The 72089-nt window shown below is 36.2% G+C and overlaps 2 protein-coding genes and 1 pseudogene across 6 annotated transcripts in view; all 3 read left to right on the top strand.

Annotated features, from left to right (window-relative positions):
- The first annotated feature begins 23814 nt into the window (after positions 1–23814).
- QQT2 (P-loop containing nucleoside triphosphate hydrolases superfamily protein) lies at positions 23815–31131 on the top strand. Its single transcript, XM_028259379.2, has 7 exons — positions 23815–23992; positions 26497–26611; positions 26742–26865; positions 26964–27190; positions 27643–27933; positions 30340–30545; positions 30661–31131. The coding sequence occupies exons 2-7, from the start codon at positions 26540–26542 to the stop codon at positions 30941–30943; spliced, it is 1203 nt and encodes a 400-aa protein (XP_028115180.1). The 5' UTR covers positions 23815–23992; positions 26497–26539; the 3' UTR covers positions 30944–31131.
- Positions 31132–36823: 5692 nt separating this feature from the next.
- LOC114313049 (galactokinase) lies at positions 36824–47000 on the top strand. Of its 4 annotated transcripts, none has more exons than XR_014331595.1 (13): positions 36824–37257; positions 37332–37507; positions 38832–38878; positions 39863–39957; positions 40071–40153; positions 40774–40842; positions 42008–42238; positions 42861–42995; positions 43216–43350; positions 44031–44101; positions 44483–44560; positions 45392–46452; positions 46547–46818. XR_014331595.1 is itself a non-coding variant. In XM_028259376.2 (13 exons), exons 1-13 carry the CDS (start codon positions 37095–37097, stop codon positions 46658–46660), a joined length of 1539 nt encoding a protein of 512 aa, XP_028115177.2. In that variant the 5' UTR covers positions 36824–37094; the 3' UTR covers positions 46661–47000. The 4 variants fall into 4 exon arrangements, 2 of the variants coding, with proteins under 2 accessions (XP_028115177.2, XP_028115178.2); XR_014331596.1 differs by having other exon boundaries at positions 42053–42238; XM_028259376.2 differs by having other exon boundaries at positions 46311–46452; positions 46547–47000.
- A 17883-nt stretch (positions 47001–64883) lies between these two features.
- Positions 64884–72089, top strand: part of LOC114313048 (hydroxymethylglutaryl-CoA lyase, mitochondrial-like) — a 10676-nt pseudogene continuing 3470 nt past the window's right edge. Inside the window, exons 1-5 of the transcript XR_014331597.1 lie at positions 64884–66206; positions 66931–67004; positions 67097–67257; positions 69753–69755; positions 71486–71622. The product of XR_014331597.1 is annotated as a hydroxymethylglutaryl-CoA lyase, mitochondrial-like (transcript). The remainder of the gene's footprint in view (positions 66207–66930; positions 67005–67096; positions 67258–69752; positions 69756–71485; positions 71623–72089) is intronic.

Genomic DNA, 72089 nt, shown 5'->3' on the forward strand with positions numbered 1-72089 from the left:
TTTGTCCGCCAGAGGGAATAGAGTACCCAGCTGCATTCCCAGTCTGAGGTGCGCAGCTTGCTCGGTACGCCACAGCGTGGAGGACTAGTGAACTCCTGGCCCCCGCTCCCACTTTCAGTTGCACTTTGTCTGATGAGTGCATAGATTGGCTCAACGAAGAGGCACAGATTGGGCCTAGCTTGGCATCAGAGGCTTCGACCAGCTCTGGAAGGGGACGCAGGAACACCTGACTTATCTATGCCCTGGATTTATTACTTTATTAGTACTTTCAAGTTTTCTTTATAAATGTAATGAAAAGCAACTTCAATTTGTATGCAAGAGCAGGAGAACTCTGTATTGAAATTAATAAAATTGAAGGTTGTGGGTATTGAAAATTTTCCGCTTTGGTCCAAAAATGGTCTAAGTTGTAAAAAGATTAATTTTGAACAAAGTCAACTTTTATTAAAACTTTTCAAGACCATTTTCGAAATGGATCAGAACTGGACACGCCTGAGATCTGTCACTGAGATGCACAACCTCGGATCCCAGTAACTAGAAAGTTACCCCTAGTTTGAATAGTACCGCAGCGGTGCACGGCAACGAAAAGTTGCCCTTAGTCTGAATAGCACCGCACCGGAGATCTCAACCGAAGCTCTTGAATGCTGAATAGACAAAGATGACCGAGATGATCAAATGGACAAAGTTGATCAGGGAAGTATTTATGGCTGAACTTCTGGATGAAGTTGCCTACGTATCCCAAAGATGGTAATCAAACCTTACGTAGTTCAGGCTTGGGTTCACTCAAGTATTTTCACTCTCCTTTTACGCTTTAACTTTTGCCAAGGTCGCCCTTTGCGGGTTTTCAACCTTGCGAGCTTAGTTTTTGTAATTTCAAATTTTTCTATGCTCTAACTTTTGCCTAGGTCGCCCTTTCGGGTTTTCGGCCTAGCAAGCCTCTCAGGGGTAATATTTCTTCAACTTGTCCATGTTGATCGGTTGTGAGAACTCTAGGCCATCTAGGTCCATCAGAACGACAGCTCCATCTGACCATATAGATTTGATGATGTAGGGACTAGTCCAATTGGGTCTGAACTTGCCCCTTGGGTCATGGATGGGAGCTCGGTTGTCCTTGAGCACCAAATCTCCTTCTTTTAGATTCCTGGACTTAATTTTCTTGTTAAAAGCCCGGGCAATTCTGCCCTGATAACCTTGAACATGGTACAGTGCTTTCAGTCTTTTTTCATCAAAGAGCATAAGTTCCTCAAATCTGCTCTGTTGCCAATCTGCTTCGGCTATCTGACACTCAGCCAGTACTCGCAAAGACAGAACCTCCATTTCAATAGGTAGAACGGCCTCCATCCCATAAACTAATGAATATGGGGTCGCCCCAGTAGAAGTTCTAATCGAAGTCCGGTAGCCCCATAGAGCAAACGGCAGCTTATCTTGCCAATCCCGGTAGGTTTCCACCATCTTCTGTAAAATGCGTTTGACATTCTTATTGGCAGCCTCAACCGCTCCATTGGTCTGAGGTCGGTATGTGGATGACTTGTGAAAAGCCACATTGTATTTCTCCAACAAATCAATCACTTCCTTTTTGAAGTGAGAACCATTATCTGAGATAATCTCGTTCGGGACTCCATAGTGACAAATGATGTTGTTCCTGATATACTTTGCAACGTGCGACGCTTTCAACACAACATAAGATTGGGCCTCAACCCACTTTGTGAAATAATCTATCGCGACCAGAATGAACTCATGCCCATTCGACCCCTTCGGAGTGACAGCCCCGATTACATCGATTCCCCAAACTGAAAATGGCCACGGCGAAGTCATATTGTACAGCTTCGATGGCGGGATATTCATGCGATTTGCATGGATCTGACACTTGTGGCATCGCCGAACAAAACCGATGCAATCCTCCTCCATGATAGACCAGTAGTAACCTTGTCTGAGGATCTTCCGCGCTAGCATTACCCCGTTCATATGTGCACCACATTCCCCTCCATGGATGGCCTCCATTAGACGTTTTGATTCTTTAACTTCAACGCACAACTTATGCATTCCCAGATGACCTCTCTTATACAATTTACCTCCGCAGATGATAAACTGAACAACCATTCTTCTGATTGCCCTTTTATCCTTGGCATTTACCCCTGGTGGATATGCTTCATTCTCCAAGAAATTCCAAATATCGTAATACCAGGGGTTCTTATCTTGAACCTCATCTATAGCAGCAATTGACTCGTAAGCCGACACAAATTTCTGGTCGATAATGACTGGACGCATTCGGACTCCAAACGGGATGTTTATCATGGAAGATAGAGTTGCTAGTGAATCTGCGAACCTGTTGTTCTCTCTTAACAGATGAGCAAAATTTAGCTTCTCAAACCGAGAAATTAACAAGTCCAAGGTCTGGTGATACATTATCATATTTTCTTCTTTGACTTTCCAGTTTCCTTTTACTTGAGACACAACAAGGTTCGAGTCCCCGATGACGTCCAACCGTTTTGCCCCTAGTTCCAGGGCTGCTTCTAGACTGGCAATTCACGACTCATATTCTACTTCGTTGTTTGAGACTTTGAATCGGAGTTTGAATACTAGAGGGATACGGGAATTGTCGGGTGCTATCAGCAACACTCCTATCCCATACCCGTACCGGTTTGACTCTCCGTCAAAGTACATCATCCAAGTTTCATCGTCGATATGCAAAATGGCCTCATCTGGAAATAAGTACTCAACTGCTTCACCTCCTTCTACTGGATGATCGGCTAAGAACTCCGCTACTGCTCTTCTCTTGACTGACTTGCACGTCACATATTTCAGATCGAATTCAGAAAGCAACAGCAACCAACGAGCTAGCCTACCCGTAAGTGCCGGTTTCTCAAAGAGATATTTGATGGGATCTAGCCTTGAAACCAGCATTACTGAGTGAGCTAACAGGTAGTGCCGCAGCTTCCTGGTAGTCCATACCAAGGCTAAACAAGCCTTTTCCAATAGTGTGTAGCGGGTCTCATACTCTAGCATCTTCTTGCTTAGATAGTAGATGGCTCTCTCCACCTTGTCCTCTGATTCTTGCGCTAGCATACAGTCCATTGTAGTCCCAGTTACTGAAAGATACAAAATCAACGGCCTCCCCGGCTCTGGTGGTGACAACACGGGTGGGTTCTGTAAGTATTCCTTAATCTGTTCAAAAGCACCTTGGCATCGGCCGTCCCATTGGAACTTCTTTCCTTTCTTCAAGAGACCAAAAAGTGGTTCACAAGTCAAGGTTAATTTTGAGATAAACCGTCTTATGAATTGCACTTTACTCAGATAGCCTCGAATCTCCTTTTCAGTCCTTGGTGGTGGCATTTCTAAGATGGCCTTGATTTTGGAAGGGTCGACTTCGATACCTCTCTATGTAATTAGAAGCCCCAGCATTTTTCCTACTGTAACACCAAACGTACACTTCTGAGGATTCAGCCACAACCGAAATTCTCTGATCCTTTGGAAGAACTTTCGCAAGGCGGTGTAGTGGCCCTCTCTTTCTTTGGACTTGACAATCATGTCATCCACGTACACCTCAACCTCTTTGTGGATCATGTCATGTAATATTGTGGTCGCGGCCCGTTGATATGTAGCTCCAGCATTCTTCAACCCAAACGGCATAACTCTGTAGCAGTAGGTCCCCCACAGGGTGGTGAAAGCAGTCTTCTCTCGATTTTCAGGTGCCATCACTATCTGATTGTAGCCTGAGAAGCTATCCATGAACGAAAGCAAAGCATGCTCCGCTGTGAAGTCCACCAACTCATCGATATGCGGTAAGGGAAAGTCGTCCTTCGGATTAGCTTTGTTCAAATCCCTGAAATCCACGCACACCCGGATCCTTCCATCCTTCTTCGGCACTGGAACTATGTTGGCCAACCAAGTCGGGTATTCGGATACCAGCAGGAACCCTGCGTCGATTTGTTTGGTGAGCTTTTCTTTAATCTTGAGGGCCCAGTCCGGGCGGATTCTTCTGAGTTTTTGCTTGATGGGTCGGGCCTCGGGGTCAAAAGGGATCCGGTGCTGTATAATCTCAGGATCGATTCCAGGCATATCTTCGTAGGACCACGCGAAAACATCTTTGAAATCTTTTAATAAAGCGACTAAGCGCTCGCGTTCCTCCGAAGACAACGTGGACCCGATCTGGATCGGCCGCGGGTCCTCCTCAGTACCAATATTCACAGTAGTGATTTCATCCATTAAGGGCTTGACAAATCTTTCCTACTCTTGATCAATTAAACGTTGTAAAATCGGAGGAATTTCTTCCTCATCGTTTTCATCAAAATTTTGAAAGTCTAAGTTAATGCAATAAATCAATGGCATAGAAAAGTACTCAGAAACCACAGCCACATCATTCTCATTAAGCACATCCAAATCGTCCGATTCTTCAGTTACAACAGACTCGAAAGAGAAAGAAAAAGACGACCTGGACAGGACTGTGGCATCCGGGTTGTCACCCCCAGGAATACCGGACTCAGACTCAGTCGAGCTGGAACCTAATTCCGACTCACAAGACTCGGTGGAATCAGATTCCGGCTCACTACCTGACCCGGTGTTGCTTGACAAAAATCCCTCCTCGTACTGCCAAATGAGAGAGGGTGCGATGGATGCATCCAAAATGTTTGCTGGTAGGCCCACAACCGTTTCATTCCTGATCATGGATACCGAGAAGTTATCTCCCAAGCACTTCTGTTCGATCGGAGGATCTGAAAGTAGACATGCCAGCGCTACCCCCATTTCACTTTCGGCGTCCTCAAACTCTACTTTCTTGCTCTGCTCAGCCTCAGCTAATGAGTCCGTCTGCTCTTTGGCAACGTCATCCCCGGATAACTGCAAGTCGAAGAAAATCTCAAATCCCGGCACGTGCTTCCTCTCCGCATTCAACCACGGCTCTTGAAAGCCACAAAATGGAAAGTCCTTCCCTCCCCCGGACGAAGCGTCCGTTTAGGGTACCCTGGATGGGTCGGTGCATTAACTCAAAATGCTTCCCTGCCCTCTTTGCTTTGGCTCTCCCAGCCATCTCCTTACCCTTCCTTATCCAATCCTCTTTGGTGGGCAGATAACCCAAATCAAAAATATGTGGGTTGTGTGGCACTTCGGCCAACGCTGCAACTCCTTTCCGGCCACTCTTTCCCAATCCCATCCCGAGGATGTGTTGAAGCTTGTTTATGAGGTATACTGATTGAGCACTGACATACACCCCCTCATTAACAGCCAAAATGTTCTGCACGACCTAGGCCTCAGCCAGAGTGAAACCGAATAAGAATACATCCTCCATACCGTGCTCGATTTCTAGGACTGGTGTAGACACCTCCGGCAGTAGATGGATCGATGAGTTCCCAAAAACAATGGCTACTCCCTTCCCGTGAGGGTATTTCACCATCTGATACAAAGTGGACGAAACTGCATTTACTTGGTGTAACCACGGCCGCCCCAAAAGTAGATTGAAGGTCGCAGGAACTTCTAAGACGTGAAAGTCTACCTCATGCTGTCCCGGCCCAACCTTGGTCTGAATTTGTACGGTCCCCTTCACCTCTCTACTTGTATTATCATACGCCCTTATCACTTGGGTGGTTGGCGCAAAGTCTGCGGGTTTCAACCCGATTGCATAGGCGGTCCTTGCCAGGCACACATTGATGGCGGATCCGGTATCAATAAGAACCACTGGTATCCATTTGTTCTTACACTCCACAGAGATGTAGAGTGGCTTGTTGTGATTCGCACCTTCAGGTGGCAATTCTTTGTCAGAGAAGGTCAGCATCGGGGAAGCTCCTCCCGGAAAGACCAGTCCCACCAATTGTTCCGGCGTGGTTTCTATTGAGAGCTTAGCCTTATCCATTGCCGATAGGACGACTTATCGATGAACACATGATGCCATAAGCAGTTCCCATATAGAGATGTCTGCTTGTACCTTTTTCAGCTGCTTCAGTACAGCCTCTTCTTCGAGTTGTTTCTCTTTCTATTTCTCTGTCTCCTTATCTTTCCCAGACGCCTCTAGCTGATCTAGATGTGGGGGCTTAAAATACCGCCCGCTTCTAGTCATATGATTGACTTTGCCGATGTACCAGGTATCGTCTGGTTAATTGCTTCCCCAATCCTCATCCGTGTGGGCAAGACATAAATCATCGTCCTCCCACCACATTCCGTCAGCAGCCGACAGACACCTGTCCGGCTCCAATATAACTGTTCTTGTACTCGCAGTTCCTTCTGTCCACATGCTCACAACACTCTCTGTCCTTGTGCACACAGTACTTTCAGTCCCCACGGGGGCCTTGGCTTTTCTGATTCTCTCAAACTCCTCGATCCCTTTTTGTTCCAACTGCATCAGTACAACTGGTTGCTATATAATTCCTGTAATCAAAATGCCCAGATCCTGAGCGAAATTCTTAGCGTCGGCGCTCTCCGGCGATGCGTTCTAATCTCTGGCCCTTCCGGCCACAACTGATATCCTTGCCCCTGCTGGGCCCTGTTCAAACTGAGATTCTTCAACAACGTTTGGTAGGTCATCAAGCCACTCGGTAACCTCTGCTGACTCTTCAAAGTCAGACCAGTTGACCGCCACGCCGTCTGGGTCTTGTTCATTGAAAAACTGGAGGTTAGCAAAGTCCCTTTCCACAGTCGCTAAGTCCTCTAATCTCTGATCAAATCTATCCCCTTGTATCATACAAAGCTCTACCCCTGCTGGCAATTCCACACTTGGTCCAACCTGGCCTACTAACAGAATGTAGTCGCTCGGACTGTATACCTTCTCAGCAAAATTCCCAGATTCCTCAGATTCCTCAGATTCTGACTCAGCAATACCATTCTCCACTGAAGTCTCGACAGTCACCACCGTTGGCTCGGGTTGGGTTCTGGAGATGTCTAATATGCATAAGTCGGTGCAGTCAGGAAGGAGCACCTCCGGCTTAGGTAGGTGGGACGGGGTGATATAGATGCTGGGGTCGTATGACGTGACCTCAGTTTGGATAAAGTTGATTCTTTTGGAAGGTGGAGCTTGGTTGTGTGGTGGGAGAGGATTGGTTGTGACGTTGGGCTTTTCTGGAGACACAATCACCTCATTATCAATGAGATCTTGAATCTCATGACGTAATCGGAAGCATTGGTCGGTGTCATGACCGTGTTGCTGATGAAATGCGCAATACTTGGTTGGGTTGTGGATATGGGGAAGTTTTCCCGGTAATGGCCGCGGCTCTAGGGGCTTCAAGTGCCCTTTTTTGATTAAAACCCCCAGAGCTTTGGACAGGGGCATATATAGTGGGGCGAAGGTTTTTTGGTTTTTGAGTTGGTATTTGGCTGTTTGTGTATTGCTTTCGGACGCATCGGAGAATGGCGTAGCTGCCATGGTTCTTGGAGGGGTATTGGTGGTGACCATGCTCACTTCTGATGCTCTTGTGGTCACAGCGCCACTCGGGCCTGCATTGGTATTACAGTTGCAAGTTCTCCTGGGTTGCTCTTTATCATTGTCAATCAAGCCCTGCTTCAAGGCATCCTCAATCTGTACTCCCATCTCATGCAGATCCGAAAAGGTAGGGAAAGGGAGCACGATCATTTTCTGCATCAGCTTAGGCTGGAGATTGCGTGCAATCATCCGAATTTGATCTTTATCGGTGGGCCTTAGGGTCATCATTGAGGCCTTGGCCCTCCATCTAGTTACGAACCCCGAAAAGCTCTCCTTAGGCTCCTGCTTTGTCGTCTCGAGATCACGGGTCGTAATCTCGATTTGCATGTTATAAGAGTATTGTGTAATGAATGCCTCGGCCATCTCATCCCAGTTCCTCTTAACATCATCTTCTAATTTGGTGTACCAGATGGCCGCCACACTTGACAGGGTCCGGTCGAACAAAGATAGCTTCTGTAGTCTGGTGAGGCCCATCGGCCTTAAGATATCTGAAAACAACTGTAGATGTACCATGGGATCCCTGGATCCATCAAAACGGTCAATGTATGGCATCTTGAATCAATCTAGCAGCGTCACAGCCACGTCGGTATACCCGTCCTCGATATCTGGGATGGACTTTACCCCTTGGGACTTCTTGAACAACTTCTCAAGCTTGCTCAACTTTAATGCTGTAGAGTCTACCTCGAACTCGAAGGGGGAGTCCGGTTGATTGATAGGCGTGGGTGCCTTGGATAGTTGCGGTAAAATCGGAGGCGGAGCCGGCCCCGTTGGGATGTCCTTATCTTCTTGGGCATTCTGGACGTTTGCCGTCTCCTCAGGTATCGGGACTCTTGTTAGGGGAGGAACCTGGTGTGAAGCGGATGCTCCGGTTTGCTGCTGTAACCGGGTAATTAGCTCCGCCTATTGGGCCATAACAACGGCTTGCTGTTTGGCAAATTTTGCTTGACGAACAGCGTCCTCTTGCATGGCTTTCATGCTTTCCTGGAGCTGGCACACCATGTCTTCCATCCCTGACATACTACCCTGATTTATCTGAATTGTCGGTGTATCTGCCTCTGTAGTAGGTTCAAAAATCTCAACTCGACTGTTCAAAGACCACTGATCTGGCAATCTCGGTACCGATACACTGCGTCTTCTCGACATCCGTCTGATAACCGGGGGTAAGGAATAAAACACTGGTTATCCGTCGACCAGATCCTCGGATCGATGGAGTCGGCGACCTCTAGTCCAGAGTGTTTGAGGAATATCTACTGGGTCAGAAGCAATCGTGCTAAACTACCCTAGCAAAAAGATAAATAAAGCAATAATAAAGAAATAAATAACCAGACAAACGAACAACATAACAGCGTAAAATAAACACACAACACACAGTTGGGCATTATAGCACACAGTTGATAAGTTGAATACACTGTTCCTCAATACTGATTATTGTCCCCGAATCACTATTCCCGAAAACTGAATCTGATACCCGCAGATAACTGATTCCCAAAATACTGATACTGATGCCCTCAGGCCTGGTACTAAACTTACAAACTGACATGTGCGTTCTTGTAAAGATACACTCCAAAAGCACATAGCAAGTAAATGAGAACGAAAACACCCCTATGTTGGGGTAGGGTTTCCCTGTCCTATTTTGTCAGGAGCTAGGGTTTCACTACGTACGCAGCGGTTTCAAACAACCTATCGGGTAAGCAACCTATCCTAGCTTGGAATGGTCACTACAGATTCCGAATATGCGCTAGGTCGAATGGTCGAAAATGGTGCCCCGATGAAAATCAGGGTTTGTGTTCCCATACTAGCAGAGCCCGTAACCGGTCAACCTTATGGCACGCAGCCTCAGGCTAACCGCTCAGGAATAGCAGACGGCAAACACGGTGTCCTAGGCGCACCAATGCACATGCAATGCAAAGAAACACATAAGTGTAGTCAAAACAAGATATCATGAGTTCGAGTCAAGTTCTCCAAACTCCCCAGCGGAGTCGCCAGAAACTGTAGATGTCCCTGAACGCCCCGGGAGGATGAGTCCCATTCTGTTCATTTGGGCTCACTACAGTTCGGACTCTCAAATTGTTACGGTTCTAAATCTGAACCAAAGAGTCCAAATCCGGCAAATCGTTTTGAGAAAACAGATTTTTGGAAAGAAGTGCCAAACATGGACTGCTTTGCCAGATACAGAGTCGCTACCTAAATATTTTTTATGGGGGAATTTAGGAAACCCTAACTCGTTGCCTAAGGCCACGTGTCTGTCATCACCAAAGTTGTCTCGGCTCGGGAACTTGGGTACGATTGGGGAAGGTCAGCTATGAGCACCCCCGCTCGCCCGATCAAAGATCGACCTCTACTAACCATGATATCTTTTTTTGAAAATATTACGTGTTCTTAAGCCGGTTATTAGCCTAGAATTACTATGTGATGTGCGCAGCAAAACAAGTATAGACTGGGTCGCTTGGATTGGAACAAAACATTTCATATTTGTTTTGAAAACTGTTTGCTACCCGTAAGTAGGCTTAAAATACAGATTTTGCCACCTTCAGGTGGGCTTAGAAAACATGATTTTGCTACTGTCTAGTGGGCTTAAAACTCGCATCCAATGCATTGTCCCAATTCAAATAACCCAACCTTCACCCACAGGCATTCAGGCAGTTGTATCACATAAGCATATAGCCTCATGGTAAGCATGCTAATATGGCAACATTCACATGCATGCAAGATGCTAAAGCATAAGAGCTTACCTAGTACTCCAAGTCAAAACAGAAACTAGTTAGTAACCAAATGCATGATCCTAGTTCATGTTAATATGGCTAATGCAACACATACAGAATGCAACTAGAATAGGCTCGGCTAATCTAAGAATGGCATATGATGATGCCACAGCTAACACGAATTCAACTTGAAATTGAAATATAATGCAGTTAGTATGATGCGCCGAGCCCGGTGCATGCAATACAGATGGATGGATGCACGCATGCAAAGCATAAGGTATGCTAATTTAAATATGCCCTAATACGAACCATTGAAAGCTAGTAAATAAAAAGGGAAGAAATACGTGGGGTTGGAAGACATGCACAGACTCACGCACACTTATTACACAATTGCCCTCACTCGGAGGGTCCGAATAAATATTACACAACCAAATGAATACTACTAAATTAAATATTACAGAACTTCTAATTAATTAACGAATTAAATGCAGAAAGAAGGTGGCCGCAGCCCTGCCTCGGAATGCGTGGATGATGCATGCTTGACTTGCCTTGCTTGGAAACCCGTACCATGCCACTATTGCCTCTGTTTACACTGTCTTGCTACTCTGAAAATTGTGAAAGTTTCCAGAACTGCTTTGAGCTTCCTTCTGAGTGTTGTGGAGTGCCACCGGCCAGAACAAAAGGCCACCGGCCATGGGAATGGGATTATCGGCCAAATCTTGTGTCATCGACTGGACACTGATGGCTGGTCGGCACTAGAGATGGCCAGTCAGCCATTTATTCCTGCAGAATCCTGCAGTTGACAGTAGCAGAGGGCAAGTAGTGTATGGCATGAAATTTTCAAACAAATGTGTGCATGGCCACTCTCCCAATCATGTTATGGACTCAAGGAGGTGTGGCCCTCGACCCTTGGGCCATCAATTGCGCATTTCGATGCATGATGGCCTAAGATGCCAAGTTTTCCATTCGATGTAAATGCATGCAACAAAACACGTGAATGCCAACAACCTATCATGTTGAGATCAAGGGTACGGCAACCGAGGAGTGAGGCGCGTTACATCACTTCAAGTACGAACGCATCCCATTCCTCAGATTTGGTTTGACACCCCAAACCAAACCTAATGCAATGCATGTATGTCATATATAATGCAAAATGATGCAACTTAATGTAATGCAATATGAGCATGCTAGCCTAATACAATGCAATACTACCAAGACATGCAAGCTAATTTGATGTCACATTAGTATGCCAAGTATGCAACAAGGGCATGTGATGCCATTAGCTAAGCAATATGCAAAAATGCAAACAAGATATAATGCAAGCATGCAACTAATGTAATGCAATATACATCATGCCAAATATGTAATTATGTACAAGGGTGGTCTTAAACTGAAATGGGAGGCCTCAGCCATGCCCCAAAACAGTGGCCAAAGATGGTGCAAAAGAGCACCAATTATGCATGCAAACATGCACACAACAAGGTTCATCATCTAAGCATGGAAGGGGACAACTCTAGGCATACTTGAAGGCGATATACATGGACGTTAAACACTCATGTTAAACTCTGAAAAGCATGCGAAGAATGATGCCAAAACATGCAAGGGAATGGGTTCGAAATAGAAGACATTCAAGGCCATAAAAGAGAGCATTGCCCAACACCTATCCCAAGCAAACATGGTATGGACTATGCAACCAAAAGTAGAGTTACAATGCACCAAAATAAGTCCCAAAACCCACTGTTATGGCAGCTCGAATGACTCAAACACATAGGCATGCACAAAAGCCTAAACATGGAGCATGAGACCACACCTCTTCAATGAATTGAAAGGAGAACAAATGTAAGCATGTAAGAACAAAACATAGACTGAAATGACATAATAAGTGATTCCAAATCACTGAAATAGCCAAGGTAATGCATGCTAATGACTCACACACCCGATGCCAACATGCTAGAATGCAAAGGGACTATACAAAGCATGAAAGGTATGACCAAATCAATGCCTAACAGACCTCAAGCATGATGAAACATGACCAAAAGCTTCACAAAGCTAGGCAAAAACATGAGAGCATGGTAGGCTAAATGCATGATGCACTTCTAGGAAAAATAAGGGAATACAAAGCAAGTATATTAAGTATGCAAGGGGCCATTAATCCGACCAAAAACAGAGATATAATATCACCAAATAACACCCAAAAACCTCTGAAATGAAGCTAAAAGCAATTAAGCATACATGCTACTCTTATGAGCCAAAAATGCAAACAAAAAGATAGATAAAGAAAGAGGGGTGTCCCTCCCCTATGCAAGACTTCAAGACCCCTTCTTCACCAATGAAAATCCTTTGGATTTCAGTGGTGGGAAGGCCAATACGCAAAAGGATTCAAAGCTCAACAAAGAAGGTACAAAAGGGCCAAACAAGGCCTAAGAGGGGGAGGTCGACCTCCAACACCAAAGTGACCTTAATGAAGTATCTTAAGCATGCAAATACTAGACTTTTTTCAGTTATACACAAAGCTTAAATCAGTATGCAAGATAGGTTAAAGACCAGTGCAAGATTGGGGAAAATAAAGCAAAAGTGTTACCCTTGAAGAACACTTCAAGAACAGCAAGTGCAGCCACCTTCTTCTGATCAAAACCAGCTCAAAACTTGAAGAACAAACCCTCAACATGTCCAAAGTCGAAGTATGGTGTTATACTATGTGTTCTAGTGCAAAACTAAGAACAAACTACACTTTAGGCCCTCAAACACGCACAAATCAAGAGAGAGAGGGAGATATAAAGAGAGAGTATATGTAATTAGGTTTGGTTTTGCTGAACCCCTTCAAAGGAGGAGGAAGGTCTCCTTAAATAGACAAGGCAAAGTGTCAAGCTTCCAAGAGAAACTAATAAAAGGGGTCAAGGCTTCCTAAAGGAGCTAAGGAAAAAGGGCCAAGGCTTCCTTAGAAAGCTGATACAGGTGTCCAAGCTTCTTGAGGAAGCTAAGACAAAGGTCCAAGCTTCCCCAAGAAGCTAGACCAAAAGGGTGCAAAGGGTGCAATTCCTCCATACACGTGTATGGAGGACAGGCCTGTGCACTCCAGCTGGCACAGCTGCCATGCAAAATGCCTGAAAAAGGCAAAAAGGTGGTACCCGCTAGAAAAGGAGTCCATCGGCCAAATACATGGTCGGCCGACCACACAAAATGTCGATACACCTGAGATAAGTGCCGATCGACCAAACATTTGGTCGGTAGGAAAAATGAATGGCCGGTGGCTTCATGCCACGGCCAGTGGGTTTCAGGGATGGCTAACAAGCCTCTTCCCACCCTCAGAAGCACAAAACACAAGTCCCTGGTGCAAAACCAACCACAGAACAGGCAAGTTAAGAGATCCTGAGGCAAGGTGCGCGACCGAGGCCTCCGGGAACTCAAAACGAACACGAACATGAATGATCACCGAGTGTTCAAACGGTGACATCTAAGTCTTGAGAACGGTCAAAAATGGGGTGTCTACAGGTACCTAGTCCAAGTTCTCCAGGCGCTAACTAGAAGGCACTGGTACCCCTCATTCTAAGCGCGGTATATAACACCAACCATCACAATATAACAAAGCACAACCAATAAGTGTAATACGTACACATAAATTATTCAAAATACATGAGCAATGTGTTAAGGTATATGAACACATAGGTGTGTGGAGTACATCCCCTATCTCCTTCCACACACTGGAGTACATCACCTATCTCCTCCCTAACTATTATACATATATAATGCATCTTAACACTTCATTACATATAATGTTCAATTGACACAGACGTAATGTATATACAACAATTCAATACAACAATATCATCCTCCACCGATGACCAAGGACAAAACCTCTAGATGAATGTATTCAATACACCTATTAGAAGACTCGTCTATCATGAGATCATAAACCCAACAACAACGCTATTACGATAGGTAAAGGTAAAATCCCAAATGTGGGTATTCAACACTCAAGACATAATAGTTCAATTTCCATATTCAGTTTTCATATTCAAAGTCGACTTGTTCCACCACTTATTCCAAAAACACTTTTCCCATTTCACAAAACCAATTCCATTCTTTTTATTTTACAAAATCAATTCCATGGATAATAAAAGTCATAATCCAATTCGATGCAATACATTCATTTCAAAACAACCCCAAAGCCACAGTTAATCCCTTAACCATTAACACCCTTTACACAATTCATATCAACAATAGAAATTTACCAACATTGTTCAACCATACCCTCTTTTATTTATCAATCCAAAATATAAATTAGGGCTTTCTCTTCTTTTAACAATAACATGCTAGATTTACTCTCCAATTAGCTCAAACAACAATCAATGATAACAAATTCATTCTCAAACAACCAACCCTAGGTTCCCATTCTTGATTTTTAAACAAATCCAACATGGATATGATTTTCATGCAATACAAAACTACCACATGTCTTTCTATAGACGAAGCATTGTAAAAGAAGAAGGAAATTCCTACCTCAAATTCGGAGCTCAAAAGGAGAAGATGATGAAAACTCGAAGTGCTCCAAATCCCAAGATTTTCGGATAGAAATGTAGCCCAAGCCAAGCTCTACTATTTTTACAAAGACACCAAGGTAGGAGATGACTCAAACTGGATCAAACCCTAGTGAGAAGTTGCGTTTTAGAGAGAGAGGCTCTCTAATGGAGGTTTTGAAAAAGTAGGAGAGAGAAAGAAAATCAAAAAGTGATCCAAAATGTCACTTTTGGAACTAATATACAAGTCGCCCCGCTCGAGCATGGAACTCTCCGCTTGAGTGTCAGACACAGACTCACGCTCGAGCGTCAAAAGCGCCGCTGGAGCGCCGGATGCACACTTCCAGAAGTTTTGCAGACCAGGTCCCCACTCGAGCGGAGGAACAAAAACGAAAGGTCCCGCTTGAGCGTCAAAACTCCCACTCGAGCGTCAAAACTCCTGCTCGAGCGTACAACGACCTGCAGAGACAAAATACTGGGAGATGAATATTCACGCTCGAGCGTCAAAACGCCCGCTCGAGCGGAGAAGCAACAACAAAGGGTCCGCTCGAGCGTCAAAGTCCCCGCTTGAGCGTGAAGGCCAAAATCTGGGCATCAACTTTTGATTTCTAACACAACCAACCTGTTCGAAACCTGCCCAATACAACCCAAGACTCAAATACAAAGAGTAAATGATGGAAATGAAAATAAGACAACAACATAACTACGGAACCAAGTCCGGAATGCAACAATCAAAGGAAAGGAAGACTGGGATCGCTATATAAATAGACATATATTTACTCTATTTAATTTCAGTTTTTAGAATTCACTTTTCATAAAATTTTACTTTTTCATTTCTCGTATTTTTTTATTTTTACTATTTTTTTTCATTTTTAGACACACTTAACATAAATACACTTAAAAAGTATAATATTTGTGAATTTTTTTTAGAAAATTCACTAAATACTCAAAAATACAATATATATATATATATATATAGAAATTTAGTACATTTTTCATTTTTTTGTGTATTTATTAATTTTTTAAAATATTTTTTCACAAATATTTACTATTTAGATACATCTAAGTAAGGTGCATCTAAAAAAGTGAAAAATAAAAAACTCAATTTTTAAAAAACTAAATCTAAAAAACTACTAAACACACTGATTATTATTATTTATAAGTTGGCTTCGTGTAGCATAAGTTATTTTAGCTAAATTAGTCAATAAATATAAAACAGATTAATTTTACTAATAAGACTAAATTTTACATTCAAATCATAATTATTTTATTTTTTATCTCACAACCGTTAAATCAACTAGAAAAAAAGAAAGAAAAAGAAATCAAAATTTATTTGAAACATAACTTTTTCAAGTTAATTTAATTAATTCCAAACAATGGTTGAATTTTGCTTATATCAGTTGTTGTCGTTGTTTTTTTTTTGGGGGGGGGGGAGGGGGGTATTTAGATGTAGTAAGAAGTATCAATAAAATTATCGAACAATAATATGAATAATGCTATATAAATAATAAAAATTGATACATAATAATGTGATTTATTATAAATTTTTCATTTTAAAACAAAACACTATTAAAAATGACTTTGTTTATAATAATGGTATCTCCGCATTGTAGAATTTTTTATAAGAAATTTATGTACTCATGTGGCATAATGGTTTGGGATTAAAATAATCATTAAAAAAAAGGGTTATAAAGTCAATAAGATAAAATATCAAATTCAAACAATAATCATTTTAATTTTTCTTTTACAAAAGTCAAAAAAATAAAAAAAACTCATCCCAAACGATCAAACTAAAAAAAATTAAAAAATCAACCCATATCCCAAACGAATCCTAAGAATGAAATTTTCCTATATCAATTTATCATTAAAAAAAAAGGGATGAAAAAAAGGTTTGCAAATGATGTCATTTGATGAGGCAATATTTGGACATGGTTTAGGATGCAACTCGGGCGGGTTCAGTCGGATTGGGAGGTTGTCAAAGCCTAACTCAAGTTGTACTGAGGCTTGTCCAAGCTCGAATTATAACACGATGTTACCTGCCCAAACCCGACTTGAGTTAAATCCGAATTGGCCGAATTGTAAATGAATTTCATTTTTTTTTCAGCTACATTATTAAATTATTAAAATTTGACTATATTTGCATTTTTTTAATGGAAAATCATTAATACTATCAAAATAAATAATTTATATAATGTAAGAGATATGTCGCTATAATAATCTTTATAACTTATGAGTGAAAATAAATAATTTTTTTTTTAATATTATTTGTATATATAATATATATTCAATATGATTTAATAATATAAAACTACTTTAATATCATGTAATGACTAATAATTTATATATATTTAATATTTTTTATATATCATATATGTATAATTCGGGTTTCGGGTTGCTCGGGTTATTTGACATCTTTGTCCAAGCTCGCCTAAATTTAATTCGGGTTTCTAAATTTTTTCCCAAACCCGTACTGAATTAAAAAATATATTGTCCAAACTCTAAAAAAATTCATATTGGATTCAGATTGTTCGGATTTAGCCCACCCAAGTTGCACCCTAATCTTATATATAGATGGAAGGAGAGTAAGAATGGCAACAGGCCGAGATAGGGCCAGAGATCACACTCCCAGTCCCTGATCCCCGATGGCAAAAATTCCCCTGTTCCTGGCCCCGATCCTTGACAGGAAACCTATCACCGTCCTCGCCCCTGTCTCCTAATGAGGATCGGGTTTTCCCGACCCCGAAAATTCCTCGACAAAGAAGAAGAAGAAGAAGAAGAAAAAATAGCTTTAGTTGCAGATCTAACAACATAATCACAACCAACTCAAAACCCTAACACATAACCCAAAAAAAAACAAACCTAAAAAAAGAACAAAATTTAATCACTGTAAATAAGTGTGAGGCTTAGATCTGTATTTGATCGAGAAAGACACACAATCTCAGTCCCTAATTATATGAACCCAATCGAAATATATGAACCCAATCTCAGTACCTAATTATATGAATCCAATTGAAATAGAAATATTATCACAGCTTCTTTATACCACTAGTAGAATTAGAATTAGAAGCTGAAGCTGTAAAACACACACAAATATATAAATCTATAAATACATGACCATAAACACACAAAGAGAGAGAGAGAGAGAGAGAGAGAGAGAGAAAACTAGATTTGGATTTGAAACGGTGGAGTTCACGGAGGACTCTACCGTGCTTGATCGGTCTCGTTTTCCCTAGGGTAAATTTGCAGCGGTGAAGATCTAAAGAGGGACGACGGCCAGGGGTAGTACGATGGTAGTGGCGTCGGAGGAGGCAACGACATCAGAGGATACGATGACTCTAGATACGAAAGAGAGAAAGAGTGAGAGAGAGTAGAGGAAAGAGAGAGTCACCATAGATTGTGAGAGAGAGAGAAGACGAAGAGAAGTGGGTTTGTAAGAGAGAAGAGAGAAGAGAGAAAGAGAGTCGTAGGAGAGAGAGAGAGAGATGAGTTTGTATCAGAGTGAACTGAATAAATATATATATATATATATACGGGACTGTTTGGGGATTAAGCGGGGCCGGGGGAATCTATTCCCGTTCCCGGCTTAAAAACCATTATAAATATATTTTTCAATACCAAACTTAACCCTATAGGGATAATTTTTTAGAAAAATCTGGTTTATCAAGACGGGACGGTCCGAGTCTCGTCAGACCGGGTTAAAATTGTAATCCTAAAAGCAACTCCAGGGTCATTCTATTTACACACCACCTTTCCTCTCAAGGCAAACAATTAATTAATTTATTTTTTATTACAATTTTAACATTAAGTGAAATGATTATAGAGGACAAGTTATGATACACACCATTTGTGTATTTACCATAAAGGACAAGAATCAATATAATATAAATCATCAATTTCGAACTTGTTCCTTACGTATCTTCTTTGTCAAGAATCCAAAACCCTAAAACCAAAATCAAAAACCCTTCAACAAGTAATAAAAAATATAGTATTATTGAAGATTTTGATTGGATTCAATGAATGATGCATCTGACAATTCTCATTCGGAACAATGGAGCAATGAAAATGTTATTTTTTCGTTGTTTTTGTTTTCGTTTTCATTTATGAGTGGTAAATCGTTGTTTGGTTAACGAGAGGTGAATAATATATCATTGTTCAACAAATTACAATCGAACAAATTATATATGTTTGACAGACTACAATCGAACAAATTACATATGTTCGACTATCAAGTGTTGAATGAGCCCGTACAGCTTTTGGGGTTCGAAATTATATTGTCGAACGGTTTGGAACTGATTCATTCATGGCAATGGTAAAAAATACATAAAATCCTAAAATCTAAGCGAAATGAGAACTCACACACTGCTTTACTTGAACACCAACTACGTCTTCACCACTGCTTAACTGAGTGTTGAGCACCAACACAATGTTCACCGGTTGAAACTGAGAATGGAGGGGGAAAGATGGAAGAAGGTGGGTGTGTGTGGGGTGTGTGAGTAAGTGAGGGTAGATATGAGAGTTTGTGTATATATTGTTGTGAATAAGTATGTGAGTAAGGATAAATATATAAATTTGTAGTGTATGATGAACAAAATATATATTTACTAAATTATTAAAAATGATTTATCTTAAAATAAATTATGATACGTAAATAGAGACATCCGCAACTCCACTGAACAATTAAAAGAAACCTGTTAGGCATTCTAACCAATAATAGTACATTTTAGCCCTCCAACGGGCTGGTTAAAAGGCTAGGTACTTTACCATCGACCTTCCCGGCTGGCTACATATGAAAAGGAGGCTTTTCCCAATATAAGCTTTTTTTCCATTCTATTTCCAAAACTAGGTCAACTTCTGACGGAATTTCAAAACTAAGCTAAAACGCCATTACTATTCGCGCTTTTACTGTTAGGAGGCCAAAAGTTGATGAATAGTGAAATCGCCATTTGAAATCGCGATTTTAATTAAGAAAACGCTGTTCCAAATCGCGCTTTTAACATAAAAAAAATTTCTGAAGAAAACGCTATTTAAAATAGCGCTTTTACTGTGCATATAATAATTTTTTTTTTTTTTTTTTTTTTTTTTAAAAACGCCATTTGAAATGGCGTTTCTACTACCAACCAAACCCAACCCACACAATGACACACACACACCAATGGCCACACCCACAACACTCAAGCATTGAAGTAATATAATTTTTATATATAATAATAATTTATAATAATTAATTATATAATTTTTATAATTTTCGTAAATATAAATCATTTTTAGGTTATGAATGGTTTGATTTATAATACGTACGTATGTAAGGATAAAAATTTTTGTAATCAAAAATAATTTTTATAATCAAAAACAATTTATAATACGTATGTATTATAAAAAATTTTATAATAATTTATAATACGTATGTATTATTTGAATCTTTACATTTTTTATTTAAAATTTTTCACAGTAAACCCATCTTCACATTTTATAATACGTATGTATTATTCAAAAATAATTTATAAAAATTTATAATTAATACGTATGTAAATAATTTAATACGTATCTTCACATTTACATTTACAGTAAACTCATCTTCACATTTACATACGTATGGTTTAAGGGTAAATTGTTTTATAAATGACTTAAATGATAAATCAAACCATTCATAACCTAAAATTTTTTACCCTTACATACGTATGGTTTAAATAATTTATAAAAATTATTGCCATACGTATGTAAAAATCGATTATAAAAATTGCAAAAATTGATTATAAATTTTTTTATATATAATAATAATTTATAATAATCAATTATATAATTTTTATAATTTTTAAATTTTTTTAAATTTTTACAATTTTTACAATTTTTTTACCCTTTATTTTATAAATAAAGGGTAAAAAATGATTTATATTTACGAAAATTATATTTTGCAATTTTTAAAATTATAAATAATCTAAATGTGAAGATGGATTTACTGTAATAATTTTTGAATAATTTTTGCAATTTTTATAATCGATTTTTACATACGTATGACAATAATTTTTATAAATTATTTAAACCATACGTATGTAAGGGTAAAAAAATTTAAGTTATGGATGGTTTGATTTATCATTTAAGTCATTTATCAAAAAATTTACCCTTAAACCATACATATGTAAATGTGAAGATGGGTTTACTGTAAATGTAAATGTAAATGTGAAGATACGTATTAAATTATTTACATACGTATTAATTATAAATTTTTATAAATTATTTTTGAATAATACATACGTATTATAAAATGTGAAGATGGGTTTACTGTGAAAAATTTTAAATAAAAAATGTAAAGATTCAAATAATACATACGTATTATAAATTATTATAAATTTTTTTATAATACATACGTATTATAAATTGTTTTTGATTATAAAAATTATTTTTGATTATAAAAATTTTTATCCTTACATACGTACGTATTATAAATCAAACCATTCATAACCTAAAAATGATTTATATTTACGAAAATTATAAAAATTATATAATTAATTATTATAAATTATTATTATATATAAAAATTATATTATTTCAATGCTTGAGTGTTGTGGGTGTGGCCATTGGTGTGTGTGTCATTGTGTGGGTTGACTTTGGTTGGTAGTAGAAACGCCATTTCAAATGGCGTTTTTTTAAAAAAAAAAAAAAAAAAAAATTATTATATGCACAGTAAAAGTGCTATTTTAAATAGCGTTTTCTTCAGAAATTTTTTTTATGTTAAAAGCGCGATTTGGAACAGCGTTTTCTTAATTAAAATCGCGATTTCAAATAGCGATTTCACTATTCATCAACTTTTGGCCTCCTAACAGTAAAAGCGCGAATAGTAATAGCGTTTTAGCTTAGTTTTGGAATTCCGTCAAAAGTTGACCTAGTTTTGGAAATAGAATAGAAAAAAGGCTTATATTGGGAAAAGCCTCTATGAAAAGCACTTAGCCGAGGCTTTTCCCAATATAAGCCATTTTTGTATTGTATTTCCAAAACTAGGCCAACTTCTGACGGAATTCCAAAACTAAGCTAAAGCGTTATTACTATTCGCGCTTTTACTGTTTGGAGGCCAAAAGTTGATGAATATTGAAATCGCTATTTGAAATCGCGATTTTAATTAAGAAAACGCTGTTCCAAATCGCGCTTTTAACATAAAAAAAAATTTCTGAAGAAAACGCTATTTAAAATAGCGCTTTTACTGTGCATATAATAATTTTTTTTTTTTTTTTTTTTTAAAAAAACGCCATTTGAAATGGCGTTTCTATTGTAACCCACACACTGACGCGCGCACACACACCAATGGCACACCCACAACACTCAAATTGAAATAATATAATTTTTATATATAATAATTAATTATATAATTTTTATAATTTTCGTAAATATAAATCATTTTTAGGTTATGAATGGTTTGATTTATAATACGAAGGATAAAAAATTTTATAATCAAAAATAATTTTTGTAATTTTTATAAATAAAAATAATTTATAAATTATCAAAAATAATTTATAATACGTATGTATTATAAATTTTTTTATAATAATTTATAATACGTATGTATTATTTAAATCTTTACATTTTTTATTTAAAATTTTTTACAGTAAACCCATCTTCACAATTTATAATACGTATGTATTATTCAAAAATAATTTATAAAAATTTATAATTAATACGTATGTAAATAATTTAATACGTATCTTCACATTTACATTTACAGTAAACCCATCTTCACATTTACATACGTATGGTTTAAAGGTAAATTTTTTTATAAATGACTTAAATGATAAATCAAACCATTCATAATCTAAAATTTTTTACCCTTACATACGTATGGTTTAAATAATTTATAAAAATTATTGCCATACGTATGTAAAAATCGATTATAAAAATTGCAAAAATTGATTATAAATTTTTTTTATATATAATAATATTTTATAATTTTTATAATTTTTAAATTTTTTTAAATTTTTACAATTTTTACAATTTTTTTACCTTTTATTTTATAAATAAAGGGTAAAAAAATGATTTATATTTACGAAAATTATATTTTGCAATTTTAAAAATTATAAATTATCTAAATGTGAAGATGGATTTACTGTAATAATAATTTACTGTAATAATTATATCATTTTTTTATCCTTTATTTATAAAATAAAGGGTAAAAAAATTGTAAAAATTGTAAAAATTAAAAAAAATTTAAAAATTATAAAAATTATTATTATATATAAAAAAATTTATAATCAATTTTTGCAATTTTTGTAATCGATTTTTACATATGTATGGCAATAATTTTTATAAATTATTTAAACCATACGTATGTAAGGGTAAAAAATGTTAGATTATGAATGGTTTGATTTATCATTTAAGTCATTTATAAAAAAATTTACCTTTAAACCATACGTATGTAAATGTGAAGATAGGTTTACTGTAAATGTAAATGTGAAGATACGTATTAAATTATTTACATACGTATTAATTATAAATTTTTATAAATTATTTTTGAATAATACATACGTATTATAAATTGTGAAGATGGGTTTACTGTAAAAAATTTTAAATAAAAAATGTAAAGATTTAAATAATACATACGTATTATAAATTATTATAAAAAAATTTATAATACATACGTATTATAAATTATTTTTGATAATTTATAAATTATTTTTAATTATAAAAATTACAAAAATTATTTTTGATTATAAAATTTTTTATCCTTCGTATTATAAATCAAACCATTCATAACCTAAAAATGATTTATATTTACGAAAATTATAAAAATTATATAATTAATTATTATATATAAAAATTATATTATTTCAATTTGAGTGTTGTGGGTGTGCCATTGGTGTGTGTGTGCGCGTTAGTGTGTGGGTTACAATAGAAACGCCATTTCAAATGGCGTTTTGAAAAAAAAAAAAAAAAAAAAAAATTTATTATATACACAGTAAAAGCGCTATTTTAAATAGCGTTTTCTTCAGAAATTTTTTTTTATGTTAAAAGCGCGATTTGGAACAGCGTTTTCTTAATTAAAATCGCGATTTCAAATAGCGATTTCACTATTCATCAACTTTTGGCCTCCAAACAGTAAAAGCGCGAATAGTAATAACGCTTTAGCTTAGTTTTGAAATTCCGTCAGAAGTTGGCCTAGATTTAGAAATACAATACAAAAATGGCTTATATTGGGAAAAGCCTCCAATTAGCCCTCTGCAAATTCTATTGAAACCCTTTTTCCCACGAAATCATTTCCCACAAATTCTGCTTGCTGTAGCCTCCACAGCCCATTACCACCATATTGCGTCGCCGGCCTTTCGCCTCCTCGCGTCACCGCCTTCCGTCGCCGACTCCCTGCCTTCCGTCGCCCTCTTCCATCTCAGGTATACTCGGTCTCTCTCAGATCAATTTCTCTCTGTCTCTCTCAGATCAATCTCTCTTTGTCTCTCTGAAATCTCCTTGGTCTCTTTGTTTTTTGTCTGGGGAGGTTACACAATTTTTGCCACAACTAATTGATATGTTTGAAATAAGCTAATAGAAATTAGTGTGAGAGATCTGAGATATGGAATTTGTAACAAATCAGTGTTATATATGGAGCTTTTGGAGCTTGCGGTGTCACCCTCCAATATGATTGTTGTTTATCCTAGAGAAGGATTTTGGGCCATCTGTATAATCAAACTTTCCTTGTAGGTTTCATAGAGCCAAAACCTGTTGGAGCCTCTGAATCGTATGCTATTATTGGGATATATACACACATTTTGTTGCTTAAATCAATATAGATAAGTTGGTTAATCTTTGGAGATTGAAGATGACTAGTATAGAGAAAAAGCATGCTAATATGTTTAAAGAACTTGTTCTGGGTGCTGATAAAATTGAGCATATGGTGTTTGCTTAAATGCCACAGAAACAAAGATTTGCATTATATAGTCAGCAACCATTTTCCTAACCTTGAATTTTTTGTGCATGACACTTCTCAATGGATCTTCAGAAAGAAAACAATTTGCATATTTAGTTTAGGCCTAACTGTGTGAGTGTTTATGACACTATCAGAATTTGTAGCATTTGCCATATAAAATACCATATAAATTGCAGAATGCAGGTACTTCAAGTTTGGAATTTGAACTAAAAGGACCAAATACCCATCATCTACATATTAAAAAAATTCTCTGCAAAGTAATACTAAAATGGCTCAATTTCCAGCACATAACATAAATATAGATAAAAAAATACAACAAAGGTGTAAAATACAATTGAACTATTGCTTCCAATGATCATAACTAGAAACATGTTCAATTTCCATCTACTGCCACCATACTAGTACAATAAACTCTTCTCCCCTGCCACTAGTGACTAGATTAGAAACCAACTAAGACTTGACTACATTATGATTAGTCCTCATATTACATCTGGAAAACTATGTAAGTTGCTGTGATAGTTATACGTGCACATATACTCTCATTAGTTGGTTATACTCTCATTAGTTGTGATAGTTATATCAAATCTAGTATTTTTTAATATAACAAAGTCACATGCATCTAAACACTAACATAATGTTTTAATTTGAAATTCTAATAATTAAAAAAATGTAGCAATATATAAATCCTTGCTGGTAGTGTTAAATCCTTGCTTGCAATTTTTAAAATATGCTTTGGTGTTCAACCTATTAGCTTCTTGGTTGCTGCCATATTGCTAATATTAATGTAGAACTCGATGCCGTCCAATTGCTAGGTACTCATTAGTTGGTTTTCGGTTTTCTATTGTTTGTTGCTAGTCTCCATTGGGTGACTCTGAGTTTAGTGTGTGATGTCTTTCTTGAGATGTTTAAATAGCATATGTCCAAATAGGTGTCAGCTAATGCATCTGAGAAGTAGCCTTGTTGTGTCTGCTTTTGGAGTGTGTGAATGGAGCGGAATAAGAGAATTTTTGGGATTATGGACCTTTCCATGCCTACGTTTAGGCGTTCCTTTCTGAAGCTGTCCAAATCATTTAATCTTCTTGAGCCTTGAAAGGCCATTGTCCTTTGTGTGCATTAATCCTTGGACTTCTTGTTATGTTGTGGAAGTCTTTTATTCATCATAACTAAAAGAAGAGAAACAAAACATTAATAGAATCCGTTGGAGTTTGGAGAATTTGAGCACAAAAATGTTATTGATTCTCAATATCACCAAGAATTTCATGTTTCAGTTTAGCACAATATATAAGGAAAATCTCAATTGTGGAATTTTTATTTCAAGTAAATGTCATCTCTCTTGGATATGCTTTGGGTCGTGGGCAGCTACTTATTAATGGTTGAATTTGTAAAAAAAAAATTACTTGTTAAACATGTATATTTTTAAAAATGTTAAAGAAATATTATTGCAAATTTATATTAGTAAAATATCAGCAATTAGTATTTTTTGTTTTAAAAATTGGTTAAGTTAGTTTGAATGATCAACTAAAATAAAGAGTGTGGTTGGAGAACACAATAGCTAAAGCAATTAGATAAAATAAGGAGTGTACTATTTTTGTACTTTAGCTAGTGAAAAATGAAGAGTATGGTTGGAGTTGCTCTAAAGGAGAGAGACAACACAGACACAGATAGACTCAAACCTCGGTAAAACCCCTTTCCCAGCTGAGCTCTCCAATTGCGTCTTCCTGCAAGAGGAACTCTCACCATAAGCCAATTCATCCCTCTGGACTTCTGCTATTGTTTTCTTTCCCACTATTTATGTAAGTTTTTTCTGTTTGATACCCGAGAAATATCAGAAAGAAAAAAAAATGCGATTTCAGAATCATCTAATTGTAACTAATAAAACCCTAATCTTCCATGAAACCCAAACTTCTCAAACCAAGCGGTATTGTTGTATAGGTTCATACTAAAATGTTCAATTCATGTTATGTTGTTTAGGTATTGAAGGACCGAACACCGCAACCAACAACTTCGCTTAGAAATGGACATTGATTCTGTGGAAGCTGCATCATCAACCAAGCAAATGGATTCGGAGGAGTCATCCAACGCTTCTGTAAATACTCTCCACTTATTTTGCACCCCTTTTTTAAAACTTCGTTGAATTCCATGAATTGCCCAAATTTTGTAATTACATGCTTGATTTGTTGAGTGGTTGTTGTTTTCCTTTGTTCGGTTTTCAAAAGGGTAAAGAAAAAGATGATATTGCTAAGTCGATGGAAAAAATGAAGATTGAGTCTGGGGAGGCAGGGACTTCATCAACCAATTTCAAAAAGAAACCAGTCATAATCATTGTTGTAGGAATGGCAGGTATTACATAATATATATGTTCTTAAGGGCCTCGTTATTATTATTATTATTTTGAGTTTTTTCATGTGGGTTTTGAGAAATATATGAAATTTTTTTAGGCAGTGGAAAAACAACATTCCTTCATCGCCTGGTTTGTCATACACAAGCTTCAAATATCCGGGGCTATGTAATGAATCTTGACCCTGCTGTTATGACCCTCCCATTCGGTGCAAATATCGATATAAGGGACACTGTAAAATACAAGGAAGTGATGAAGCAGTTCAATCTTGGTCCTAATGGTGGAATCCTGACATCACTCAATTTGTTTGCTACCAAGTTTGATGAGGTAAAATTGTTGATTGGGAAGTTTCTCCTCTGAAAACTGTTGTTTAAAATGTTTATATTGTGTGATTGACTGTTTCATGGATGTTGAAAACTGGGACAGACCTATTGTGTCATTATGACCAATTGAATTGGCGATGCTTGTGCTTTATTTATTTAGCTCAGTTCTATATAGTATCTACCATGAGCGTCCATAAGAGGTCTACATATAGAATGGTTTTGTTGGATTAGATCAACTGACCATTTAGCTTAAAGTTTCATTGATATTGAGATGAGAACCCAAACTTGCTTTCATGTGTGCAACAATGATAGGTTTACAAAGTCTTAGTTTATGCAAATTTCATGGAAAATCAGTTTGTGTGTTTCCTTCAAGTTATTTAATTGCATAAATGCGTCTTTGTTCAGTTTTTACTACCTTGTGTTGTGCAGACTAAATGGTGGCAATGTCAATTTCAGGTTATTTCAGTTATTGAGAAACGAGCAGATCAGCTGGATTATGTTCTTGTGGACACTCCTGGTCAGATTGAGATCTTCACCTGGTCTGCTTCTGGAGCAATCATAACAGAAGCTTTTGCTTCGACCTTTCCCACTATAATAACATATGTAGTTGATACACCACGATCTGCAAATCCACAGACTTTTATGAGCAATATGCTTTATGCTTGTAGCATTCTCTACAAGACACGATTGCCTTTAGTGTTGGCATTCAACAAGACTGACGTGGCTCAACACCAATTTGCTTTGGAGGTAATTCGTGCTCCTTTCTTACATGACTGCTTGTTCTGATGTTAATTTTTGTTGATAAAAGTGTTTTCACATTGAGTATGTTGTCAAAAACCTTCCACTTTTGTGTTCTGGTTTATTTTGCTGCTTGTAAATTATGTATGAGTGGTTGTTATGGAGATGAAGTGGTACCACGTGCAAGGACAGACCCACATTTAGACCAAAGGGGGCTGTGAGCCCTAGCCTCTGAGAAAACTCTCTTTATATACAATTGTATAAGCAATATTTAAAGCTTTTGCTCATATGCCCCCCAGCCCTTTATGACATAGCAATATTCAAGGATTTTGCTCGTATGTGGCCCCTCCAATTTAATGCCCCCCCTCTTCCTGATGTGTGTAAAGAGAACCCATATAGAACAACATCAAGTATTTAGAACCCATATTAAAAGACCTCAATAACATCAAGAACATAGTCTATGCTTCAACTGCGTAAAGTTTAGACTAGTAAAGAGTGCATGTAAGGTCTTAGGTTCAGAAGAAATATCTAATACAACGAGTACAACGGCACTGGACTTTGCTTTTCCTTTTTTTTTTTTTCATGGATTACAAGTCTTTGTATTGTGATTTTGGAGTTTATGAAGTATGTTATTCTTGAAAGCAACAATATTTTTTTAATTTTTTATTTCATAATATCTAATGATCTGTGACCCTAAATGGAGTAGATTGGGTGAACTATGCCACCAGAAATATGTTATTATAAAGTATTTTTATATTCAAATCGTTGATGTCTTGCAAATAATTGAAACTCTTTATTACTAGGGAGTTTGCTGAATATTTATGTGGAAGTCATATATTCTCCCAAATTGAGAGAATAATAGAGCAAGCAATAGGAAATGGCGTGGGCATGCTTTGTATGCATAGTTGTCAAATCGGGGTTCGTATTGTGAATCGAAATGGTCTTATATCGAATTGCGAATCGAATCCAATCGAATCGTGAATCGTAAAGATTCGGTTACTTTTTTTAAATTACTTAAAAACATACATCTACACATTTAGATGTTAAATATATCTTATGAATATGAAATATTTAGACTTAAATCAATAAAAATGTTATTTTGAATGATAATCACGTAGTAAATAGGTAAGAAATTAACAAATGTTCCTATGTAAGATTACTATCTTACCTTTTTTCTTTTTTAGATATTTCTTATCAATCATTGTTAATAACGATAATAATCAAATAAACAAATTATCAATTTTTAAATTAACAATAATTAACAACGATATTGATATTTAGACAATAAACATACATATTTTTCTAAGTACCAGTGAGCAAATAATAGAAAAGAATTATTTAGAACATTTTATTTTAAAGCCTAAAACATTTTAAAAGGTATAACTAACCCCACACATGTAATATTCAATTTAATAAAATAAAAATTGATAATTCATAGTGTAACTTTAATCTTAAATATCTTTAGAAGATATATTATGATTTTTTGAAGGGAAAAAAAATGAAAAGAAAGGTTAAAAATATGTTGTCTGATTGAATCTGACTAAATCCTATTAAAAACTCAAAGCTTACTAAAATAATAACAAATTATGTATATATGTTGGTTATTTTGATGTTAAATGCTATTGAAAATTGTATTATATCATTTTCACTAAAAAGATAGAGAAAAAAAGAATCGAAAATATGGCGGACACAATAATTTCAAAAATTGCATGAATCATAAAAAGTGAATCAAATCGTGAATTGATTCGTATCAATTTTGTAAAAATTGCAAATCGAATCAGGAATTGTAAGATTTTGATAACAGAGTTTGTATGTCAAATGATTGTAAAAATACAAAGAAAACTAGTTTAGGAGGCGGTAATCTAATTGTCTTCGTGACATGAGCCAAAAAATAATCTTAATGCAATTTTAGGTTTTTTGATGTAGGAAAAGAGAACATGATTTGAGATATTTGGCTTAGATTTTCTCTTTAGGGACTGAGGAGTGGATAGACATAGAAGTCTGAAATTTTTTTCTCTACTTGAAACATTTGGCAATAAATAACGAAAGCCTGTCTTCTATACCCACTTTCCGTCTTTTGATCTTGTGCATTATCTTCATTAATTACTCCTCCTCTCCCCTTTCATTGTCTCAAGACCAAGTGCAAGAAGATAAACTCTCTCTCTCGCTCTCTCTCATGTTAATTTTGTATAGTTTTAGGAATATTGGTTTTTTTCTTTATCATAGGATTCTTTAATTGGAACTGCTGCTTCAAAATGACCGTTAAAGATATGCATGTGGCTGTTCTCCCCCATTTTGTCCAGACCCCATTTTTATTTTCAGTTTGTGTGTTGTCTTTAATATGTAAGTTCAGACCTTTGTTTTCTTTTTGTCAATGGTTTGAATAATGCACTGCTGCTACTTCTGTGTGTAAAGTGGATGGAAGACTTTGAGGCATTTCATGCAGCACTGGATTCAGATCATTCGTACACGTCAACCCTTACTAGAAGCCTCTCTCTTGCTCTGGAGGAGTTCTATAAGAATCTAAAATCTGTTGGAGTGTCTGCAGTTTCTGGTGCAGGAATGGAGGCTTTCTTCAAGGCTATTGAAGCAAGTGCTGAAGAATACATGGAAACATACAAGTACAGCACATACTCGACACTTCAAGCTATTTTCCTCCAAGTGTAGTGCAATGTTTTTGTTGTTAGGATAAGCTATCAACTATTACATTTGTGTTGCATTTTGTTGCTTTTGTAGGGCTGATCTTGACAAGAGGCGGGCAGAAAAGCAACGTTTGGAGGAAGAACGAAGGCGGGAGAACATGGACAAGCTGAGGAAAGATATGGAGAAGTCCAGGGGAGAAACTGTGGTATTGAGCACTGGTTTGAAGGACAGAGAAACCAATAGTAAGGTCATGATGGATGAAGAAGAAGAAGAAGAGGAAGACGAAGATGTAGATGATTATGAGAGGTTTTCTGATGAGGATGAAGATGTTATAGATGAGGATGAAGATGAAGAGGTTGGCAGGTTTTCATTTTAACTGCTCCTGTTCCTGGCAAATTTTCTCAAAGCAAAACTTTGTATTTGACCATCAAAAGTAACTGAATTGGTATTTTAAGGGTTTGAAGTTTGGCTTTGTGCATGCCTGCTTGGATACCTTCCTTGAACTTCAATGTTTTCCAGTGGGGTTACATTACATAACAAAATTCAGAGTTATCTTTGTTAGTATGTGCTGATCAGTTTGCCTTTGTTACTGCTGTTGATTAATTTGTATTTGAAAAAGTTTTGAGACTTAGTTAAGTTTCATATTTGCTGATAATCCTAGGAAACAAGAAAGGGTTTTAGAGAAGCTGTTGAGAAATTTTCAAAGTTTGGGCAAAACTTTAGGTCATGATTGAATGCAGTGCAGATATGGACATCATTTATTGTTGAAGGCATGGTTAGATCACAATTAGGACAGTAAAGATGCAATAGGTTTCTGTCAATGTTGAAAATTTAGTTAGTATTCCCTTAGCATAACCATGGCATGTGCACGTGGTATTTCCGACCTGAGGCCATGGGAAATACGTTGTGGCCTATCTTGTTTGTCACCTAGCCGACCAAGTTGGGTTACTTCAGACTGTCGATCCTCGTGTGGAGCGTTACTCGTATCAGGATTAGGTTCTCCACCTAGATCAGGATTAGGTTCTAACCTGCAAATCAAATGGGCTTGAACCCCAAAACCCATTCTCTCTCTCGTACAGGAAGCACAATGGCTGCAAATGATAGAAAGCGATGGCAGCTGTTCTTATGATCAACATTTTCGGCGATATGTAGTAGAGCAAAAATTATTTGGTGTCCATTGGGCTTGGGGTATTACGTGGCCCATTGGGCATACCAATCACTAAATATTATGTTTCTTACCGTCTCTTCAATATCTAATATGAAATCGTGAATTTCATAGTTCTCTAATCAAAATTTCTATAGAATACCACCTTATCATTTCTCTTGGGCGTGGAATAACTTTTTGTAATAAAGTGCTGGAGAAAGTGGAGAATTTTTACATAATTAATGAGGTGTTTGGGAATATAATAAGATTAAAATAACCCATTAAAAAGCAAAATAGATTAAAATAATAAATAAGACAAAATATTACATCTAATCTATAGTCATTTAACTTTGTCTCTTAAAACCATTAGATCAACTACAAAAAATAAAAATAAAAATCAATTAACTTTCCAAACAAACTATTTTAGCTAGGCCAAAATAGTTAAATGGCTAACTAAAATAACAAACTTCCCAATAAGGCCTAAATAAAGTAGTGAGCAGTTGATATAAGATTGACTTTTTTTTAAAAAAAATAAAATAATTTGGTATATTTTGCTATGTTAGTTCCAGGGAAAACGGGATGCCAAATTATGTAGAATCTAATGCTAAAGAGGCTTTTGACTGTAGCACATAGTAAATAATTGTAGTTTTTCCTTTAATTATTTTTGTCTCTTTGTATTTATTTTTATAAAGCCTATGACTAGGCTTGACTAGGGTTTTAGAAATTTTTGCAACTCTTGGCCGTAAAGTCTTGCCAAGTTAGGTATGCATTAAGTTTGGTTTTGTTTGTATTCACCATCTTGTATTCTATATATTGGCTTTTACGCCAACATAATGGACAATGTAAATTCTCTTCATCTTTGTGCTTCCAACTTTGTCTCTAACTTCTCCATCATAATTCCATACTCCATAACTCCATGATAAAAATAGTAAAATTAGTATCATTTTTAACTTCATTTGTCTGAATAAAGTCAAAATTTTCTTCATATTCCCATGTGCCAAATAATTCGTGATCAATTGGCTCTTCCGCCTTTCTTTTCCCTTTATTTATTTCTGGTGAAATATCTTGATCTAATGTTTCTTCAGATGAGGATGATTGACTATCATCATTATTAGTTGACATATTAATATCATGATTAAAGTGCTGTAAAAGGGCTTCATGTTCTAGATAAGTTTCTCTTATGTGGTCGAGTAGCCTATTTCTTTCATCAATACCTAAATCTGGGTCTTTATATAATTTTCTCCAATAATTCAATATTTCAACAATATTTTCATATTCAGTCCTATTATAGGTATTGGTTTGAAGTACCATAATATTTTCTGTACCATAAGATAGCCTAGGGATGTAACTATCTCCTGGACTATTTATTCTATCATTGTTTATGAAGGATATAGTTTCTAATTTTGTCACCAAATTGTTTATTTGGTTTTTTACTTCTTTATTTAAGTCAATATTTACTATAGAACCCAAATTGTCTATTTTAGATTCTATAGACTCAATTTTGATTTCTAGATAATTTTGATTTATTTTTTGATTTTTATCTAATTTAGAAAACCAAGAACACATAATATTAGTAATATTATTTAAACTAGAACACACGCTATTTATATTTGTAGACTCTTTAGTAATATGCAAACCATGATCATATTTATTATTAACATTATTTTTTGTATTTCCAAAGCATATTATATCTTCAGGGTTAATTGCCATTATAGATTGTTGTTGGTACCTAAGACCCTCCTAGTGTATTATCTGGTGCCTAAAGCCTCTCTTTGTGATCTTAAAGACTTAATTATGGCCAATAGTCAAAAGATCTTAATGAGTATATGGGCTGTGGCATACACTAAGCATATAGGTTTTACAACAACTATAAATGAAACAAATAATTATGAAGATACAAAATACAAAGGATACACAACTAAAAACTTAGACGGTTTTTTTTTTTTTTTTTCTAACATAAAGCACACCATACACATTTATACATATCAAAATTTATACATAGATAGAAATACTTACATAGTTTGATCTTACTTTCAAAAGTTCTTCGCCAGACTCTGATACCGATTACAAACACAAAAAAAGGAAAGGAGCTTTTTACTATTTTTTACTATTTTTATTATGGAGTTATGGAGTATGGAATTATGATGGAAAAGTAAGGGACAAAGTTGGAAGTACAAAGATGGAGAGAGTTTATATTGTCCATTATGTTGGCGTAAAAGCCAATATATAGAATACAAGATAGTGAATACAAACAAACCAAACTTAATGCATATCTAACTTGACAAAAGTTTACAGTCAAGAGTTGCAAAAATTTCTAACACCCTAGTCAAGCCTAGTCATAGGCTTTATAAAAGGTCTACATAAAAATAAATACAAAAAGACAAAAATGATTAAAGGAAAAACTATAATTATTTGCTATGTGCTACAATTTTTACTATTTGCTATGTTATTCTTCATACTGGTGGCATGTGGGCTCAGATTTGCTAGGAATAATGTTGATTTATCTTTGTCAAGTATTTGAGAGATGATTTTTCATTTATGTTTTGTTTGATTTATGAATTTGATTAAGAATTTTTTTTTTAAAAAAATGTGTTAAATATAAGTAAAATATTATATTTCACATTTCAGTAATATCTAATAATTTTTCAAATAAGTAAGCATCCTAGATTTTTAGCAAGATAGTAGGATGCTTAAACGTTATAGTCAGGTGGCCGAAGTCATGTCCACTTCAAATTGATTCTATAATTGAATCCTACCTTTAGGGGCTTTGAAAATAGGTCAAAACCTTTAATACTTCAAATGTTTGTTGAATGTGTCTCCAAAATCATGTAGGATAGCCAAATTAGTTGTTTGATTTCCAAAATCATACGTTCAGAACAAAACAAAAAAAAAAAAAAAGAAAAAAAGAAAAAGAAAAAGGGTAATCAAATTTAGGTCTCTTTTACAAAATGCAAAAAAGTCAATTCATTGACTATTTAATTTATTTAAGTCATATCATCTCTTTATTTTTTGCATGTCTTTTCGTAATAAGTAAAAAAATTAACATTTTTAACATTTCTCAAAACAAAGGTTAGTTATTGGTTTTCAAAATCATTAAGTTTCAAAAGGAAAAAGAAACAATGAGCAAATTGTAAAAGCAAAATGAAATTTGTAAAAAAAAAAAAATTTAATTTAATTTTCTTTCAAATTGTTATTTTATCACAAGCAAAAGTGTTAATTACATTAAAACTCCTCGGCTACATTTCATGGCTAGATTTTTTTTTTTATGAGATTAGATACGATGAGATTATGAATAAGATTGCGATGGATAAATTATATCATATAATTAGATATGATAAATAATTAGAGATATGATAAGATTATGGATAGGATTGTGAGGAATGAATTAATAGATAAGATAAATTATTGAATAAAAGAGACACGACATTATATTTGATTAGAATGGAATAAAATTATATAATTATTTTTAACTTAGATGAAAGAAAAAATAATGTGTTTTTAACACTTCTTAAAACAAAGGTTAGTTACCGGTTTCCAAAATCATGAAGTTTCAAAAGGAAAAAGAAACAATGAGCGAATTGTAAAAGCAAAATGAAATTTGTTAAAAAAAACAATTTAATTTAATTTTCTTTAAAACTGTTATTTTATCACAAGCAAAAGTGTTAATTACATTAAAACTCCTCGGCTACATGTCATGGCTGGACTATTTTTTTTACGAAATTAAATACAATGAGATTATGAATATGATTGCGATGGATAAATTATACTATATAATTAGATATGATAAATAATTAGAGATATGATAAGATTATGGATAGAATTGTGAGGAATGAATTAATAGATAAGATAAATTATTGAATAAAAAAGATAAAGCATTATATTTGATTAGAATGAAATAAAATTATATAATTATTTTTAACTTAGATGAAGGAAAAAATAATGTGGAAATGTCTCATTCTTCTAATCCCAATCCCCATTCAACTAAAGGATTATTACCTTACTTATTTTATCCATGAATTTGTAAATTTCAACCCCATCATCCATTTAGAAATGATAAGAATAAAATGAACTTGGTCAATAATTGAAACAATAATGATTTAGAACTCTATAATGAGCTCTAAATCCATCATTAGTGAGGTAGAAAATGAAATAAAAAAAAAAAAAAGGCACAACACACACTGTGATAGTGGATATCATTAGTGGTAGCATCAAGGCCTTGTTTGGCAATTGACTTTTTTAGTTAAAAAGTTAAAAAATTACGAAAAAAGTCAAAAAGTCAACCACCTATACCAAAAATTAAAGATTCTTTTTTCTCCCTACTCTTTGCACATCTTTTCGTAAAAAGTCAAAAAATCATCCCAAACATACTAAAATTTTTTACATCACATTTTAGTTAAAAAGTCAAAAAGTTACTAAAAAAATATGTTCCCAAACGAGGCCTAATTAGTGGTCTCAAGCATTATTGTAATTGAAAAGGATAAATGTAATTAAACCCTAATCAAAAGCAAGAGAAGATGTACTTATATAAGTATACTTTTTAATTTTTAATTAAAAAATAGAAAAAAAAGATATATATTTGAAATAATTTTTTAACTTTTTACGAAAAGATACGTGATAAAATATTATCTATACTATTATATATGTGAGCACAGGACTTGGTGTCTAATAGTGTGGTGGCTTCTCCTTCTGCCACGTGGCAAATTTTTCTATCCTAAAATAAAAAAATGTTATTCAAAGGCATGAGTAAGATTTGAACCCAAGACCTTGGGTTTCATTAAGAACACTCTTACCATTTAGACAATATACATATTATGGCATTAATTTCTTTATTATTTGTTTTTATGCTTATTTATCTGAATTGCACATGCATCGCATGTGCCACACCACTAGTAATAAAATTAAAATAACTATTATACCTTTTTTAACATTTAACTTTTTAACTTTTGAATAATTAAATTTAAGAAAACAAAATAATAATTTTACCTTACAAACTTCTCCAAATAATATAAATTTTTTAACTTTTTAAATAAAATTTTAAGTTTTTAACGGTATTTTAATTTATCCCAAACCAACCAACCAACCCATAAAAGATTCTTACTTGAAGTAAATGACGACGGAGTCTCCAAATGGCCAGCTACACGGCTCTAACTCTCTCTCCTCTCCCTCACTTGGAGATTTTCAACTTTTCATAAAGTGCTTCTTATCCAACAGCTTGCTTTCTTTCTTTATTTTTTCCCCCGAGAAAGTCCACCAACACCAACTCGTATATTCCTTTTTCATAGTACAATAATAAATTAATAATTGCGTTTCACACACATACATCATCAAATCAAAGCCTCTCTCAAATTCACAATTCAATCATATCAGTTAGAGCTCAGCAAAAATGGCGAGACACGAAGAGCTTCCAATCCCAGTCTACTCAACACTCGAACCAGTGTACGGAGACGAATCTCAGGTCGAAGAAGCTCAGCTCCGATTCGACAGATTGAAATCTAAGTTCCTCGACGTCTTCGGCCACCCTCCTCAATTCTACGCTCGATCTCCAGGTCCCCCATCCCCCCCCCCTCTCTCTCTCTCTATATATATGTATATTGTATAATTGTGAGTGAATTGAGTACAGGGAGAGTGAATTTGATTGGGGAACACATTGATTATGAGGGGTACTCGGTGTTGCCGATGGCGATTCGGCAGGACACAATCGTGGCGATCCGGAAGAACGATGCTGAAAAGCTTCTCCGGATTGCTAATGTTAGCGACAAGTACTCCTTGTGTACTTACCCTGCTGATCCAACTCAGGTATGTGACTCTATCTATAGATATGTATGTGTGTGTATGTAATTGTGGTTTATGTTATGTAAGTGTGTGCTTGTGAATGCAAGTTGTTGTATTTAGCACCAGACACAAAACAATGGTTTTATGCGTATTTATTAACGTGGATTGATCGTAGTGCATTTGTGTCTAATGGTAAGAAAGTCGGGTCAGAAATCAGTTTGTGTATAGTATTACTTGTTACTAAATTATTAGAGGATGAAAAAGGGGGAAAGCTAGAAATTGGAGTTAGTTTGATTCCATGATATCAGCTGTCTTTGTCATGAAAATTGAAGTATGAGAGAGAGTTTGAAGATGTGTGTTTGGTTAGACTCTTCAAGGTTATATGGGGCTTGGACTTTGAAAGGTGTATTGAGCTCTCAAATGCTCTACCACGCAGGCAGTAGTAAGCACAGAGACCCAACTGCTCTTTTTCATGTTGCTTTTAAAAAAATTATTGCTTGGCAATCCAAGATGGATCTGCATTTGGAAATTTTGACAGAAAAATTACGGGTGTGTTTAGTTTGTATTTTGAGATAAATTTTCAAAAATTTTTTTAGGGAGAGAGTTTAGAAATTTTTTTAGTTTGTTTGGTTGTATATTTTGAAAATAGTTTTGGGATTTGGGAGTTTGGGGTGATTTGATATTTTGTTGTAGTTGTGTAGATGTATATGAGAGAAAAAGTGATTTAGAAGGAGAGATGAGAGAAAAAGTGATTGATTGATGTGTAGGAGAGAGTGATTTTGGAAATTTTTTTTAAAAAATTTGAACCAAACAAAATTTTGAAAATTTTTCTCAAAAATTGTATCTTGTGATACAAACCAAACAAGTTTGAAGTTGGAGTGAATTACTAAATGTGGAGTTGAAGTGAAAAATAGTCTTAATTTCTATATCCAAAATTTCTTCATGTTTGAGCCAGCAAGAATCTGCAACATTGATGGTAGTAATTAGACAGGCTAAGACCTGTAAAAACTAATTACACGTCTTTGATTTGTGGACTGAATTGAAGATTGGCTCTTGTTATATGTAACCCATTTCTTGCAATGTCTCAACTTGTTATCTTAGCTGCTCGTCCTATTTTTCTTCAAATAAGTACCCGAATTTCTGTCTATGGCCCATCTTTTGTCATCCATTCATTCATCAATTGAATTTATTGCATGGAACACACTCCAGTGATTCCACTACGTCAAGGATGTATTTGGACCAGGTCATTTTGGAGTGCTGTTAATTAATTAATTTTCATAGTGGTCTTATTTCATCCGTGAAAGATCTATATACCATGTTAATTTGCTTCACTTTATTCATTGTGTAGGATATTGATCTGAAGAATCATAAATGGGGTCATTACTTCATCTGTGGGTGCGTCCTCGAACCTTACTCCGCACTATTTTGCTTTTAATTACTGACTACAGTTTGAAGTAAATTTGTTCATGTTACTTTCTTGCTTCATTATACCAATTTATGTCAACTAAAGGTTGAAATGATGATGGGTATGTTAGGAATAGAATTAGGGCAGTTTGGGGTGGTGACTTCTCAGCAGGTATTGCTCCTGGTCAGAAACAATGCTACAATGCTTCTTGAATTTTCCTAGACTCATGGCTGAGACAAGAGATAGCAATAGTATGGGGTGGGAATCAGGCTGGCAGTCATATATGCATTTGACATAAAATATATTTTTTTCCTAACTCGTTCTGCAAGTGCATACATCAGCATGCTTCTGTAGTCTGTAAAAAAGTTATGAGGGAGACTTTTCTCAAAATGGGTTTGGTGTATCCTTTTTTAACCAAAGTGTTAATGTGGGACTTATTCTTTTTGTAGTTTTAGGTCACAATATCACATGTGCTGAAAATTACTATTTTTTAACTTCATAAAGTAGAAATAATGTTTATTTATTTCAATACCATCTTTTGCCAAATTGCCAAGTTTGAGTGCTGTTTTTAGTTAATAACGATGTTGACTTCCAAAGATGCATTGTGGTGGGCTGGGCCATATCTATCTAATGAAGAAAAACCAGATATTGGCCTTTCATGTTCTCTACTTGTAAGCTAGAGTCGAAAGTGGTGGCGCAAATTCCAAAATTCTATAAGGTGATGTGGAGACAGAACAGATATCAGTCTGCTATATAGGCAACAGACTGGTGTTAAATCATTTACTAATGACTACAAGTAATAAATGAAATTAAAACTTCTCTCTCTCTCTCTCTCTATATATATATATTTTCTAATAAAAAAAAAAAAAAACTGCACATGATAAATGAGCACCTAATATATGGGTTGATTTTTTATGTTCTCTTGGAACTGATTAATATCCCACACCGGAAATCTATTGTTATGTGTTCTGCAGGTATAAGGGCTACCATGAGTATGCTAAATCAAAAGGACTGGATGTTGGTGTTCCAGTTGGGCTGGATGTTATGATTGATGGAACAGTTCCTACAGGTATAATTTCTCTGTAATGTGAAGTCTGTAATCACTTGACATTGTAATGCTTTATGGAGCAACAGTTTTTTTTATATAATGCTTCATATCTGAGTTGCCTACTTTTTGTTTAGGGTCTGGTTTATCAAGCTCTGCAGCATTGGTCTGCTGTTCCACAATTGCTATAATGGCTACCTTTGATGTGAACTTTCCAAAGGTATACCAACCATTTCTCCATAGCTATAGGGGAAGTATTTCATCAATTTCCTTTGCTTTCTTAATATATACTCAGAATTTCATATTGATTGAGCATTGCATTCCTTAGGAACATTCTATACCATGTCACTTGCTCAAACTTCGATTCTGAGATTATTTTTCTTTGGTGTGTGATTTTTACCTTTTGTTTATGAAAGATCAGCCATATTCATCAATTATAATTGCATTGAACTCATAAAATCATCTACTTATTACAAAACTATTCCCTTGCTTAACATATTTAATTATTTGTTTTATATTTTTTATGGTACAAAATATTGAATAAAATCATTGAAGTATAACCATGCATTATTTGGATACAAAAATTCGTGGTTGGTTTTCCGATAATTTGAATGCTTGTTTGTGAGAGTGTCAAGAAGAGTATCTGATGTTTTTCTTAGGATGTCTGTGCTTATAATTCTGCTTAATGCTACATAATTCATTTGTACTTCCACATGTTCTCTTTACGTTTGAGATGCTTACCTTTCGCAGGCTGGTTGATGAAGACTAATTGATATTACCTGTGCACATATTGAAAGGTTGTATCTTTTGCTGATTCGAATTTCATGTTTTACTTTACAGAAAGAGATTGCACAGCTTACATGTGAATGTGAACGGCACATCGGGACACAATCTGGTGGAATGGATCAGGTTACATATCCTCCGTTACATACTCTTGAAATATATTATAGGTTTCTTGAATCTTTGGTGCTGTAGCTGTACTTCTAAAAAGGGACAATATGCAAACTTGATTCAGTCCTACAAAGCATAATTCTCTTGTATATTACGACTTGCAAGTTCCCATATACATTCTAAGGAAGAATGCTTTTGTTAAGCTGGTGGCTTGGTGGTTAGTGTTACTTTGGTCACTTGCAAGTCTTCGTGGGGCTTCAGTCTGGTCCTTACTTTTTGTGATATTGCCATTTGGGCTAGGTGACTCCTTGTAATCTTGTCGTGCATCGTCTTTAATGTCCGCCAGCCTGTGATGCATGGTAATATTTGTTATGAACTTGACCTAGATGATAGTGAGATCCTCTAACACACTGCAGACATATGCATGGAGATTTGAAAGTTGCAAAGTTGCATTCCTTATTTATCATTAACTGCTGAAATCATAAGGTTATGACCTGTATGTAAGCAAGTGAGAATAGCTTCACAACATGGTGTGTCTAGCTGGCTGGAAGTTGCTTAACAAAGGAGTCTGCATGCTTCTGATCTAGAAAAATCCCAACTGATGAGAGCTTATATATTGCAACACGTCATAAATTTGTTGTTTTATACTAACAGATATCACAAAGATTTTTTTTTTTTCCTTCCCTTTTATGAGGTATAGTGCCATGTAAATTGGCACATCCTATTGTGAGTTGGGGGTTGTTTGATGACCCATTTAGTGAATACAACTGAAAAGTTACAGTTGGTGTTATATTAAAATGCATTTTATAAATGCACAATCAACTACTATTGAATGCTGAATTTACTTCAATGGAAGGTAGCCTTAAACATTGACATAGATAAACAACATTCTATTTAAGATTTTTAGTTTTGAAAAATCAGCACTTAAAAGTAATCAGCACTAATAGTTCAGCACCAAATTTTCAGTTTTGTCAGCCCCATTAGTCAGATCCGTTTTTGTTTCATTATGGAACAAGGATTCTTTAGCTTGTTAACACACTGTGATCTTATATTTACTCCATGCTGAAATGGCATTGAGAATTTTTGATTGATCAATGGAACTATAAATGTGTTCAGTTATTTCCCCAGCATAATATTTGTTATTTTCATCCTCATCAAACAAATTGATATCTTTTCATTTTAGGTAGATTGGTCACAGCCTATCAGTCTGTCTTGTTTCACTTTGCAGGCTATCTCTGTCATGGCTAAATCTGGGTTTGCAGAGCTGATTGATTTCAACCCAATTCGTGCAACTGATGTACAACTTCCTGCTGGCGGGTCTTTTGTCATAGCCCATTCGTTGGCTGAATCCCAGAAAGCAGTCACTGCTGCTACAAATTACAATAATCGGGTTGTTGAATGCCGGCTAGCTGCTGTAAGTTTTATTTTACTTTATTTTATTTTTGAAAAATTGGACGTGAATTTTACTTTTGAATTGACTTGAAGCATTACTCTATAGACCCTGTAGCCATTTCAAAAGCTCCTGCTTATAAAAACTACAAGTTCTACTATCTCTATGTCATCCTCCATGGCAATAGTGATTTAAGGGAACTCATTTCTTCTCCCCTTGTATTCCTCTTCCTTTCCCCGTTTTGAAGCTCAACTCTCCTCATTTTTTAACTGATCTCTTCTTTTAGCTTTGGGCGTGGAGATTCACAGCAAACTGTCATTCATTTGTTTGTTTTGGGTACTTGTATGAGTTTAATATCTGAGAAAGTCATGGTTTTCTCTTCCCCTTGTGCTAATGGAAGGGAAAAAAGACTTGTTAGTTTGGAGCTCTGTATTAAATTGTTTCATTTGGGATTTAATTACTTGAAGGTGAAACCAATTTGTATGTAGATTTTGAATTGTGTGCTCAAGTATTTATTAGCAGGTTTTGGAATTGTAAAATCAAGAGTTTTCATTCTTTGATTTTTCCAACGGGTAAAAAGACTTCCAAATGCTTTCAGTTTCCTACTGTAAAATGTCTGTTGTACTCACAATAGTGGAGACTGTAGATTTTACTCGGTATAAAGCTTGGAATGAAACCGCAAGAAGCAATATCCGAAGTGAAAACTCTTTCTGATGTTGAAGGGTTGTGTGTATCGTTTGCTGGCAGACATGGATCTTCTGACCCTGTCCTTGCGGTCAAGGTATCTATTTATTTATTTTATGCAGCAAGGTTGTTGCAATCATTTCGTTGTTTGTTTCTGTTTTCCCTCAATAAAATCATGCCTCTACTTGTCTAACACCGTTAGATGGTTCTTACAAACATATAATCATGGATTTTTGGTTATGTTGTTCTCAAGTAAACAGATATGTTTTTATCTACCCATACATGTCAGGTTACATTAGCTTGTGGCATTGCTACAGGAACTCTTAAGTGAAGAACCATACACAGCTGAAGATATTGAGAAAATCATCGAGGAAAACTTGCAATCCGTCTTTGCCGATTCTCAGTCTTCTTTGGATGTGCTAAAAGCTGCCACACACTACAAGTTATTCCAGGTAACTTTTTTCAAACACTGCAAGTTATTCAGGTTACTTTTTGTTGATTGGCAACATTATCTTTTAGTCCAGCCTCATGATTGAAATTATAATTTTAGTTCATAAACGGGGCTTCCATAGATATTCTACCTTAATTTCACTGGGCTAACCATGTAACAAATCAAGCTAAAGACTTTGGGACTTCATTAGAAGCTTGGACTTCCACACCCACCTGCGTATAAGTTAATCTACTCCTAAGTTGAGTAGTCATATCATGTCAAAAGTATAAAGCGGTCCCAACATAGCAAGCTACAAAGCTTCAGCCTTATCTGTCCATAATTCCAAAGGAACATTTTAAAAATTTATCTGCATAGGAATACTGGTAAAATTTTGCTGCCTCTAGTGCCTTTTCACTTAATGAAAAAGGCATTTCCTACTTTAAAAAAAACCTACCCGAACATGGTCCCATTAGTATTGTTCTTCCTCTGGTGGCTCTAAAGGAACTTTTAACGGTTGCCCGTACTAACAACCAGTTGTTATGATGATATAGAACTTTTGCCCAACTATTATCAAAAGATGGATTCTTATTTTGACTACCTTTTGTTCAAAAATCTTATAAATTTTGTTGTTTTGTAGTGATACATATTCTTTCTCTCATCCCTTTGGAAGCTCTTAACTCTTGTCTAACATTTAATATCCAGAGAGCCTCTCATGTGTATGCGGAAGCCAAGCGTGTATATGCTTTCAAGGACGCTGTATCATCAAACATAAGGTGAGTTAATATGTAGTACCATGAGCTAGCCTTCCATTTATGCTATCCATGCTTATGCATTTGCAATATATTTTAGTAGGATCCTGTTAGCTAGAATAGAATCTTTAAGATTATCTCTCTGTTTCTATTTATTTTTAACATGATCTCAAATTAGTACTTTTATATAGTTATTTCAAATCCATAATGATAAAACTATTTAATTTCAATGTTGAAATTTATTGGTAAACTATCAAATCTAAATTTAAGTTGTTTTCCTTGAATGATCATTGTCAAATCCATGTATTTCAAATCTACATTCATCCAAATGGGCTTTTAAGTGAAGATATTTACCAATTTCACGTTTTCCGAATCTAACATCCAATAAGTTCTCATTGCTTGCAGTGAGGAGGACAAGCTGAAAAAGCTTGGTGACCTAATGAATGAAAGCCATTATAGCTGCAGCGTTCTGTATGAGTGCAGGTACTAGTCCAGCTTCTGAAATTCATATGTACTAAGTGATATGTAGTGTTGCTGACAATATTGATATTGGTATTCTTTGATTCTTAAGCCACTAGTTGAGGTGCCTTTTAACATCTTTAATTACATGTAGGGGAATTGCAAATTAGTGCCTACAAGTGAAAATAATTACAAAAACATGAAGAGGTATAAGTGTGGCTTGTTGTCACGGCCTTGGTTGTTACTTGGTGATGCTAAGTCAACCTAACCTACAAACTCGCAAGAAAGACAAGTTAGAAGACAAAGAGAGTTTGAGAGAATGCCTTTGTATACACCTTAAAGAGACTTGTACAACTCTGGGATGGGTTGGAGCAAATGAGCTATTTTCCTATTTATGGGCTCACATTTCAGCTCAGTTCATTTACTCTGCAGGCTTTTTTTTTTTTGACTCTAATTGGGCAGGAGATATCTTCGATAGGAAATCTGCTTCTGGCTATTGTGTCTTTCTTGGCTCTAATTTGATTTCCTAGTCTCCTAAAAAGCAACCTACTGTCTCCTGAGGCTGAATACCGATCTTTGGCACATACCACTGCTGAACTTAGTTGGCTGCAGATGCTTTTTATGCTTTTTGTTGACTTAGGCATTGCTATCACTGCTCCACCCATTCTCTAGTGTGATAACCAATCTGCTATAGCCTCTAACCCAGTTTTTCACACTCGCTCCAAACACATTGATATGGATTGTCATTGTACATCCCTACCAATGATCAACTTGCTGACATTTTTAAGTACATCCCTACAACTTGCTGACATTTTTACAAAGCCCTTATCAACATCCAAATTTTCTTATTTGCAGTCCAAGCTTCTGGTCACTGCTCTTCCCATCAGCTTGCAGGGGCTGAGGAAATAAAGTCCACAAATGCTGCCAAGGCAAGCTAGTAACTGCTGCTGCCATAGCAGCAGCTGGTAGCCATTCCTAACTGAAACAGAGGCAGTTTAGTGTGTATTAATTGTATAAGTGTGTATGTACTAAGTGTGTGTGAGTTGGTTACATTGTAACAATATATTTTAGTTAGTTAGAGTTGTATGGTTAGATTGTTAGAGAGGTTAGAAAAGTCAGTTAGGAATCAAGATTGTATTGAGTATATAAGTGTAATGGCTTTTGATAAAGAAGAAATAGAAGATGAAAGAATTAGTTCTGAAAATTCATCATGGTATCACTTTAAAGAGACTTGTACAACTCTGAGATGGATTGGAGCAAATGAGCCCCTTTCCTGTTTATAGGCTCCTTGGGAGCATTCTAGAACACACAGGTAGAAGCTTCCCATGGAAGCCTTCTTACAAGCTACAAGATCATTTCTAGAATGTCTTCTAAAAATATCTATACAAATATCTACAAATCTAGATATATGTACAAGTATGTATATACTTGAATTCCCTAAGGCCTTTTAGAATTCTCCATGGTCTCATATGTGCTAGAATTTGCTAGGGAGTTTTAGATTCTTCCATTGGCTCCCATTTTTCCAAGCTCTTATCCGGATATTTCTGGAGAATTCTGTAAGGGCGTGACATTGTGCAATGGTGCATGTGAGATGGCAATTTTCACTTGCCTCAGAGCCCATACCAACTTACACATCCATGTTTTTGCAATTATTTTCACTTATTTCCATTGATTTGCAATTTTCCCTTACATTTGTCATTCTCTTGATAAAAATTGCGACTTCAACAAATTTTCCCTGTATTTACTTGTACCTTTGTGTGGTTTCTATAATTAGCTGCCCAGAGTTGGAAGAACTTGTGAAGGTTTGTCGCGACAATGGTGCTCTAGGGGCAAGGCTGACAGGAGCTGGATGGGGTGGTTGTGCAGTTGCTTTGGTGAAAGAGTCTATTGTACCTCAGTTCATCCTGAACTTGAAAGTTAGTTTGTGTTTTTTTGTTTTTGTTTTTTTCTATCTGGAATCATCTTGCATCTCGATGCGGTATTAACAAGGTTGTTATGTGTTTGTATCAGGAGCAATTTTATCATTCAAGAATCGACAAAGGGGTGATCAATAAGAATGATCTTGGTCTCTATGTTTTTGCTTCCAAGCCATCTAGTGGTGCTGCTATTTTCAAATTTTTTTAGTCCTCTCTGGTTTATTGCAATGAACACAGTACTTTGCAAGAAACTTCAATTATTTTGTTTTATCGTGAAGGGTAATTATCTAATCCTTACAGTCCATGAATGAAAGTTGATTTGTGTTTCATACCAAACGATCATATTAAAAAAAAAATTATGGGCTATTTTTTTTTCCTTTTCTTTTTCGTTCATTTTTATTTTTATTTTTATTTTATATAGTTATTCTTTTCCTTTATTATTTGGTAATATGCATGTATTAACCCTTTGTTAAAGCCCTTGTTGTCACTTTCTCTACGGGATTTGTAATATGTTTAATAAAAAAGTGAATGATATGTTATTAATTTAATTCTAACAAGTTTTTTTTTTTTTTTTTGAAAAATAATAAGGTTTTTGTTATATATGGAAATAATGATGTTGTTTTGATGGAGATTTGATGCAAAAATGAGGATCTTCTCCTGAATTAAATTTTTGTATTTGTTTTGAAGTGTGAGAAAAACTAAATGAACAAATAATTATATAATAACAACAATATTGCATCTCTTACTTTATCATTTTTAAATCATGACATTGAGGTTATTAGGGATAATTTTTAAAATTGATAAATTAAGTGTCTTAAGTATTTTTCATTTAATAAACTAGATATTTTCTTTAAGCTTAACCAACCAATTTAATTCAGTTTTATTTTTATCAATAATTTATGGGAGACTTATTTATAAGTCCTTTTTCAGACACTTATGGTAGGCTAAGTCCTGTGTAATTTCTTATAGAGTCTCGAGTTCTATTTAGATAGAAATGTATTTCACTAGCTCCTATATAAACGTAACGTGATGTGACACTTACATAAACGTAACGTAACGTGACAGTTATGTAAACGTAACGTAACGTGACACATATATAAATGTAACGTAACGTGACACATATATAAATGTAACGTAACGTGATATCTACAAGAATTTGGTTGGTTGCAAATAGGTCTATAAAGTCAAGACTCATTTTGATAGTTCTCTCGAATGCTATAAAGCCCGTCTGGTTGCTAAAGGTTTCTCACAAGAATGTGGTATTGATTATGAGGAGACCTTTGCCTTTGTTGTCAAGATGACTATTGTCCGTACTTTGATCTCTGTTGTTGTTGTTTGTCATTGGTCTCTTTATCAGATGGATGTTAAGAAATCTTTTCTTAATGACCATTTCACTGAAGAGGTTTACATGTGTCCTTCCTTTAGCCTTCATTATTCCTCTGGTCAGGTTTGTCGCATTCGGCGTGCTCTGTATGGTTTGAAGCAATCTCCTCATGCTTGGTATGATCACTTTTAGACAGTTGTTACTGTGCTTGGGTTTCTTTCTTGTGCCCACGACTTTGCATTGTTTCTTTTCCACACCTCTGTTGGTTTTGTTGGGTTATTATTATATGTGGATGACATGATCATTATTGGCTCTGACTTTTCTGCTATCCTTGAGGTTAAGCAGCATCTCTTCCGCACTTTTGAAATGAAGGTTCTGGGACTATTGTGGTATTTTCTTGGTAATATACAGTTTCATTAAGAAAACTTACAGTAATCTTGTTTTCTTGGCTGCCGTGGCTAGTGACCCTTCTGTCCAGTTTTATCGGCTCAATTAAAATATTTAGGTATGTTGCATGTGCATGATATTTTGCAAAAATGGTAACCAATGACAAGTTTTTGTAAGGATTGTATTTGATTTGAATTCAGGGCTCTTTGGCAAAGCACTCGGAGATTCTCAAATTGAGCTTTGAGGGTTCAAACATGTTTAGAAGACAATAAATATAACATAAGTATTTAAGACGTCAACTCTACAAAATTCAAGCAATGAACTTCTAGATAGAAAACTTATAACTATTAGCATGTTATTGAAAATGAAATTGAACCATGCCCTCCCCAATTCCTCTCAAAATTGACTTCATTATAGACATTATTACAGTGAAGATGTCAGACAGAATCTTGCCCATACGAATGATCATTAGCGGTGGTGTCTTAATGGTGTTCAAATCTTTTTGCATTCTTCAGCCCCTGTCAGAGATTTGAACATGCCATCTTCATCAGCTTTGTGATCGCCTATAGTTAAAGCGTGAAGGGTTTTTGGGATATGATAATTGAGGACCATGTTGTAAAGTTTACTGCACTTGCGTAAGGGAACTCTGGACTGGAGGCTTGGCCCCTTAAGCTTATTGATGTTGTTTAAAGCAACAGTTGCCTTAGCTATCGTGACATGAACCAAAATCAGGCTTAGGCCTTTGACATTTGCCCTTGAACTCTGAGGCTTTGATCGCAGAGTTGAGATGCAGAGTTGGTAAAAGGGCGTGTGCTTGCACATTTTGGTTATCAAGTCATTGCGAATCGTGACAAAGCATTGGATTAAGGGTAGAAGGATGATAAGAAGAAAGACAAATGTGGGGGACTAAGCTTTTCATCTTTTCTTTGTAGCACCTGAAAAAGAAAAAGAAAAAGAAAAAAGAGATTGTAAGAAGAGTATTGTTTGATGGTGATGTTATTCAAAGGGATCTTTTAAATGGGGGTTGGACTGCATATGTTTTTCGATGTTGTTTGAAGCCATGATTGCCTTAGCCTTTACAACATCAAGCACAATGATGCCTAGACCTGTGACATTTGCCTTGGAGCTTCGATGGTCTGATCGCAAAATTGAGACACAAAATTGTTGGAAAGATGAATGATTGCATACTTTGGTTATCAAGTCATCCTTCGCTACAACAAGGTTTTGGCTCAAGTGTAGAGGGATAATAAGAAGAACGACAAATGTTAGAGAGACTAAGCTCTTCATATTTTGGCTATTATTGCACTAGAAAAAAATTATAACTGTAAGGAGAAGATTGTATGGTGGTGGTGTTATTCAAAGCCAAGAAGTTGGACTCTTTTTATAGAAAACTACCATTCTCTCAAGATGCAAGCAAACTTATAGCGATCCCGGGTTTACCCTTGTTGAACAGTGATCCGGACATGTGTCCGTGGATGTTGGTAGTTGATTATTATCTTGTTTACATCCTTTTTACTTTGTATTTGAGTTATAGGATGTGTTGGGCAGGTTTGTTATGGGTTGGTTGAGTTTAGAAACCAAAACTAGTTGCCCAGATTTTGGCCTGTCCGCTCGAGCGGGTCTTCTTGCGCTCGAGCGGGGATTACACACTTCCAGTATTTCGTGTCTCTGCAAAACTTCTGAAGATGTGATTTTTGCGCTCGAGCGGGTTTGTTTACGCTCGAGCGGGTCTGTGGGCGCTCGAGCGGGTAGTACTTCCAGAGTATAAGTTCTGGGAGGGGGAAATCCACGCTCGAGCGGACTGGTTTTCGCGCTCGAGCGGAAGTGCTTTATTCTTGTGTCTTGGCGCTCGAGCGGGCCTTATTGCGCTCGAGCGTGTCCAGATTTTTGTTCTTGGCGCTCGAGCGTCGTGTTCTCCGCTCGAGCGGGTCATACGTATATGAGTTATTCGCTGGGTGATTTTAAATCACTTTTTACTTTTCTTTCTCTCTCCTACTTTTTCTAAACACCATTTTGAGAGCCTCTCTCTCTAAAATCTTACCTTCTCTCTAGATTTTGATCTAGCTAGGGTGAGTTCCTTGTCTTTGGCCGTTATAAAAGAGTTGTTGATCGTCGGGGGCTACTTTTTAATCTGAAAATTTCGGGATTTGGAGCACGTTGGGTTTTGTCACCTTCTCCTTTGGGGCTCCGAATTTGAGGTAGGGATATCCTACTTGGATTTTGTCTTTAAATTTTAGTATTTTGAGATGTTAGGGTTGGTTTGGTGATTTGGTGAAAGTTTGGGGCTTTTGTGTTATTTTACAAAAGTTGGGGTTTTATTCATAATAAACCTAGATGCATGTTTGGCATAGAGAAATGGAATAAATGTTGAATCATTGGTGAAAATGGGACCTAAGGGTTGAAATGTCAATTATGGAAAATAACCTAATTATATTGTTTGATTAATTGGGATGATTAATTGTGATAAATGAGGAAATGAAATGTTGATTGAATATCCATTGTGCATTTATTTTCTGTTTAGAGATAACTGCTTTGGGCTATCGGTGGAGGATAGTCGTGATTGTTGTAGACAATGCATGATGATTAGACAAACGGAAACTAATCAATGGAATGTGTCATGGAATTTGACGGTTGATAGAATACATTAATTGTATGTATTGAGTGATTGTATATAGAACCAATGTGTTTGTATACATTATGTGTAGAGGAGGAGATGAGGGATGTACTCCGCGGTTTAGGGGAAGATGGGGGATGTACCTCTAAACCAGATAGTGTTGGGAGAAGATAGGGGATGAACTCCGTAGATACAGCTCATATGCTTGTCTAGAGAAGTGAAGATAAAGCTCATGTGCTTATCTTTGTGAATGTGGATATAGCTTATATGCTTATCTGTGAATGTGGATATTGTTGTTATACATATCTGTTGAGAATGTGGATATAGCTTATATGCTTATCTGTGAATGTGGATATTATTTTTATATATATCTGTTGAGATGATGATAGAGCTAATATGCTTATCTGTTGAAAAAGGAAAAATGAAAAGTAACTTGGACCCATAAGTCGTATGACATAAAATTGTGATTTATATGGATGTATCAGTGTTGGCCATCTATCAATTGCTAATCTTTTAGTCATTGTTCATGGTTGGTTTAGTGTATTTCTACTGGGCTGTGGCTCACCCTATATGGGAATATCATTTTCAGGTACAGGTAGCATGCCACCTCCAAGGACATAGCTTGGGAGGCTAGAGGCGGACATACTTTTGTCGTTTTACTTTTTGATGTATTACATGTAAATTCAAGCCAAGGGCTTAATGTGTAATGAGTTAGTACTCTTTTGTTGTAACCAAGTGTTAACTTGGAAAGCTGTAAGCCCATAGGGCATTTGCTTTTGTTGTTAACTTCCAATACTTTTGTAATGGAACTCTGATAAATGGAAGAACGTGGAACTTTTACATATCAATGTATATCTTTATTGATGGATTTAATGTTGTTATTTTGAGGGCGTTACAAAACTTGGCTAGACATGGTGTTAAGGTTCTATGTGCCAAATGTACATGTTGGCACTGTTTGGGATAGGTTTAATTCCACTTTCCTGTGATATAAATGATAAATTTAGAGAATATCAAGATTAGGGAATGATTAGGATATCATCCCCTATTTATATTAATGAAAATCAATAATTATAAGGAAGCCCTAAGGCATAGAATAATTACAAAATAATACTCCAAATAATAATATATTATTCTAACACTTCCCCTCAAGTTGGTGCGAAAATATCTCTCATGCCTAGCTTGCTTAAGATGCCATGAAAGGGCTTACTCCTAACTCCCTTGGTGAGGATGTCAGCAAGTTGTTCGTCAGACTGCACAAAGGGAGTACATATGGCGTCACTAGTGAGTTTCTCCTTAATGAAATGGCGATCAATCTCAACATGCTTTGTCCTGTCATGTTGAACCGGATTATGAGTAATGTTGATAGCGGCCTTTTTACCATAATATAACCACATGGAGTCCATCTGATTAATACTTAGATCACTCAACAATAATTTGATTCATAAGAGCTCACACACCCCTTGTGCCATAGCTCTAAACTCAGCTTCTGCACTTAACTTGGCAACTGTATTCTGTTTCTTACTCCTCCAAGTAACTAGGTTGCCTCCAACAAATGTGCAATACCTTGAAGTCGATCTCCTATCAGTTACTGATCCAGCCCAGTCAACATCTGTATAGGCTTCCACACAAAGATGATCATACTTTGAAAAATAAAGACCCTTACCAGGAGCAGACTTCAAGTACCTCAGCCTCTAAGTGAATCTGATGAGGAGCATGCATAAACTGGCTAACCACACTGACAGCAACAACAATATCAGGATGGGAGGGAGATAGGTAAATGAGCTTGCTCATTAATCGCTAATAGCTCCTCCTATCAACAGCTGCTCCTCCTTCATCATCTCCCAGTTTCTGATTGGGTTCCAATAGAGTGTCACAGGCCTCGGAGCCAAGCATTCCAATTTCCTTCAACAGGTCAAGTACATACTTTCTTTGTAAGATAAATATCCCATCCTTAGAGCGAGCAACTTCAATTCCCAGAAAATATTTCAAGCTCCCCAAGTCTTTGATTTCAAACTCACTGGCTAAATATTTCTTCAACAGAGGTATTTCCTCACTATCATCGCCTGTAAGAACTATGCCATCTACATAAACAATGAGTGCTGTAGTCTTACTACATGAGGAATGTTTCACAAACAAGGTGTGATTTGCCTGACTTTGTTTGAAGCCATATTTAAGCATAGCCTGAGTCAATCTCTCAAACCAAGCCCTTGGAGACTGTTAGAGACTATATAATGACTTCCGAAGCCTGCATACTTTGCCTTATGTCTGATGATCCTCAAAACCAGGAGGAATGTCCATATATACCTCTTCTTCGAGGTCACCATGGATAAAAGCATTCTTTACATCAAATTGATAAAGTGGCCAGTCTAGAATAGCTGCTAGAGAAAGAAGTACTCTGACCAAGGTTTTAAAAAGTGGCCGCAACCGTTACGTAACGGTTGTGGTAGTTACCGCCACCCGTTACGGCCGCTTTTGCAGTGTGATTAAGATTCATAGGTGCGTCGGCCGTAGCGGCTACTATAGGTGCCGTAACAGCCTGTTATGTACCGTTACGTAACGGTTCCGAATTGCTTCTTTCGAAAAAAACACAAAAAAAAAAGTTGAAAATGGGGGAAGAGAGATAGAGAGAGAAGAGGGAAGATGAAGAACATATTATTGATTTGTTGAAGCTGTAAGACCTATACTATTCTATTAAGCTACTATTACTCAACTATTTAGTTTGTGTGTGTCTATCTATATATTGTTTGAAAATAATAATAATAATAATAATAATAATAATAAGTGTGGTCATTATCTATTTTGCTTGATTAAAAAATATATATATATATATATATTTAGGCTTTTATTTGTTCTCTTACTTTTATCATTGTTTATCTTATACATAATAGTTAGTGATTGATTTTTTATATAATATAGAGTCATTAATTATTAAAATAAAATGAAAAAAACTCAGTTTATAGTGATTTGAAAATATGAAATATATTGGATCAAACTTAAAAATTTATAAAAATTGATCAATATTTATTTTAAAACCCAATAAATATGATCATGGAAAAAAAATGTGCGTATCAGTAAGTTTTTTTCAAATTGTGTGAAAAATAAAAAAATTCACGGTTCTAGTTACCGCAACCGTTACGATATGGCCTTTACATCCTACAACTGCAACCGCCACCGTTACGGCGACCGCAACCGCTTTTCAGAACCTTGACTCTGACCGAATTCATCTTAGCCACTGGTGCAAAGGTCTCCTAATAGTCGACGCCATATGTTTGAGTAGACCCTTTTGCCATAAGTCTAGCCTTGTAATACTCAATAGACCAATCCATGTTGTGTTTCACAGTATACACCCATTTGTATCCCACAAGTGGTTTGCCCGTAGGTAACTTAGTCAATTCCCAAATGCCATTCTTCCTAAGTGCTTTCATTTCCTCAATCATGGCAAGTTTCCACTTAGAGGTAGCAAGAGCATCCTAAAAATGGTTAGGAATGCTATCAGAGGAAATATTTGATACAAACGCTCTATAAGAGGACGATAAATGGGAGTAGGACACAAAATTTGAGATAGGATGTTGAGTACAAGATCTCAGCCCAGCCCACATTTCTTCTTAAAACCTAGGTATTAAGGAGAGGGAAACTAGAGCCTTATAACCAGTACAGATGGGGCAACTCTAGGCAATGTGGGACACATTCCAACACACCCTCCTAGACCACAACACAAACTAGCTGGACAAACGGCCCACTAGTCACAGGCCTAACCAAGCTCTGATACCAAGTTGAAAAGCCCAGTCCACACTTCTCCTTAAAACCCAGGTATAAAGGAGAGGGAAACGAGAGCCTTATAACTAACACAGATGGGGCAACTCTAGGCGATGTGGGACACATTCCAACAATAGGAACATCAAGATCAATGGACTCAAGAGATTCAAAGTTACCTGGACTCTCATCAGAAGCAAAAGATGGCAATGGAGGAGCAAAAGTGGTCTCTTGTATCCAGTTAACTTTTTGTCTGTCTTTGTCCCTGACATAAACTTGCCTTTCCCTATCCTTGGTGACATTGGGTTCTGTAGTCCCAGTAGAAGGTGGGGGTGCAGGAACAACTGGTTCTACCATAGGAATCACAAGAATCACTTCACACTAAGGCTCTCCCTGAAGGGAGGATTGTGACATCGGAGAGGACAAGAAATAGGATTGGGACTCAAAGAATGTGATATCCATGGACACAAACCACTTACGAGAAGGAGGGTATTAACACTTATACCCCTTTTGAGTAGGAGAGTATCCAAGGAAAACACATTTGAGAGAGCGAGGGTCCAACTTACTATGAGTAGGAGAGTGATTGTGGACAAAACATACACATCCAAATATTTTGGGAGGAATAGAAAACAAGGACTTGGAACCTATGAGGACTTGAAAAGGAGCTTGTTTTTACAAGACCTAGGTAGGAAGATGATTAATAAGATGGGCAACGGTGAGAATGTCGCCCCACTAGGACCGAGGCACACTCATAGAAAAACACATGCACCGAGCCATGTCATGAAGAGGACGATTCTTGCGTTCCGCTACCCCATTTTGTTGAGAGGTATTGGTGCAAGAGGTCTGATGGATAATGTCATGAGCAGAAAAATATTTCCTTAACCCAGAATCTATGTATTCCCCGCCATTATCAGAACGAAAGATTTTGACAGTGGCCCCAAATTGAGTACAAAGCATCTTATGAAAATTGCGGAATACAGAGAAAACTTTACTCTTGTCTTTCATGAGATACATCCAAGTAGGACGAGAAAAATCATTAATAAATGTAACAAACCATCAATGACCTTTCACAGACATAACACGAGATGGACCCCAGACATCATAATGTATTAATAAAAAAAGAACTAAACTTTTATTAAAACTGGGAGCAAAAGAAGCTTTGTGTTGTTTTCCAAGTTGACAAGACTCACAAAGAAACTCAGACACATTATTGTTTGCAAAACCAGATAGAAATAAATGTTTAAGTAAATAAAAAGAAAGATGCCCAAGACGCCAATGCCACAGCCATAAATCAACTTGGGTAGTAGGACTCATGGTAGAGGAATAAACAAGCTTATTTGGTTGATCCAGGAAGTAGAGACCATTTTTTGCACTGCTACTGCCAATCGTCCTCCTCGTGATAAGGTCCTAAAAAAGACAATGATCAGGAAAAAAACGTCACACTACAATTCAAATCTTGTATAATACGACTCAAGGATAACAGGTTAACAGAAAAATTGGGAACATGAAGAATAGAAGATAGAGGTATGGTAGGAGTGACATGGACTAAACCTTTCACAGAAGTAGAAAAAACAGTACCATTTGCAATCCTAATTTTGTCCTGACCTAAAGAGGGTTTATAGGCAGAGAAAAGGTCAGAGGAGCCAGACATATGATCTGAGGCACCAGAATCAATAATCTAGGGTAAAGACTTATGAGACAGGAAAACACAATGAGAAGATGCTAAGTTACCTGAGCAAACGACAAGGAAGATGTATTGAAAGCAGTAGAATACCGGCGGTCCAACAAGTGACGCAAAACATCCTCAAGCTCAGGAGTAGTCATGCTAGAGAAACCATCAGAAGGCTGACCAATGGAAGCAGAAGTAGAATCAAGTGTATCAATGGTACTAAACTGATGAGCCCGTGGATGAGAACCCCGTCCTCTAGACTGGCCTGACCGACTTCCTCTAAAACTAGACCAATCACCTTGACCCCCGGATGGAGTCCCATGAAGCTTCCAACATGTCTCACGAGTATGCTGCGATTTTTTATAGTAATCACAGAATACAGATTTCTTGGCGATGGACGGAGGCTAAGGCCATCTCTAGGAGTAGTCAGTAATGCAGAGTGGTCAATAGAGACAGCGAACATCATAGCAGACCGACAACTCTTCTTATTCTGTACATAGGTAAATGTCTCCCGAAGTGAAGGAAGAGTGTCCATACTCAGAACTCGACTCCGAATCGGATCATACTCCACATTGAGCCCTGCCAAAAACTTAGAGACCTTTTCCTATGCAATGAATTTCATGTATCCGATTGAATCAACAGTGCAACACAGGCTTATAGTCTTGTAGGTGATCAAGGCTTTTCCAGCCGTTGGTGAGGAAGGTAAAGTATTGAAGGACCGTTTGCTTCCCCTGAACAGAGCTCTTAATAGAGTGGCGTAACTCAAATGCTTGAGAGAAATTCCCTTTGCGGGAATAGGTAATAGCCACAGCATCCCAAACATCTTGGACAGTCTCCATAGACAAGTAGTCCTCACCAATATTTGGTACCGTCGAATGAATAAGCTAACCCATAATCAAAGAGTTGGTAATCTCCTATTGGTTATAACTCGAGTTAGTGGTACTGGGTGCCTGTATCCTACCATCAACATACCCCATCTTCCCTCTGCTCTTCAAAAACAAAGTCAAACTCTACGACCATGCTAGATAGTTTCGACCATTGAATGGAGAGGTGGTGATTTTAATACTAGGGTTAGGGTTATTAGTTATAGTGGTAGGTATAATGGAACTCTTAGGTGTCGACACACTGGTGGAATCTGTCATAGATACTGTACTACCAAACCCTCAACAAAATTAGTGCCAATCACAAACCCGAAAGGTGGTGGTGGAAGGAAAAACAAACACAATGACCACTATGACAGTATACAGAATTAACAATTCATACTTTACTTTTTTTGTTTTTTGTTTCTTTGTTTCTTTGTTTCTGTTTTTGTTATAACCAGAGAAGCACTGTTCAACACTAGACCAAGTCAAACATCAACATAGACAAACAAACAAAACCAAACGAACAAACGAAACTAGAGAGAGAGAGACGATGGAAAAATCCATCAGAGGTGTCGCATGAAGCTAACGGGCTGTCGGTGGTAGTCAACTAGGCCAAGAGGGCTGTCAATGGCAGTCGACTAGGCCAGGCGACTAGCAGCGATGCTGTTATGGATGAGAAGTCGAAGCCGATCACAGATAGGACAGTCGCCGAAGAAGTTAGGAGAGACCTAGGTGAGTTTCGAACCCTAGGGAATCATTAATACCCAGTTGAAAAAGGGGGTTGTCTCCCGTTGGTAGCGGGAGGCTCCGGTGGGTAACAGAACTGTTTGGGGAGATGAGTTTAGGGTTTAGGGTTTAGGGTTAGGCTTTGATACCATGATAAATTTAGAGAATACCAAGATTAGGGAATGATTAAAATATCATCCCCTATTTATATTAATGAAGATAAATAATTACAAGGGAGCCCTAAGGTATAGAATAATTACAAAATAATATACCAAATAATAATATATTATTCTAACAATAAAATGGTATAATTAATTAAGTTGGTACTGTTTCGAATATGTTTTGTGTGAATATGTTTCAACTAGAGGGGAAAAAAGTTTGAATGCGAAGGTGATAGTAGGTCATTATTGACACATAATATTAGTATTCAGTAACTTGTGTAATTTAACATGGATATGTGACAGTTATTAAATTATTTTAAAATATATAGTTATATCTTAAAACTGGGGTTTATTGTTCATATAATTCCATGTATCAACGATGACGTGATATCACAATACTGAATTTTTACTAGAGAATGATCTTAAATAGTTTATGGATTGAACATACAATTTAATGCAATTTCCCAGTTTATAAAATGGTATAATCATTTTTAAGTTTGTGGGTTAGTTATTTTTTTATTTAGTAAATGCAATTAAAGCTTAATCTTTTATATCCAAGCTCATTTAAACATCAAAATCAAAGCTTCCACACCTCAGATTAATATGTCCTATATCACAAGTTTGTACAAGTGCTCTTGGGTATTTAATGCGCTACCAACTTGTTACTATGTTAGTAGATCCACTTTCTTCAAGTGGGTATTACAAACTTTGAATATTCTTTGGTCTGTGAAAGAAAAAGGGGGAAAACTATGTAACAACCTAATTTATCTAATTTGTGTAATAGTCTATTGCGTACATGTGTGAAACTATTTGAATAAAAAATCAAACATAATATAACTCTGTTTTCTACTTCAGGTTTTGGTTCAATTTGTATGAAGATTTATATGGGTTGTGGATTCTGAATTTTTGGATTGTTGATTATACGATCATGTTTCCTGAAAAGTATAGATCTGAATATCAAAAAAGAGAGAACAAAAAAATAATAATAATAAAAAGTAGAGAAATTAATTCATGAAATGCAAAACTTATATTATTCTGATGAATTTGTACTTCCATTTCCCAGTACTGAATTTCACATTACTATAGAAGACAATTTAGACATCATTTCATTGGAAGATAAAGAGGGAAAAAGAGTACACAAATCAATATATCAACCCAATGTAGAGATAATGCCAGAGGCCACCATGGCAAGACCCTGCACTTGTTTGCTCTGTGTGGATACCGATGCCTGTGGTAAGCCGCGGTTTATATACTGATCTCCATACGTCGTTGAAGATGTTGCAGTATCGTCTGCACCTTGTTTTGATGCTCCGTAGTTGTTGGAGTCCGAAGCACTGATTGCTCCTGCTAGATAATCTGTTACAGCTCTGTTGTATTCTATAATACAATTTCCTAGTAATCTGAACATTATAGGGACCCTGGTGTCCTTAAACAGGTTTCCCACATTCTGTAATGTTTGATTTGTCTTGGTCAGGAGTTGTTGAAGACTGATGCGAGCAAATCCTTTGACATCTGCATTCAAACTCTAATGCTGTGTTTGGTTGGAGTTTTTGAAGTGAGATTTGGAAAAGAAATGAGAAATGTAATCCTATTTATGTTTGGTTATAATAAAAAATATATGGAAAAAGAAAGGGGGTGAGAAATAAATAAAGAAATAGGATACCTTTTAAGACATCAATTCTATTTTATAATCAACACAACCAAACATAGTTGGGATTTGGAATTCTATTAATTCTTTCTCCTTTTCCTTTCATTTCCATTTCCCTTTCCATTTCCCTTCCCAAATCCCCCAACCAAACACAGCGTAAAGGTCTGAATTTAGGGATATGACATAGAGGTTAAAGTTATTCGTGCGCTTGCATGTTTGGCGAATCAAATCTTCACTTTTCTGTGAAGTTGAAGCAGAGGATTGGGTTGATAATGCTACAAGGATGGCATGAAGGAGAAAAAGCAAGAAACACCTTTGAGAGAAAAATGCCATTTTGTGTAGAGAAAATGCTATTTCAATTTCAAAACAGAGAAAAATGATATGTTGATGATGTATTGCTCGGTTTATTTTCTTATTTATAGATAAATGCGAGACTTTCTATCTTCATGGATTTGAATCAAAACATAGCATTTCAATGATTTGTTAATGTAATCATAAAAGTAATGTTAGGGTTTCTAAATATTTTACTAAATATTCTATCAAATGTCTCGTATGGGTGTGAGACTTATATGGCGTGGGTCTCACATCATAGGAGACATTTGATAAAATATTTGAGATCTCTAGCATTTTTTTAAATGTTAATGTAATTGAATGGATTTAAATGATTTATGAATGTAACCATAAATAACTTTGGGGGTATTTGTTCGGGTTTTTTTGAGCTAATTTATAATTTTTAGTTTTTGAAAAGTTATTTTGGACTGTTTGGTTAAACTTATTGCAAACAGTTTCTGATTCTAATAATTTATTTTAACTCAAAAAAGTTGATTATGAGAAACTGCTCATCCTTTCTTTCTGATTATTAGTTTCTGCTGTGGATATTTTAATTTTCGATTATACTCTTAGATTTTTTTATTTTTTATTTTTTTAAAAATAAAAAAAGATCCGAATGGACTATAAATTATTATTATTATTTTTTATGAGAAATGTAGACAAGTAGTGAATAATAAAAAATAAAAGTTAATTAAAAAAGTTACTTCACAACTTATTTAACAAACACTACCCAGTAACTTAAATCTATAATCCAATAACTATACCAAACAGATCAACAACTTTTAATTAAAGTTATAATTTAAAATTTGTTAAATTATAATATATAATTTGTTTTTAGTAGCTCCATCAAACGGAGCCTTTGAATGATTTAAGATGGATTTGAATGGTTTGTGGACCTGTCTGTTTGTTGTGAGAGATAAATGATAGGATCAGATTGGAAGTGAGTGATATGAGGCTCATAAACATTATGTTTATTTTGAAAAATTGTCATGGAATTTAGAGTCTCAAGCTTGCTTGTTTTTATTTTTTAGAAAATATTTTTCAGAAAATTTTATTTTTTTATTTTTCGTATTTTTTTGTTTTTACTGAATTTTTTTAATATTTTAAGTAATTTTTTTACTTTTTAGACACACTTAACATAAATATACCTAAAAAGTAAAAAAATTGTAAAAAAAATCTTTTAAAAATTCACTAAATATCAAAAATACAAAAAAATATAAGAATTCAATACATTTTTTTATATTTCTATGTATTTATTAAGTTTTTAAAATATTTTTTTACAAATTTTTTACTTTTTAGATACATCTAACTAAGGTGCTTCTAAAAAACTAAAAAAAATGTTTAAAATTTAAAAAATATTCACTAAAAACAAAAGAATACGAAAACCAAAAAATTCAGTTTTCAAAAAATTTAATCCAAAAAACTCAAGCCAAACACACTAAATGAAATCTTTGCAAGGAGGGGATTCGCAATCCCGGAGGGAGGTAGTATTGAAATTTAATATCATTGGATTAAAGGTAAAAACACTATTTTACCTCTTACTTTATAAAATTTGCAAAATCACATTTTATATAATGAAGAATTTTATGTAATTTTATAAATTTAATCTCAATTGACAACTAACTAATATCTTACATCACTAACTTAATATTCCATCTCACCATATTGATAAAAAAAACCTTAATACTCCATCTCACCATATTAATAACCACATCCAAATAGAGCCTACTATTTTATGAAAAGAAATTTCGTTGGGACTGTTGTAATTTTTAATATATTTTTTTTTACCAATTTAATTTTTAGTTTTTTAGAATTTTTTTCTAAAAACTAAACCAAACACAACCTTATAACTAAAAAGGTTTCAGTATTATTCATTAAAAAAAAGATCATTACATTTTAAATAACATACAGATGAATAAATACAAAATAAATTATATGATAATTTTATTTTAAAAATGAATCATTTACAAAAAATATATATAAATATATATATTTAATTATCTTTATTTAAAATAAAATTTAAAATTTAATATGAAAGGTATCACAATTAAAACGTGACACCAAAGTGACATAGCCCAAACTACATAATAGTATTTTAAAAAGTTAATAAAAAATTGACTTTTTAACTTTTTTTTCATGATTTTTTTTTGGTAAAAAATTAATTCCTTTTGAGTAAAAAAAGTTATTTTTTTGATTAAAAAATTAAAAAGTCAAAAAATTAATTTTTTAACCTCTTCCCAAAGTGTCCCATAATATAAAACTAAAATTAGGAAGGACAAAGAGAGATGGTTTAGACCTAAACGAACCGTATATAAGCCCCATCTGTAGATCCTCTCTAACCAAGTTTTTGAGAGAGAGTTTTTAACCTTTAGAATTTTTTTTTTAAAAATTTTTTAAATTGGTACATTATGTGGTTGAAATTTAATGACAAATCACATTAATTTTTTAGCATTAAATTTCAACCACGCAATGCCTTCGTTTAGAAAGTTGCTATTTTAGTTTTTGACTATTTTAGTAAGTTAAAATTTTTGTGTTTGAGAAGATGATTAAATTTTTTTGTAATTAAATATGATATTTGTGAGAAAAAAAATGAAATAATTATAAATTTAATGTGATATTTTATTGGGCAAATTATATATACACCCCTCGAGGTTTGGTTAAATTACAGATACCCCCTGAGGTTTCGGAAATTACATCCCGCCCCCTGAGGTTTGTATTTTCATAACAATTTACCCCCTGAGGTTTATATTTCATAACAAATTACCCCCTAATTTCTTATGCAAATATAGCATTCAGGGGGAATTCGTAATTTCTCAAACCTCAGGGGGTATTTGTAATTTAGCCAAACCTCGAAGGGTGTATATGTAATTTGCCCTATTTTATTCTATTAACTATTTTAATTTATTTTATTTTATTTTTTTGTAAATTTTAAACTTAAGTAGCCTATTTTTTTCCTTGCCAAACGCTCTAGAGATCCTTGGTGGCGTCTCTTCTCCTGTCCTCTGTTGCTCGATCTATCGATCGATCGATCGATCTCCCTCTCTTGCAATGGAAAATCGTACATCAAAAACAATTTATATTTGGTATCATTATGACGAGGGACCGATTTCATATTCAGTTTTTTCCATCGACACGAGTACTCGCAACGACTGTTCTCACGGAAAAATTCATGAATTCAAACGTGTTGAGCTTCCACAAGTCGGAATGGGAATTTTTCCTGTATCTCCCAGCAAGTTTTATCTAATTGGAGGTGGTTGCGAAACTCGTCCTAATATCTTGTCTCGTGATGTTCGCGTGTTCGACACAAGTCGGCGTCGCATCACCACCGCGCCGCCAATGCACGGCGCCAAGTGGGAACCCCTCGTTTTCCCCGCCGTAGGAAAGTTGTACGTCCTCTCCGACGTCTCGTTCTTGGGCCAAAACCCGAGCCCTTGTTTCGAGTCACTCGATCCAATTTCAGGCCAATGGAAAATATGTACCCCGCCTCCATTCTACTACATTAATGATTGTTATTGGTCTTCTGCTCCCAAAATCAATTTTAATTGCAAAATAATCTCTCACGCAGTTGTTGATAACGATACCAAGATCATTGTTTCAATTCAGAGCAAAGGAAGGTATGGCATTTACTTGTACGATGTGTTGATGGGGATTTGGATTCATGTTGATTCCGGTGACTTTTTGCCTTTTCGTGGGAGAGCTGTGTTCGCTTCCAACAAGTGGTTTGGGATTCCTCTTTTTGACCTTGACAACGACAACACTGTGTTCGAATACGAGTTCGATTTCAGCGCTGAACAGAGATTTGTTGGTCGACGTGTGCAAGATCTTAAACCTCTCAAACAAACTCTGCTACCCAACTACTATGAGTGTAATGTTTTTGATGAAGCAGCATACTCAGATGCTGACTCTGTTGATTTGGATTTTTTGATTGATTTGTACTATGATCACAAGTGTCCATATCCTGATTATGAGTTGCTTGATTTGGGCAATGGATGTCTTTGCCTACTTATGTTTCGTCCTGATGAAGATGCCGAAAGAGAGCCTCATGTGTTGGTGAGCACTTTTCAGGTTATTGAGGAGAAGAAGGGAACTAGTACTAGTGCAAGGCCGACTTCTTATCATCGTTGTGTTCATCAGCGCCGCATCTTGTGTGACTTGAGCGGTGGAGAAGCCACAATTCGCCATAGATCGCATCCTAGTAGTGGTGACATTGTTACTTTCTGCACTGCATGAACTAGTAGCCCACATAGCTTGTGTTTACATACATGGTTTGGGACAGGGATCATCGAATTCTAGGAATTAGGACTCCAAATCTATACAATTCTATATGTGTTTTAAAGTTTCTTGATGTATATATTGAATTAGATTTATTGGTAATGAAATTCGGAAATATAACTTCTCATGACAAATCAATTGGCAGATATTTTTTTTTTTTTTTTTTGAGTGAGTACTATCTAGTTTATGCGGTTTTAATGACTCAAAATGACTGTTTGTTCCTTCTTGAGTTGATCAGCCATCAATCAACTATTTGAATTTCTATGTGCATTTTGTTCCTACTATACAATTAGCAGAAGAATGAATTAGTTGTTCGTTATTACTCATTGATTTATGTATGTGTGCACCGAATACAATTCTCATTCGAGCAATTTATATTACTGTTACTCAATCCATGAAGTTTCACTTAGATATGGAACAAAGATGTTCCGACGATAATAAGAACATTGTTCCGATGATGTGCCCACCAATCCATGGAAAGGAAAATAATCAATGTGTTTTATGTAGAAACAATGTTCTTATTATCATCAGAACATCTCTGTTTTCAGATTCAAATTCATCCAAATCTGTCTTTGATGTATATGTATGTATATATAGCTTTACTTTCTCTTAGGTAAATGCATATTAATGAAATTATTATAAGTTAAATGCAAAATTTCCGTCTTCATAAAACAAAGAAAAAAAAAAAAAAGGGTTAAACTTTTGAACAAACTTTAGGGATTAAGATTTGACTTTGGCGACATGCAGTCGTTGCATTGTTATCCGTTGTAGAACTCACAATAAGATTGTAGAAACCACAATTGTGTCCATTTTTGACAATTCATATCTCTTTGGTGTTTCTCTCAGTGTAGTAATACTGAATTTGCTGAGTTCATCACTAAAACATTGATGTCCTCTTAACATGAATTAGCATATTAGAAATATTAATGTAGCAATGAATCTTGATTAGATTTGTTATAAGCTTGGTAAGTTTGTGAAATGAAAAAATTAGAACAAGTGGTTTGGGACACTGAGAACCACAACACTGTGTTCACATACAATTTCAATTTCAGCACTGAGCAGAGATTTGTTGATTGACCTGTGGAAGATTTTAAACCTGTCAAACCAACTCTGCTACCCAACTATAATGAATGAGTATACTGATTTTGATGAATCATAATTAGATCCTGACTGTGAGTTGCTTGATTTGGGCAATGGATTTCTTTGCCTACTTATGTTTGTCTAGATGTCTACAACGTCCCTCTAGTGTTAAAATCTGTTCTCCAATTTAATATGTGAGTATGAGAGCATTTAGACTCAAAATTGATATTTTAGGGACCAAATTAAAAATAAAATAAAATACAACAAAAAAAGTGGACCAATGGCTACAAATATTTTGGTGGACACATGATAGGACTAGAGCATGAAACAGTTGTAACCGTACTGCCTCTGGATTGCACTAAACTGTTCTAGAATCTGTAAGTAATGTCCTTGATGTAGAGTGAGTTTAGAGTTAATTGAATGATTTTTCTTGTTCAAAGATGGTCATGGAACTTTTCATTTCTCTCTTTCCTCTGTCAATTACTTTTTTAGTTTTCTGGATGCTTCTTAATAAAATAATCAACATTGATAGTGCTTTTTACCAAAATCTAAACCCAAGGTTTGAAATTCACTGTTTCACAAACATTGAACCTTCTTTCCTTATTTTGGAAATTTAACTCACCACTTCTGATGGCGGTAGTGCCATATAACTTGACAAGCCAAGACTGTCTTGCATCAGTTTGTTTTCTCATTTTTTTTTTTTCAAATGCAGAGGCCACATGATCTAATGTTGTATACGACTTGCAGTTTCTGAAAACCATACGAAGATGTGTGAAGATAGTGGAAGTTGTTCCAAGGGATGGGTTACAAAATGAGAAGGAGATTGTACCTCCCTCCGTAAAGATTAAGTTGATAAAGATGCTCGTTTCTTCTGGGTTGCCTGTTGTTGAGGCCACTAGTTTTGTTTCGCCAAAATGAGTACCACAGGTAAATTGCGTTCAGTTGTTTTCAAGAGATTATTACTATGTTTATAGGTTGGTGGGTAGCCTTACACCTACTCTCTTTTTCTTCCTCTATTTTTTTTTTTTTTTTTTTTTTTTTTTTTTGGGGAGAGATCAATTTCTGTTACTCGAACTTGCACCGCTGTGCTGGGAGCAGATAGTACTTAACTATTGACAAACAGATTGGTTGTTGTAATAGGATAACTTTGAAAGTGTGTCTAATACATGGTGTGTGTATGAAGGGTCAGTATCCGACATGTGCAGGACACAAACACGACACCCTAGTAGGTGTGTCCATGCTTCTGAGCTTGCTTGAGCATGAACCTATGAAATTTTCACCATTCACATTACAGAAAGCTCAACATCAAAGAGATGACCATGAATGGTAATAAATCATAATTAATTGAATCTACTGTTAGTTTGTACTCTTATTTATTTTTATTTTTTAACCCATGTTTTGACTTCTACTGATCCTTTTAGTTAGTTTAAGTCCTCTTGTAATACTTATTGGCTTCATTTGATTACAATGCCTTATGAATGAATACCAACTCCAGACATATTATAGTTGCAGTTAATGCAATCTGTGGGGTTTCTTTTCTAGATTATAATGTTTCTTTATCTGTCTTCGATAGGAATATATAGCAGTTTGATAAAAATTGGAGTAAAATATATTCTTTTAAAAGTATCATAATCAAAATTGCATCTAGCAGATGCCAAGGATGTCCTCGAGGCAATTCAGTGTGTTAAGGGAGCTAGGTTTCCTATTTTAACACCTAATCTTAAAGTAAGTTTCCCTTTGCAGCTGACCATTCTGTTGCACAGCAATTTTTAATCTGTCTAGGAAGCATATTTAGTGTTTTGTTTCCCTTTCTTCAGGGTTTTGAGGCAGCTGTTGCAGCTGGAGCTAAGGAAGTGGCCATCTTTGCTGCAGCTTCTGAGTCTTTTTCGATGTCAAACATAAACTGTAGCATTGAAGATAGCCTTGCTCGATATCGTGATGTTGCGCTTGCTGCTAAAAAGCTCTCAATTCCTGTCCTGTGGGTATGTCTTGTGATTCCCTCTTAACTTCTCACCTTTTCATGGAAATATATCTGACATTTTCAGTTTGTTGTTGTCTTGTCTAGTGAGATTGTTGTATGTGTGTGTGTGAAACATTTGATATTAGGTCGTGTGAAGAAACCATAACTCAGATTTAGGCATTGGAATTATAATGAGGTCCCCAACGTTTGATGTTGTATTTTCCAATATTGGATCTATTTAAAAAACCAAATTCGAAATCCTAAAACCACATTTGATAATTGGCTGATATGTTATCATATTAATATATAAATCTCTTATCATGGGTTTGTTGTGTGCTTACTTCCTATGGCCTTCTATTTATCCTTACATTGAGGAGCTTTTATCTTCTATTAATGCTGTGTCATATGTTAAAATGTTATAAAGGATTATTGCCGTCTCCAATCCATTCATGTATGTGCTGATTATGCGTATAATAGCTGCCCTGTGAGTTGTGATATCTCAATCTAGTTCTGTGTAAGAATTTATGTATTATTGATTGATGTATTGATTGATGTCTGATGTGTGAATTACAGATGGTGAGGTACTCATTATATAGGGGAGTAGGTGAGTGTGTGTGGTAGGTGAGTTGAGTGGAGGTGGTAGGTGATGATATATTTTAACAGTCCCCCGCAAACTCAAGGAGGATAGAAACTAACCAACTTGAGTTTGAAGAGAGTTACAAAACAAGAAAATACATAAAAAAAAGGATAGGAGACACTGTATGGTCGTGTCAGACCGTTGGTGAAGACACTGTATGGTGGTGTCATAACGTTGTAGAGGACACTGTATGGTGGTGTCATAACGTTGTAGAGGACACTGTATGGTGGTGTCAGACCGATTTAGAAGACAGTTTATGGGGTCATGTCGGACCGTTGTAGAAGACAGTTTATGGGGTCATGTCGGACCGTTGTAACAGATAATTTTGTGACAGTTGTTGTGACAGTTTACGGAGTCTTGCTGGACCCTTGTAGAAACTAACCGGAATCAATGTCGGGACAGTTTACAGAGTCTTGTCGGACCCATAAAGGAGCTAACCGGAATCAATGTCGGGACAGTTTATAGGGTCTTGTCGGACCCATAAAAAGTCGCACCCTCAAAAGGTGTGCCCAATTCATAAAAAGGCGTGCCATCAAAAAGCGTGCCATCAAAAGACGTGCCATCAAAAGGCGGGTCCACTGTATCAAAAGATGTGCCATGAAAAGGCGTGCCAGTTTGTCGGGCGTCAAGAGGCGCGCGATGCGCGTGGCCGCCTTGGCTATTTAACCAAGACGAAGGCTGAGGCTGAGGCATACCATTCTGAAACCTCTGAAACCAACCCTTCTCTGAAAAACTCTGCGTTGTGCTGAGAGAGAGAGTCTGTAACACTCTGTTGCGAGAGATAGTCTATAATACTCGGTTGCTGAGAGAGAGAGTCTGTAACACTCTGTTGCGAGAGATAGTCTGTAATACTCGGTTGCCCAGAAAATGGCCTCGTCTTCCCGCGGTCTGCTCACTCTCTTTCCCGACCTCAACGAGTCAACAAGAGAGATAACTGGTGCGGTGGCACTGGAACCTCAACCAAGTGCCCCGGAGTTTGCTCCGTTGAACTTTCCTATGCGGTCTGTGGAGCAAAGAATGGCAGTGCAGACGGATGTGGAGGCTAATCAGTATACTTTGAAGTCATGTGTGGAAACCATGACTGCGGTGACAAACCTGTCGAACCGGCTGCAGAGTAGGGCAAATGAGGTGCAGCAGTTAAACTCTCAGTTGGCTCTGCTCCAACGCATGTATAAGGATGCGCGAGCAGAGATAAGCGTGCTAAGGGCAGAAAACAAGGAGCTGAAGCGGAAGGCCACCGTGATGTTCCGATTTGGAGGGCCGCCATATGCCGCAGTGGAGGAGCAGGGAGTAGTGATCGTGCCCAGTGGAGTGGGAAATACGGAGGCAACACCGGCAAGGGCCGCCCAGGACGGAGGCAAGAAGAAAAGACCGGCGGAATAGGCGAAGAAGTGAGGTCGGTTGGTGGCCGGCTGCAGAAAAGAAAACAAATTGTTTTGTTTGTTGTGGTTGTTTTTTTTGTTTTTTTGTTTTTTTTTTGTTTTTTTTTTGATGTAAAATGGTGATCGGGGTGAGCCCCTGATATGAATAAAATATGAGTGTTGGGCAAATTAGGAAATGGTTTGTTTTTTTTTTTTTTTTTTTGTTTTTTTTTTTGTTTTTTTTTTGTTTTTTTTGGATTGGACGTGTGCCCCTCTTTACAAAACAAAAACAATAAAATAAAAGACAATAATAAAAAAAGAGATATATATATATATATATATATATATGGGGAAGAATATAATGATGGGATTAAAAGGATGATGATAAAATATGATGAGGGGTTGAAAATAAAATAAAATAAGAAAAAATATGTCGGTGATGGGCGGTGGGATCAGACAGCGGCTTTATGGGAATGATAAAATAGGGATGGCAATATTTAAAAAAAAAGAAAGAGAGGGTGAAAAGTGAGAGAGAGAAAGTTGGTGGGTGTGTGAACTGGGAGATGTTTAGGGCGGTGGAGGAGGAGTCAGAGAAGGAGGGATCGACTGCCATGGCCATGGATCGCTGGAGTCAGCGGCAAAGGGGACGTCAGCGAGGTTGTGAAACAGATCGAAGGGGCCACGATGCCAAAGACGATCAGAGGCCTCAGTACTTCCCATGACGCCGCCGAACACGACGAAGAGGCCAAGGACTCTCTCCCTCTACGGTGATGCAAACTGGACGCCGCGGGAACCATGAGAGCGGCACCACTCTAAAGATCAGAGAGAGGACTCAGTCAGATTCATTAGACGAGGCAGAGAACTTCATTTGGTCGAGGGCTTTGTGGTGAGCCCACGACTCGATGGTGAGATCGGTCTTGGAGTTGAAGCCGAATCCGCAGATGACGATAGAAAGCTGGTAATGTAGCAAGGAAGCTCCTAGTCCTCCCACTTCCTTCTCTTCCCGGCGGCGGAGGAGTCCGGTTGAAGAGAACACCCAATTCACACCCAGATGGGTCATCGGATTCTCAGGCTCCGCCGTCAATCGAATCTCTGTTCAGCAGAAATGTCGATTTCCACCCAGCGAAGAAGCCATTCTCTAGGTTCAGCAATGGCGGCGGAGGGTTTAGGTTGGAGACTCTGAACCCAACTACTATCGCGGATCCACGGAGGCTTGGTGCGTCGGGCCAGGGCAGTGGTCAAACGGGTCTGGTTGGGAAGAAACCAGATGGGTCGGAGTTTTTGGATGTTGGGTTGGATCCTGAGCTCACTTTTGGGATTACTTTTCGGAGACTTGGTTCTGGACTGGAAAATCTTGGTTCTGGGTTTGTCCGGCGGACGGCCAAGGCGAGGCTGCCGCCCGCCGGTGAAGCGGAATCACTAAGTTCTTAACCTCGCTCTGATACCATGTAAGAATTTATGTATTATTGATTGATGTATTGATTGATGTCTGATGTGTGAATTACTGATGTGTGAATTACAGATGGTGAGGTACTCATTATATAGGGGAGTAGGTGAGTGTGTGTGGTAGGTGAGTTGAGTGGAGGTGGTAGGTGATGATATATTTTAACATTCTGCCTATAAAACCTGTTTTCATTCACTAGGCCAATATTGTTAAAATCTGATTCCAGACAGCTATTAAGTGTGTTGCATTTTTTTATCTAAGACGTTTGTGTGATAAAACTGGATTTTAGTTGCTTTTATTTTCCATTTTGCCTTTAATAGTCAAACGTTTGAACTTAAAAATATTGGTGTGGTTGTTGGATATTTGCGTTTTTGTTGATTGTTGACTATTTAGCATTTGGAATGGTAGCTGCTTTTATGGCTTTTGGAATTCTTATTAATTTTTTGTAAGTTATTTATTTATTTTTAAATTCTTCCTCTTATTGTTTAAAACTCATTAATTTTTTGTTTTGCCTATGTTGGATCTTGAATTATATGTCTATGTTAAATTACTTGTCTTTAATCAACAACGTTTGTCTCAATTTGGTGAAGCCTGCACCTCACTTCGCACCTAGGCCCCAAAAGACCTTGGCGCTCGGCGCACCTCTTACGTTAAACAACTCTACAACTCTCTCTCTCTCTCTCTCTCTCTCTCTCTCTCTCTCTTAATATTTGTTTTTGATACTTTGTAGGGTGTTAGCCTGCTATGATTTCCAAAACTTTGTCAAAATAAGTATATGTATATCTGATTTTTTTTTTCTTCCAGTAATATTTCTTGTGTTGTTGGGTGCCCAGTTGAAGGAGCAATAGCTCCATCAAAAGTAGCATACGTGGCAAAAGAACTTTTTGATATGGGATGCTTTGAAATTTCCCTTGGTGAGACTATTGGTGTTGGTACTCCAGGTAATTCTAAGGTGATTTTTATTTTTTTGTTTAATTTCTACAGTTCATAGAATATGAGAAATCAGTAATGACATACATCTGAAGTATTAGTTTGTTGCTGACATCATAATTTATCATAAGAGAGCCTGTAAAAAATCTGAGGTTTACTTAAATCTTTCTAATTTCTTGTATGTTCTCATTTGAATTACTATTTCAAAACTTTAATCTGTCGTATGTTATGTTTGACTAGTTAGCTGTTGACCGGCCATTCATCTGGTCTGTTTGTGATTTCATACAAAAATTATTTCTGAGTTTTAGTCCGGGGGATTGAACCCCTAAACCAAATTGTATTAACTGGTTCAATATCTGGTTCAACCAGTTGATCTGTGAACCAGTCACTGAAATTGGTCAATGTTGGGATGTGGGTACGGTCATTCTATTTCCACAGACCACCTTTTCTCAGTTCACACCATTTTTTTTGTACGGAT

This window comes from Camellia sinensis, chromosome 6 (assembly GCF_055761805.1).
Source record: "Camellia sinensis isolate YWXY chromosome 6, ASM5576180v1, whole genome shotgun sequence".
In the NCBI taxonomy this organism is placed as follows: Eukaryota; Viridiplantae; Streptophyta; class Magnoliopsida; order Ericales; family Theaceae; genus Camellia; species Camellia sinensis.

Bases quoted from the DNA above. Each gene is read 5' to 3' on its own strand.
- QQT2 (XM_028259379.2), top strand. From the start codon at position 26,540: ATGGACATTGATTCTGTGGAAGCTGCATCATCAACCAAGCAAATGGAT. The intron at 27,191-27,642 runs GTAAAATTGTTG...TGTCAATTTCAG, and splicing joins TTGCTACCAAGTTTGATGAG to GTTATTTCAGTTATTGAGAA. The intron at 27,934-30,339 runs GTAATTCGTGCT...CTGTGTGTAAAG, and splicing joins AACACCAATTTGCTTTGGAG to TGGATGGAAGACTTTGAGGC.
- LOC114313049 (XM_028259376.2), top strand. From the start codon at position 37,095: ATGGCGAGACACGAAGAGCTTCCAATCCCAGTCTACTCAACACTCGAA. The intron at 37,508-38,831 runs GTATGTGACTCT...TTCATTGTGTAG, and splicing joins ACCCTGCTGATCCAACTCAG to GATATTGATCTGAAGAATCA. The intron at 46,453-46,546 runs GTTAGTTTGTGT...TGTTTGTATCAG, and splicing joins AGTTCATCCTGAACTTGAAA to GAGCAATTTTATCATTCAAG.